Here is a 71,093-nt window from a genome sequence, read left to right on the forward strand (position 1 = left end):
TAAGCAGACAGGACAAATCTGGTGAAACTGTTGAGCTCCTGGATCAAACCTTACCTGAGCACACTTTGGACTTTGAAGTTGGCCAAAGCCCATGACTCCCCTATTTGTTTAAGCCAGGTGGAGGTGGGTTTTCTATTCATCCCAGCCAAAGAATTCCTGGCTGATAAACTGGTTTAATTCGCCACTTCATCCCTCAGTCAGAAAAGCATGTTAATACATCAAGTGAGGGAGACATTAATGAATCTATTCTCATTGAGGTTTTTAAACTGATTACTTGCAAGCTTTGGTGCCATTTTAACTATACAGAGAAGACCTCATAACTGAGCAGGACCCCCCAGCGGCTGAAAGGCATCATGGTTGAGATCGCTGGTCTCACTCTAGACCCAAAAGGTTGCTTGAGTGCCCCCACTGGGTGGAGCCCCCTAAATGAAAACCATCTGAGGTTTGTGACAGTCACACTCTGAATGCACATGAAAGTGATCATGCATGACAGATGAATAAACAAAATGTGGCACATCCCTGTAGTCCCAGGGCTACACTGGGAAGTACCAGTGTCAACTGGGGGCAGGAAAAGGAGAGAAAAGCGAGGCCAGTTTTGAGGGCGGGGGTTTCCATAGGAAAGCCAAAGCAAGGAAGAGCACTGCTCAGGTCTGGCCAGTCTGGATGATTCCAGTGGGCTCTGAGGCACCAGGGCTGTCCCCACTTGCTTGGTACCTGGCCCTGGGATGACTTAGGGCAGGGGAAGTTGTGGCTTGGTGGTTGGGTGGTATTGGCTCCAGATGGGTTGGTTTGCAGCGGAGAGGCATGCCCTTCACTATCTCTGGGAATTGGCTGGCTCTGGGAGAGGCAGCCTCTCCTTAGACACATTAAAATATATACAGGGGCGCCTGGGTGGCTCAGTCGTTAAGCGTCTGCCTTCAGCTCGGGTCATGATCCCAGGGTCCTGGGATCGAGCCCCGCATCGGGCTCCCTGCTCTGCGGGGAAGCCTGCTTCTCCCTCTCCCACTCCTCCTGCTTGTGTTCCCTCTCTCGCTGTCTCTCTCTCTGTCAAATAAATAAATAAAATCTTAAAAAAAATGAATAAATAAAAATAAAATAAAATATATACAAATAAGTATATTTACATACATAAATAAAATATACATACATAATACATACATACATACATACATACATAAAATATATACAAACAAAATATATACAAATAAAATATATAAAATAATATATAGTATATCAATACATAATATAATATATATTTATTACACATAATTGTATATAATATAATAATAAATATAGCCCCAGTATATTATATATAAATATAACTATAAAATAATATAAAATAAGTATATTTTAAATATTTATTTGAGAGCGAGAACACGGGGGAGGAGCAGAGGGAGAGGGACAAGGAGACTCCACGCTGAGTGCAGAGCCTGACGTGCAGCTCAATGCCACGACCCTGAGATCATGACTGGAGCCGAAATCAAGAGTCAGATGCCTAACCGACTGAGCCACCCAGGTGCCTGGCCACTTATATAGTTTTAAAATATCAGAGTATCATGTTACACAAAATTTAAAACACGGTTAATACAGGGGGATCTTTCCCCACCTCTTCCAGCTTCTGACAGGCCCAGGTGTTCCCGGGCTTGTGGCTGTGTCACTGAGTGTCTGCCTCCCGCTTCTCACTTTCTCCCTGGATGGCTTCATATGGTCTCCCCCTGTGGGTGTTGAATCTGAATTTCCCTCTCCCTATGAGACTCCAGTTATACTGGATTGCCCCCCCCACTTCCAACACGACCTCATCTTAACTAATTACATCCGCAACAACCCTATTCCCAAATACAGTCCCATGCTGAGATCCTGGAGGTTAGGACCTCAACACATATTTTTTTTTTTTTTTTAAGATTTTATTTATTTGCGAGAGAGAGAATGAGAGACAGAGAGCATGAGAGGGAGGAGGGTCAGAGGGAGAAGCAGACTCCCCGCTGAGCAGGGAGCCCGATGTGGGACTCGATCCCGGGACTCCAGGATCATGACCTGAGCCGAAGGCAGTCGCTTAACCAACTGAGCCACCCAGGCGCCCTTTTTTTTTTTTTTAAGTCTCAATACATATTTTTGGGGCGACACAATTCAACCCAGAGCACTAGTGATCATAATGAGTGAGAGCGAGAGGCCCATTATCTCCCACCTGAGAGACCAGTGTCTCTTCTGCCTGTTAGGAACGGAGGAACTGGACTGGTTTTTCTTTTTTTCTTTTCAATTGAGGTAAAGTGCACATAAAGATCAAAGTAACCAGCAACCCTTTAAAAGTAACAATTCAGGGCGCCTGGGTGGCTCAGATGGTTAAGCGACTGCCTTCGGCTCAGGTCATGATCCCGGGGTCCTGGGATCGAGTCCCATATCGGGCTCCCTGCTCGGCGGGGAGCCTGCTTCTCCCTCTGCCTCTGCCTCTCTCTCTCTCTCTCTCATGAATAAATAAAATCGTTAAAAAAAATAAAAGTAACAACTCAGTGGCATCTAGTACACTCAATGTTGTGTCACTATCACCACTATCTAGATCTGAGACATTTACATCACCCGAACAGTAGACCCCCTCCCCATTAAGCATTTACTACCCCCCATTCTCCACAGCCCTGCCCCCGGCAGCGACCAATCTGCTTTCTGTCTCTGGATTTACCTATTGTGGAATTTTCATATAAGTGGAATCACATGATAGCTGACTTTTTAATGTGGTTGCTGCTGAACACCTGCTTTCCTTCTGGGAGTCTCTAATTTTGGTGCATCCCGGGTTGAGGGCGTCTGTGGCACTAGCCCCCAGCACAAACTCTGGGCGATGACTGGGTCTCTGATGAATGTCCCTGGTAGAGAACATTCCACATGCGTTGTCACACCTTACTGCTGGCGGAATTGATGTGGCTTGTGTGGCTCCGTGGGGAGAGGACTCTGAAAGCTGGTGCTGGGCTCCCCTGGACTTCACCCCATACGCCTTATCCCTTTGCTGATTTTGAGCTGCGTCATTTTACTGTGATGAGTCATGGCCCCTACATGGCCCCATGTAGTGAGTATGACTATAAACCGGGTCCTCTTCCTGAATCATCAAACCGGGGATGGTCCCTAGGGACCCGCAGGCTTTACAAACACTTGTGGCATGAACACAATGTCCTTTCCACAGGACAGCGGACTTGCCAGGGTCACACTCTGAACAGGGCTTCAGAGCAGTTTCAGAAGACAAATCCCAGGTGAGCCGCGCAGACAAGAAATGCTCTGAATGTTCCAAAGGTGAGCCAGCCTTCAGCCACCATTCGAATTTCACAAGACCTCAGAACACACACAGATGGACCCCACGGGTGTGACAACTATGGGAACCCCCTGGATCAAAGCTCACCCCAGCTGACCGTGGGCCCTCCCCCCCGAGAGACAGATACTCATGCACTGATGTGGCAAGGCCCTCCCCGAGGGGAAAGCCTTTCTGACCAGCCTGGGGCAGGCACCATGGCAACAGACTCACCCTCACCCCAGCCATCCTGCCATGTTTAATCTGTCACCTCAGGCAGTGCTGTCCTGATGCAGATGTCCCATCCATGCTGTCCAATTTGGTGGCCACCAGCACGTGTGGCTCGTGAACTCCGGGAACGTGGCTCCTCAGAAGGGTTGTCCCTTGGAGGCGACCCTATGGCCTCTGTCTCGGCAGGCCCAGTGGCCCAGGACTCTGCATTTCTAACAAGCTCCCAGAAGCTGCTGAGGCTGCCAGTCCTCTGGGGCATTCGGGTGACTTGCAGGGGCCCTTCCTGCTCTCATGGTGACTAGCGCACGAGTGGGTGGGAGCTGGAAATGCCAGGCCCTTCCAGGGGGCAGGACGGCCCCAAGTAACAGAGAAACTTCCTGGGTCCCTCTCGACTTCCTGATGTCCTCGGAACATTCATGTGGAGGAAAAACTCCTTAGCCGAGCCGAGAATCCCATTCTGCCAACCATACAGACTCCCAAGTGTTTTTTTTTTTTTTTAAAGATTTTATTTATTTATTTTGAGAGAGAGAGAATGAGAGAGAGCACATGAGAGAGGGGAGGGTCAGAGGGAGAAGCAGACTCCCCGCCGAGCAGGGATCCCGATTCGGGACTCGATCCAGAGACTCCAGGATCATGACCTGAGCCAAAGGCAGTCGCTTAACCAACTGAGCCACCCAGGCGCCCCTCCCAAGTGTTTTTAATACAGTTTTAGTATCACTGAATGTCCCAGGGATCCAACTAGTGGGTAAATCAGAAGACAGTGTTCTGTTCGTCAGAATGTTTGCGATAACCTTTGCCCACTTAGTAAGGACGACGACATTCCCAATGGCTCTGCCAGGCCACCAACAGAGCAACACGGTAGCCCTGCGTCGGCTGATCTGTAATTACTGGCTCACTACCGATGCAATCACCCAGCCTGCGTGTGTTCTGTGTGCTCACTCCTGAGCTCTACGGAAATTACAGATTACAGCGATCAGTGCTTTTCCTCTTGTTTCTTCTCTGCTGTATTATAGTCCGCTATGGAATGGCACCGATTTTATTTTTATTTTTTTGAGATGAATTGTGGAGTTAGCGGATATTATTATAAATTTCATGTTGGGAAAGCAGAGGGGACATTTTTTTTTTTTAAGATTTTATTTATTTATTTGACAGAGAGAGACACAGCGGGAGAGGGAACACAGGCAGGGGGAGTGGGAGAGGGAGAAGCAGGCTCCCCGCTGAGTCAGGAGCCCGACGTGGGGCTCGATCCCAGGACCCTGGGATCACGACCTGAGCCGAAGGCAGACGCCTAACGACTGAGCCACCCAGGCGCCCCAGCAGAGGGGACATTAAAAAAAAATGTGTTGGGACGCCTGGGTGGGTAAGTTGGTTAAAAGCGTCTGCCTTCGGCTCAGGCCACGATCTCAGGGTCCTGGGATTGAGTGTAGGGCTCCCTGCTCTGCGGGAGTCTGCTTCTCCCTCTCCACCCCGCTCATGCTCTCTCTCACTATCTCTGTCTCACTCTCCCAAATAAATAAAAAAAATCTTTAAAAAATGTGTTATAAAAAGGGGGTGCAGAGTGGAGAACCATTGATTTAGGTTACAAGTTTGGGCTCAGGATTCATAGGGCAGGCTCCCCAAGCCCTGAGCCTCAGTTTCCTCATCTGTTAAAAGGCGAAAGATTTGTATGACCTGAAGAGAAACCAGAGTATTCCTCATCTGTTAAATGGGGATAGTAATGGCACTCACCTCACGAGGTTGGTGAGAAGATGAAAATACAACCTGGCAAAATGCTTATTCCCCCCAGGGCGGCCCTGCCAAGGATTCAACTCTGCCATCACCATCACCATCACTGTCATCATGTGGCCAGGATGATGATCGTCATAACCCCTTGGTGGCATCACCATTGAGAAGTCTCTTTGTGCCCTTCAGTGAGGGCTGTGTAGTGAGTGGTTCAGAGCCCAGGTTCTGGGGCCCGACGACTCAGGTTCAAAACCTTCTCTACAGGGCGCTGGGTGGCTCAGTTGGTTAAGCGACTGCCTTCAGCTCAGGTCATGATCCTGGAGTCCTGGGATCGAGTCCCACATCGGGCTCCCTGCTCAGCGGGGAGTCTGCTTCTCCCTCTGACCCTCCCCACTCTCATGCTCTCTCTTTCTCATTCTCTCTCTCAGATGGATAAATAAAAAAAAAAACAAAAAAAAAACCCTTCTCTACCGTCTACCTGAGGCATGTGTCCTCAGGCAAATCGCTGATCCTCTCTGAGACTCTCTCTCTACAGCCCACAGGATGACTCAGTCCCCGTCACGCAACCAGTGTTCCCCGAGCGCAGGCTGTATGCCACACAGCAAAGGGGAACAAAAAAACCCTCAGTATAAAAATAATGACAATGCTAAACACCCAGGCCTGACCCCTGCACTCTTGAGGACACAAAAATAAGTGTAAGTTTGTTATTCTGTTTGGGCCCCATGGCACTCACTCCTCCCAGGGTTACGTGATGCTTCTGTGACAGGCCGCTTGTGAAGAGTGTGGGGCAGGGCCTGGCCCCCAGACATGGCCCAACATGGGTCCGGCCCGCCCAGCAAGCTGGGAAGAGCTAGAGGAGCCCTGCATGTTTCTTCGAGATGCGTCCCCTGATTGTGTCAGGGAGCCCTCCTGTGGTTTTGTCAGAAGAAATCATTAATATTCTCCTGGTCCTGAGATTGGCTACACAGTGGAGACTAAAATCTGCATGTTGTGGGGAGGCTGGGTGGCTCAGTCAGTTAAGCATCTGACTCTTGATTTCAGCTTAGGTTAGGATCTCAGGGTCGTGGGATCAAGCCCTGCGTCTGGCTCCATGCTGGGCGTGGAGCCTACTTGGGATTCTCTCTCTCCCTCTTCCTCTGCCCCTCCCCCCACTCGTGCTCTCCCTCTGTAAAAAATTAAAAAAATAAAAACAAAATAAAATGTACATGTTGTGAACTCTAGGATGAAATGGACTCATTTCTGTGTCTCAGTTTTAGTTTCCTTTTCTACCTACTAGCTGTGTGACCACTGGTGAGTCGCTTGGCTCCTCTGTGCCTCAGTTTCCTCATCTGTGGAGTGGGGTGATACTACAGCCCTCCCCCATAGGGGTTGATGTGCAGTCCTTACACTTCAGTGAAGCTGGGCAATATATTCAGAAGGCACCCTGGATTTGGTCTGGACTATAAAAGTGTGAGCCAGGATGGCAGAGTTTTGTCTCAAGCAAACCCTTTTGTGTGGTCCATTTGAGGCAGGTGGTTCAAGTGGCCTTTTATTGGGACCAGCTGTCCTTCTGTGCTGTGTGCCCCACAGTGGCTGGGGCTTCTGTCTCATTCTCCACTGTGTCCCCTGTGCCCAGAACCCCAGGGCCCAACACACACTGGTCCCTGACTGCTGTGTCTCCTGTGGGCACTGGGTGTGGAATGTGCCCAGCTCACCTTGTGTGACTGGGCTGGGTGAACCCAACCTTTGAGGGCCTTTCAGGCAAGACATACCTGAGCTCTGGACATCCACAGCCCACCAAGCTGCCCCTTCCTCCACAGGGCTCCCCTTTTAGGGAAGGGTAGAGCCCTGAGCTCACAGAACTGAGGGAAGGAAAGAAGGAAGACCAGCCTGGCCTGCAGTCCCAGGAATGCTCAGTGCCAGGCCCCCTTCCTCCATAACATGCATGCTGGACTCCCTTGGGCTCCAGTGTTCTCAAGGCTGTTGGAAGCTGCCAGGCTCTGCCAGGTGCCAATGAGTGCCTGGCCACGAGCCACCTCGGGTCTGAAGGGATAGGTGTAGGAGTTTACCACAGGACTGGGAGTCAGCCAATCTGCCCTCTGCCTACTTCCTGCCTGCAGAACTTTAGGTGGGCAGCTTCACCTCTCCATGCCTCAGTTTTCTGCATCTATATAATGGATATGAAAACAATAAGATAACATGAGGATATCACCAAGCACACAATATGTCAGGTTGTAAGTCCTCCTGAAATGTGTGGTTTCCATGTAGTTTCACAACATCCCTCTAAGGTAGGGATTGCTCAGCCTGTTTTGAGACAGAAACGAGATCTCAGAGAGTTGGGGGGACTTGTCCAAGGTCTGCCAGGAAGTAGCAAACCCAGCCATGCCCAGCCTTGAAATTCCATGCTCTTCTTACCTGCTTCTTTTTTATTTTATTTTATTGTTTAGAGAGAGTGCAAGTGGCAAGGGTGGGGGAAAGGAAGAGGGAGAGAGAGAATCTCAAGCAGGTTCCATATGCAGCACTGAGCCCGATTTAGGGCTCGATCTCATGGCCCTGAGATCATGTCGAAATCAAGACTCAGACCTTCAACCGACTGAGCCACTCAGGTGCCGCTTAACTGCTTCTTTAGGGCCAGTCAAGTATATAACAAGGAAGGAATTTAAAGCCAGTGGATTTTTGACAAGGGTGCCACAATTCACTGGGAAAAGAACAATCTCTTCAACAAACAGTGCTGGGACAACTGGATAGCCATATGTAAAAGGGCCCTACCTCACACCATACACCAAAATTAACAACAAATCAAAACGATGATATATAACATTCACTGAGGACTTACCATGTGCCAGGGGCTTTCCATAAATCAAACTAGCCTCCAGAGCAGCACTATGAGACAGATACTGGTATCACTCCCACCTTATAAATGAAGAAACCTAGGGACAATGAGGTTAAGGAAACTTAACCCTGTTGCCCTGTTGGTCAGTGTGGAAGCGCTAGAGCCAGAATTTGAACCAGGATTTTGAACCTCCAGACCTGGACTCCTAACTGCTACATGAAAGGGGAAGATTCTCATCTGTCCTTTAGCAAACAGCTGGTGACCCTGGGCGGGTGCCATCACCCCTGTGAGTCTCTGTTTCCTCATATACAACACGGCAATAATAATGTTGGGACTCCACCAGGAGGTCGTGAGGGGTAAATGCTGGTGAAATGTTTAGAGCTGTGCCTGGCTCCCAGGATGCATACGTATTAGCTGTTTCGGTGTGATTAATGATTTTTAGTAATTATTAGCATTAAAACTAAGCCCCTGGTTTTTTGTGTGTTTTTTGTTTTTTGTTTTTAAGATTTTATTTATTTATTTGAGAGAGAGAGAATGAGAGAGAGCACATGAGAGAGGGGAGGGTCAGAGGGAGAAGCAGACTCCCTGCCGAGCAGGAAGCCCGATGCGGGACTCCATCCAGGGACTCCAGGATCATGACCTGAGCCGAAGGCAGTCGCTTAACCAACTGAGCCACCCAGGCGCCCCTAAGCCCCTGTTTTTCAGCACTACCCTTGGCTCATAATAAGCATTCAACCCATTTTATTATCATAAATTTTAATGATTTTGTAAGATTAGGCTTTATAAACTTGGAACCCTATTCTTAAGCTCGACCATAGAACACCACCTGGCGATTAATAAGTGACTGAAAAATGTATTACTCGTAAAACAGTAATGGTAGATTTTATTACTAAACAATTACTAATCACCTTTCTTAGAAAGTGAGTTAGAAACTGAAACTGAGCTAGTTCCACACCATTCAATTCAGCCAGTGAATTCCTAAACCAAGGGCACGAGAAGATCAGTTAACAACCGTGGTCGAAACCCCACGCTCTCTGAACCTGTTTCTCCCCTGGATTCAAGAAGGAGCCGGGGCATGAGGATTCTCGGAACAAATCAGCATGTTCTGCCCAATCGGTTTCTTTGGTCGGGGTCCCGCCTCTTTTCCCGGGCACAGCCACGCCCCCTGTGTTTACTCCAGCCAATCGTCGCGCGAGCCCCGCCCACCGCCCCCCGCCCCCGCGTGCCCAGGACCCTGCGGCCCCATTGGCAGGAGCGGGCTTCTAGCGCCTCTCCAACCCCGTAAGTGGCCTAAGCCCCCGAGACCGCTTCCAGCTGCTCTTCTGGCCAAAGAGGGGAGGATACGATGAGTGTCGTTAACTCTCGGGGCCCCGAGTACCTGGCAGTTTTGTCCTGCACCTCGGGTCGGCCTCCCACGCGGAGCTCTCTCCCCACAGGGAATCCCCACGATGGCGGCGGCGCTGCGTGCGCAGCCCCAGTGCTGTGCCTGCGTCTGCGCCTGCACCGACTCCCTGATGGACTACACTTCCCAGATCCCCGCGGGATTCGGGCTCCTCAGGGCAACCATCCTCCGTAGGTCAAGGAGGAAGGAAACTCGGAGCCTCGGGCGGTTTCGCCTGGGATACACCGATGTCAGAAGCTTCTTCTGGCTTTCGTAGGCGAGGTGGAGAAGCATCGCCAGCGTCCATCTCCAGGGCAACCGCCGGCTGGAATCGACGGGGCTGTCTCCATGGCAACTGCCTAAGCAGCCCCCCTCATTGCAGGCGCTTTTAAGTAGCAGGGATGCTCAACAAAACAGCGTGCTCTGCTCTTAAGACTTAATGGGAAACGTATGTTATAGCACAAAGAAGGGAGGAAAACTAGGTAGGGTGGGAAAGAGTTGATGTGAGGGAGGTTTCTCAGAGGAGGGGATCTTTGAATAAGGTTTTGACGGATGAATAGGAGGTCACCAGGGAGAGCAGAAACAGAGGAAAAAATACCATCTTTACTTACCTATCTGGTCAAAATTTGAAGCTGTGAAGCTGTATGACATAGTCTTAGCGAGGGTGTGGGGAAACTACCATTCTTGTACCATGCAGGTAGGGAGGGGAATGACTTCAGCCTTGAAGTCAATCAGGCAATTGAGGACTATTTTCTGAGAACCTGCTATGTTCTAGGCAGTGCTCTAGGCGCTGGGGATATCGTGGTGAAGGACACACATGGACCCGGCCTTCAGGGAGTCGGAGCAGGCAGTACATAGGAGACATATAAAGGGAAATTACGATTTGTGCTATGAATTAAACAGGCAAGGGGCTGAGACAAATGAAAGGACACCCCTGTGATCATGAAATACAAATATTTGCGAACATACATGTGCAATAAAAGCCAAATAAATCTCATGGCAGCTAGAGGTTGCCCTACCTGTAGATTTCTTTCTTTTCTTTCTTTCTTCCTTCCTTCCTTCCTTCCTTCCTTCCTTCCTTCCTTCCTTCCTTCCTTCCTTCTTCCTTTCTTTTCTTTCACAGAGAGAGACACAGCAAGAGAGGGAACACAAGCAAGGGGAGAGGGAGAAGCAGGCTTCCCGCTGAGCAGGGAGCCTGATGCGGGGCTCAATCCCAGGACCCTGGGATCATGACCTGAGCCGAAAGCAGACGCTTAACGACTGAGCCACCCAGGCGCCCTTGTAGATTTCTTTCTAGTGTTTGTGAGGATCTGAGTTGGGGTTTTCTTTAACTTGCCATTGAAGGCAGCCTGAAGTACCGGTATAAACAGGTTGAATGCCTTGCTTTTGGTCTTTTTGGCTACTTGAGTAAGTAAATCATCTCTCTTGTTTGAGCTATTTTGAGTTTTCTGTGACTTGAAACCCAAAACGTCCTTCATAATAAAGTCGTATTATTCTCCTTTGAAAAATAAGGAAACTGGATCAGACAGCAAGACAATGGCAAAGGCAAGATTCAAAATTAGCTTCTTTTAGACTAAAAAATCCAAGCATTCTACATTAGTATGTGAGTAAAAGAGTGAGGGTGAGTCTTTGAGAAGGAAGTGGATCAATTGTGCCAAGAAAGGTACAAACATGGTGGAATATATTAGAAGAAGGCATTTAAAGATGCTGCCCTGCTGGCTTTGAACATGAAGGAAGGGGCCACAAGCCAAAGAATGCAGGTGGCCTCTACAGACTGAAAATTCATACCATAAGACATTTTTAAAAATGCAGATAGAATAAAAATTTAATTGTTAAAAAGTCATAAAAGTACTAGAACACAATATAGGATAATCTTGGGTGTGAGGAAGGCCTTTCTTAGCATGATAGTAGGTCCAAGAACTACAAAAGAAAATACAGATAGATTTGAATACCTAAAAATTTAAAAATTCTATGTAGCAAAATACATCATAAACAAAATTGAAAGAGCAATAACAAACCTGGAGAAAATATTAGTGGCGTATATACCAAGGGTTACTATGTGTAATACTTGCTCCTATAAATCAATACACAAAGGCAGCCCAATTAAAATTGGACAAAATACATAAATAAGCAGTCCAAAGAAAGCAAAACCTTAACAAACACATAAAAGGTCATTAATCTCACTATTGTTAGAACATTTTTACTTATTAGATGAGAAATATTTTTAAAAATTTTTTAAAGATTTATTTATTTGAGAGAGCAGAGTGAGAGAGAACACAGAGGGAGAGGGAGCATGGAGAGAGAAGGAGAAGCAGACTCCTCGCTGAGCAAGGAGTCCAATGCAGGACTCGATCCCAGGACCCTGAGATCATGACCTGAGCTGAAGGCAGACACAACCAACTGAGCCGCCGAGGTGCCCCTAGAAATATTTTTAAAAGGCTAATACTGAGTAATTTTTGAAGGAAGTTGGGCAACAGAGAATAGGCATTCATATATACTTCCAGGAGTCATATAAATTGGTTCATCCTTTTTTGGAGGATTATTTAGCAATAAATATCAAAATTTAAACATGGACATCCTATGGTCCCACAAGTTTATTTCTAGAAATTCATCTTATGGAGATATCTTGCACAGTGTCAAATGGTAAATATCCAGTGATAGAAAAGAAAAGATAAACAATCTCAATGTCCATTAATAGGGATTGGTTAAATAAATTCAAGAAACCCTAGCATGAACTATTATGCAGTTGTTATAAATGAGGATACATATATATGTTTATATATAAACATGTTTGCATTATCATGGGAAAATATCCACATTATACCAAGTGAAAAAAGTCACTTCTAAAATCATATGTGTGGGGGCACCTGGTTGGCTGTGGGTGGAGCATGTGACTCTTGATCTCAGAGTTGTGGGTTTGAGATTACTTAAAAAAATAAACATCTTAAATCATATGTGTGCATATACCATACAAATCGTATACTGTTTTTATGTGGATATATACGTATGTGGATATATACGTGTGTGTGTATATACACACACAACCAGTTTCATAAAAACAAAAAAGGAAGTTCATATTCACAGAAAAAAGTCTAGAATCTTTGGAATGAAGATTTATAGAGAATAAATATGGTGAATTATTCACCATAAACGAGTATTTCTTCAACCACGAAAGGAGTCATATACTAAAAGAAATACCTGGGAAGACTTTAAACACGTTAATAGTTACCATGGGTGATGTTGGTGAGACACAATCCCATCCTCTGTGGCCAGATTGCCAACGGACACAGAACTTCTTGGAAGCCATTGGCCCACGTCTCTGGGATCACTGAAACATTCTTCCTTTGACCCCATGACTTCCCTGCCCAGATTTCACTTGGAAACTGGTCGGGTGCTCAGCCAAAAACTTCAGCAGAAGGGACTTTTATAAAAGTCAAGAACTGGAAACAACTAAAATGTCCAACAGGGGATTGGTGAATTCACTGGCTGAATTAACTATGGAACGCCCCCCCAAACATCTGGTTGTTAAAGATGATTTAATGACATGGATAAATCATGATATTTAACGATAGGGGCTCGTGATATAAAGTAAACTAGAAGTATGCTAAATTGCATATTCAGTATACCCCAAATTTATTTAAGCATCTATAATATTATGTATTGTTTTTAAAGTAGCAGCAGTGTATCCAAATGTTAACAGTTATCTCTGGGTGGCACTGAACTTTGGGTGAAATCTTCTGGATTTCTTGGGTCTTCTAAATTTTCTATAAGAAGCATGTATTGATTTTTATAATAATAAACATTATTTTAAGAAGGAAACATTATACCTGAAATGTGTTCAATCTCCATAGATGTTCAGAGCATAGCTTCTGAGCCTGACTACCTGGGCTTGAATCTATACTCCACGAGCTCATAGCTGTGAGACTTTGGCCACTTCATCTCCCTGTGCTTTGGTGTCCTCACCTGTAAAATGGGACAATATAGCCCTGAAGAGGTGGGACTGTTGAAAGAACGAGAATTGAGACATACCGAGGGCTTGGGACAGAACTTGGCACACAGTTAAGTTACTGAAAACACTAGTCATTTTATATGTTTGACATAGGAAAACATTATGGATGTTTACTGCTGGTAAAAATAGAGTGGAACTGTGGTCCTCATGCCCAGCTTGTCCCAGGCAGACTGGGACCAGGCCATTTGGAAAGCAATTTGACAAGATGTTCCAGTAATCAGGAAAATCATTAGAATCGTGCTCCTGCTATTTCCAACCTGGGAACATGACTTAGAGAAATAATCTCCTCAGAAGGACAGAGGAAGCAAGTATGGAAATGCTCATTCTAACATTCGTAATTGGGAAAATTGGTGAACCACCTGTGAAAATCAGGGGCTTAGAACAAAATCCACGTGGGGGAATGGATTTGTAAACTATTTTACACCCACCAGTGAAATATTATTAGCCTGGGGCGCCTGGGTGGTTCAGTTGGTTAGGCGACTGCCTTCGGCTCAGGTCATGATCCTGGAGGCCCTGGATCGAGTCCCGCATCGGGCTCCCTGCTCGGCGGGGAGTCTGCTTCTCCCTCTGACCCTCCCCCATCTCATGTGCTCTCTCTCATTCTCTCTCTCTCAAATAAATAAATAAAATCTTAAAAAAAAAAAAAGAAATATTATTAGCCTGAATAATGATGAGTATGAAGTGTATGTGATTACAAAAGACAATGCTCAGGGTATAATAGGGACAAATCAGAGAAAGCCAAAATTGTTTCTATGCTCTGATCACAGTGAAATAAAATAACATTTATTTTAAGATGATATTTGAAAGGGAATACAAAAAAATCAAAACAATAGGACTTCTGAGGGTGGCCCTATTGCTTTTGTTTTAGGCTTAAAAATATGGATATGGAAGACAGAATAAAACAAAACCAGAAAGAAATACACACAAAATGACAGGCTCTCCCTGGGCTGTGTGGTTATAGAGAATTGGTATTTTATTCCATACTTCTCGACACTTTCCAAATTATCCTTTATGATAAGTATAAGTTATTTTACTTTAAAATATTTCCTGTTATAAAAGTATGTGCATTATTTTTATAATAAAATATAAATACTATTTTTTGTTTGTTTTTTGGTTTTTGGTGGTTTTTTAGAGAGGGAGAGAGAGAGAAACAGAAGGAGAGAGAGAATCTTAAGCAGGCTCCACACTCAGCGTGGAGCCTGACTTGGGCTCAATCTCATGACCCTGAGATCAAGACCTGAGCCGAAGTCAAGAGTGAGACACTTAACGGACTGAGCCACCCAGGTGCTACCACTTCCCTTTTTTAATACTATGTTTTTATGATGAAAATATGATGAAAGAAAAACTTCCCTTTGGGCATAAATAAAAACAGAAAATGATGCTTAAGAGGGAAACTCCTTTATAAAGCGTAAATCCTGGACATGGGAAAGACACAAAAAATAGGCTTTAAAAATGGCTGTAAATAGTGGAACATACTGTGTTTAAGCCAACTGTGGATTTTGCCATGAAATTTGTAGCTTAGAGTTTTAAAGGATACTAAAATCTAGTGTTGGTGTTCAGCTACATAGACTTGTACTCTGAAGGGTTAATCTTCCCATTTTTTTTTTCCCTCGAATTTTCAAGCTCCAGTTTAATGAATGAGTGATAAATTTAAAAAGTTCACAGGGACCTTATTAAAGATAGCAGATGATGTTATGTTCCATTTACACCACCCTCTGGGGATGCCGTAAGACTGAAAAATAGGGGGGAAGCTGAGATTTTAGCAGGGGAGCTCCTAAAATGATCAGAAGCTGTCCCAGCTGGTGATAAACTGCACCAGGTCCTTGTAGGAAATAGAGAAGCAACTCTCTCAATATATAGTGTTAGGGTTCCTCTCTGGGAGGAAGTTACTGGTGCTGATGAAGGCTACACCGAACCCAGCATCAGAACTGCCCATCTGCTACCTTCTCAGGCTTTCTGGTCAGCAGGAGTTCTCTGAATATCAGCAAGCTGTGTGCTCCACGCAAAGCCTTTCTCAAAATCATCGCAGACGCAGGCGTCATGCACAGTGTGAAGTCTCTGGTGTTCAGTCAGGTGTGAACTCCAGCTGAAATCCTCCCCACATTCCTTACACACATAGCGTTTGCCGCCTGTGTGTACCTTCTGGTGTTGAATAAGGTGCGAAATCTGGGTATAGGTTTTTCCACAGTTGTTACATTTATAGGGCTTCTCTCCCGTATGGATCCTCTGATGCTGAATAAGGTGGATGCTCTGGTTGAAAGCTTTCCCGCATTCCTTGCAGGCGTAGGGTTTCTCGCCAGTGTGAATTCTTTGATGTTGGGTGAGGGAGGAGTTGTGACTGAATGTTTTCCCACACTCTTTGCACTTATAGGGTTTCTCGCCTGTGTGGATTTTCTGATGCTCGATAAGGTGGGTGCTCCGGCTGAAGGCTTTCCCACACTCACGGCACTCATAAGGTTTCTCTCCAGTGTGAATCCTCTGGTGTTGGATGAGGTGGGAAATCTGGGTATAAGCCTTCCCACAAACTTTACACTCATAGGGCTTCTCCCCGGTGTGAATCCTCTGGTGCCGGGTAAGCGAAGAGTTCTGGCTGAAGGTTTTCCCACATTCGTTACATTTGTAGGGCTTCTCACCAGTGTGAATCGTCTGGTGTTGAGTGAAGGACGAGGTGTGACTGAAAGCCTTTCCACACTCATTACATATATAGGGTTTTTCTCCCATGTGAACACTCTGGTGCCTCATAAGGTGGGAAATCTGTGTATAAGCCTTCCCACACTCGTTACACTCATAGGGCTTCTCACCAGTGTGAATTCTCTGATGCTGAGTCAGGGATGAACTGTGGCTGAAGGCTTTGCCACACTCAGAGCACTCATAGGGTTTCTCTCCAGTGTGAACTCGCTGGTGCTGGGACAGGGACGAGCTATGGCTGAAGGTTTTCCCACACTCGTTACATTTGTAGGGTTTCTCTCCGGTGTGGATTGTCTGGTGCTGAGTCAAGGAGGAAGTGTGACAGAAGGCCTTACCACACTCACCACATTTGTAGGGCTTCTCCCCCGTGTGGATTTTCTGGTGGCGGGTGAGGTGGGACACCTGTGAGTAGAACTTCCCGCACTGGTTGCATTTATAGGGTTTCTCCCCAGTATGGCACCGCTGGTGTTTAATGAGGGAGGAGCTCTGGGTGAAGGCCTTCCCACATTCCTTGCATTTGTATGGCTTCTCTCCAGTGTGGATCCTCTGATGCTCAGTAAGCGATGAGCTCTGAGTAAAGGTCTTGCCGCACTCGCTGCACATGTAGGGCTTCTCTCCCGTGTGAATGATGTGGTGCTGAATGAAATACGAGCTGTTGCTGAACGCCTTCCCGCAATCATTACACTTGTAGGGTTTCTCTCCAGTGTGAATCCTCTGGTGTAGAATATAGTCTGAATGGTAAATGAAGGCTTTCCCGCATTCTGCACAGTTAAGTGGCTTCTTTTCTACAAATGTTCTTTGGCGTTTCAGGCTCTTTCTTGGCCCGTTCCTCTTCCGAGTCCTCTCTCCCACAGGCCCTCTTTGCTTCCTGATGAAGGCGGAGGTCTGCCTGAGGCTCCGCCCATGCTCGTGACAGCCCAGGCCTCTCTCCCCACAGACAGTTTCCTTGAGAGGAGCAAACATACACCTCAAACGCCTCTCCTGCTCTCCCCGGTCCTCCAACTGACGGCTCCAGGTCCAGGATGCCGCCAGCCTGGCATCTCCAAGCACTTCCCTTAAAACTCCCTCCCTCTCTCCCACTGGGGAAGTGGCCTCTTCAGAAACCCTCTTTTTCAGAAATGACTCCCAAGGAGCTGCAGAGCTGGTGTGCAAGGCTGAAAGACATGGAAAATGCGAATATCGTCTGCGTTGGAACCAAGGAAACTGATCAAGTTGAACTGACACTGGAAAACTTTAAAAGGCAAGTTTCAAAGTGTAAGTTGCTATTTCAAAAGACAGGAGAGACTCGTGTTGTGACATGGAAGGATGGCCTCAAAATATCCGAAAAATGAAAATGTTTTTTTTACAAATGATTTGACTTATTTATTTGAGAGAGTGAGTGAGTGAGAGAGCACAAACAGGGGTTGCGGCAGAGGGAGAGGGAGAAGCAGACTCCCCCGCTGAGCAGGGAGCCCGATGCGGGGCTCGATCCCGCGACTCCAGGACCATGACCTGAGCTGAAGGCAGATGTTTAACCAACTGAGCCACCCAGGCGCCCCAAGTTGTATATGTTTATGTATATGTTAACATGTGTATGCACGTGCATAGTGGGATGGAGGGTTTTCAATTTATTATTATTTACTTTTTGTTGTGGTAAAATACATACAACTTAAAATACGACATTTAGGTCATTTTTAGGTGTGCTGTTCCATTGCATGTATATACTCATGCTGTGGTACAATCGTCACCACCATCCACCTCCAGAATGTTTTCATCTTCCCAAACTGAAACATTACCCATCAAATACTAATGCCATTTACCCCTTCCCCAGCCCCTGGCCACCACCATTCCACTTTGGCTCTATGAATTTGCCTACTCTAGGCGCCTCATGTAAGTGGAATCATACAATACTTGTCATTTTTTTTTTTAAGATTTTATTTATTTATTTATTTGAGAGAGAGAGCGAGAAACAGCATGAGAGGGGATAGGGTCAGAGGGAGAAGCAGGCTCCCCGCCGAGCAGGGAGCCCGATGTGGGACTCGATCCCAGGACTCCAGGATCATGACCTGAGCCGAAGGCGGTCGCTTAACCAACTGAGCCACCCAGGCACCCAATACTTGTCATTTTGTGTCTGGTTTACTTCACTTAGCATCATGCCCTCAAGGTTTATTCACGTTGTTATTATTTACTTTTGTAATTAAAAAAATACAGTAAAGCTTTTGGGGTAAAATGAGAAAAGTAAATTTTTTTTGAGAGATAAGCAAGATTACGGGGAGATTTCCATTTCCTGCTTTATTTTTATTTACATTTTCAAAGTTTCTGCGATGAACACATATAACTTTAATTTGATCAAAAGATATCAATAAATAGGGGTGCCTGGGTGGCTCAATTGGTTAAGCATCTGCCTTTGGCTCAGGTCATTTTCTCAGGGTCCTGGGATCGAGCCCCACAGCAGGCTCCCCGCTCAGCAGGGAGTCTGTTTGTCCCTGTCCCTTCCCCTGCTCGTTCTAGCTCTCTCTCAAATAAATAAATAAAATCTTTTTTAAAAAAAGATGTCAATAAATATTAAGTGTATGTGAGGCTTTTACCGCACAATCTTGCAATCTGGAGAAAGGGAAGTGTAGAGAAGAGATGATAAACAGGAAGCCCAGCCATGTGGAATTTGTTGAAGGGGATGGATTTTTTGATGCTAGTAGATCTGTTCACGGGACACCTAACAATTGCACATTGTTACATGCTAACCACAGTGCTAGGGCTTGCTGTCAGGGGTACTGGGGAGCCATGGGAGGGCTATGGGTACGGGAGAAGTGGGATCAGCTCCAGGTGTAGAAAGACCCCTCTTGGGCTGTGTGAGATGAATGGGAGGGCATAAGACTGGAGGCTGGGAGGTGAGGGAGGAGGCCGGGATGAGGGTCCAGCCAAGGAGCTGAGGCCGGAGCCAGGGCTGTGGTACAGAGGACAGGGGACTGGGAAAAGTTAGGGGGCAGGAGGGACAGGACTGGGGACCAATGGGCTGTGGTGAACAGGAAGGAGGGGGCAAGTCCCACCCCACAACACGGTGGGCAGTGACGGAAACAAAGATGCTTCAACCCCCCCCCCCGCTCATGGAGTTTGTGGGCCAGTGGGGGGCAGACATCTGGCCTCCTATTCCCCACCATGTTCGGTGGGGTCCCACTTCTGGGTCTTTACATAGATGATTCCCAATAAAGAAACACTAATAATCACTGTAGCCTATTCTGACCAGTGGGTTACTGTGTGCCAGGTGCTGGGCTACACTTTTAGGTGTTAATTCATTGACCTTTCCCAACCCAGGGTATTGAGCCCATTTTGCAGGTGAGGAAATCGAGGCACAGAGGGACTAAATGACCTGCCTGAAGGTCACAGAGCCAGAAGTGCTGGAGCTGGGATTTGAACCCAGCACCCACAACTATGGCGGGTGTTGGGCTGCCTCATTCTTGTCACTGATCAAAACAGACAGGATAGGAAGATGGCTCACACCTGCTGGACAACCTTACCCACCTGGACAGGTAGCTTGCCGGGCTTCCTTCTTCTCCATTCTGGGCTCCTCCCCTCGCTCCAGACGGGAGATCACATCAGGTTTACACCCAAGAGGGCCCACCCCTGGAAAAGACACAAGATTTGGCCATGGCTGCCAGTCATCGGGAGGCCTCGGGGCTGGGCCCCAGGCCCTGGGTCTGCAGGGGAGCTGCATACATTGGGTGCCTAATGATTAGAAGGTCTAATGGTCCAGGTGCCTGGGTGGCTCAGTCGGTTAAGGGTCCAACTCTGGGTTTTGGCTCAGGTCATGATCTCAGGGTCCTGGGATTGAGCCCCACATTGGGCTCCCTGTTCAATGAGGAGTCTGCTTGAGATTCTCTCTCTTTCTCTCTCTCTCTCCTTCTGCCCCTCCCCTACTCTCACTCTCTCTCTAAAATAAATCAATAGGGCGCCTGGGTGGCTCAGTTGTTAAGCATCTGCCTTCGGCTCAGGTCATGATCCCAGGGTCCTGGGATCAAGCCCCACAATTGGGCTCCCTGCTCCGCGGGAAGCCTGCTTCTCCCTCTCCCACTCCCCTTGCTTGTGTTCCTGCTCTCGCTATCTCTTTCTCTGTCAAATAAATAAATAAAATATTTAAAAAGAAATCAATAAATAAAATAAATCGATAAATAAATCTTAAAAAAAAAAAAAGCAGCAGCTCTAATGGTCCATGCGAGATTCATTTGTTGAGTGCCTACTACGTTCCAGAAAGAGCCTGAGTCCTGACATCACTGCTTACTCAGAAACAGGGGCTTTGCAGATGTAATTAGTGAAGATGAGGTCCTACAGGAGCAGGCTGGGCCCTGAGCCAAAGACCGGTGTCTTTGTTTGAAGAGGAAAGACATACAGACACAATGGAAGGGAAAGGTCATGTGAAGATGGAGGCCAAGATTGGGGTGACAGGGGTACAGGGCAAGGAATGGCAAGGGCCGCCAGGAGCCTCCGGAAGCTGCATCCAGGAAGGACTCTCAGAGGGAGCAGGGCCCCGCCCACAGCTGGATTTTACACTTCTGGCCTCTGAACTGTGAGGGAATACATTTCTGCAGGGGACAGGTGGAAGGGACCGCGTTCTTTACACCCAAGTTGCGCAGAAAAGGGGTCACACAGCAGGCTGCCGGCTCTCTTTGGAAAGATCTGCTCCCATGGCTGCCCGTGGCTGGCTGGCGTCTGGGAAGCTGGATTTCAGGAGGGTTCCCAGCACTCCCTAACCTCCAGGAGGGGCTCCCTGTGCTTAAGCTGTTGGTGCAAACAACGTGGTTTCTGCTGAACACCTGCTTTCCTTCGGGGAGTCTGGAATTTTGACACGTGCCAGGCCGAGGGCGCTGACGTGACTGGCCCCCACGAAAAACCTGGGGCACTGATGGAGACTCTAACAAGTGTCCCTAATGGACAACTTCTCACACGTGTTGTCACGTCTCGTTGCCCGTCCTGTGTGACTCCACGGGGAGGGGACTCTGGCCTGGTCTCCCCCAGATCTCGTCCCACGTGCCTCATCTCTTTGCTGACTGTGCTTGGTGTCCTTGCGCTGCAGTGAATTGGGGCGGTGAGTACAACTGCATGCTGAGGCCTGCAGGTCCTCCTTGAGCCCCCCAACCTGGGGGCTTTCCTCGGGCCCCTGACGTAGAAGTTTAGGCGGGTTTTTGGTGAGTTTGTCCAGTGAAAGTGTGTGAGTGAGCATGGCTGAGGAAGGAACCTTCAAACCACCAGAGTTCACAGAGCAAAGGCAAGACAGAAGAATCAGAAAAAGAAATTGAGGAGAGATGGAGGTGGACAGAAAGACAGACCACTGAGGAGGCTGGAGTAGGGTCAGGGGGTGAGGACAAGGCCAGATCAGGGCTGGGCTGCAGGGACAGAGGAGGGGATGGGCAGAGATTGTTGGGAGTCGGAGAGGATGTGGTGGGCTGTTGGGGAGGGGGTAGGATGGTGCTGGGGGGTGACTGGTCTGGGGACAGGGGACCCAGAGGAGGAGGGGCAGTTCAGTGTGGAGACGCTGAGCTCAGGGTGAGTGTGACAGATGTGAAGGGCCTTGAGGGGGCGCAGGAGGTGGGTGGGTGGACAATGTAGGACTAGGGAGACACATTTGGGAACAGCATTTCTGTGTCTTGGAAAGATTCTAAGATGGAGCTAGATGACTGGAGGACATCCAAGGAACACTTGGAGTCTGAGATGCTAGAACAGGCATTCCAGGGAGGAATCTGAGGTCACCACACGTAGAAAGGGAAGCAAGAAGAGAAGGTGGGGGCACAGGCTGAAGATTTTGCAGGACAGGCAGAGGACTCCGGGCCCTCGGGGACGCAGGGACTCTAGGAGAAGCAGCGGAGAGACAGAGGGACAGACAGTGGCCAGCCAGGAGGGACCGGTAAAAAGAGCAGAGAGGGTACCCCATAACCTCAGCAAATACCTACTGTTGAGCAGTGGGTGGGCACAAAGGAGATGAGGGCAGAAGGGGGGCATCACGCCTCTTCCTGGGGAGGCAGGGGGCAGGGCCTCACCCAGTGACAGAAGGTTCTGGTAGTTCTCTAGCATCACGTCCCGGTACAACTCCCTCTGGCCAGGCCCCAGCTGGCCCCACTCCTCCAGGGTGAAATCCACAGCCACATCCTTGAAGGTCACTGATTCCTGCAAGGGACAATTTTACATGGTGGAGGGGCACATCCTTCTAGAACTCTGGGGCCGGGAGAGGTCATGGGTCAACAGCCTAACCCTGCTGGTGGTTGAACCAGCTCTAACACTCTGGGCTGGAACATACTGACTCAGCAGGTTTGAGATAACTGAATAAAAATGGCCCACAGAAATGCAGAAAGTTTTGGCCAGCTCCTAGCCCACAGGCTTCTTGGCAGAAGGTAGGAGAAAGCTCCCTTTTGCGTGACTCTTTACTGCCATCTGTTGGAAAATCGTTATAATATGCCAATTATTTTAGTAAATGACCGTTTACTGCCATCTGCATGAAAACTTCCACAATATACCAGTGTATGAGGTACATGTGGAACCTGCCACTGAGGTAAAGCACTCTTGTGCAGTGCGCAACCTGCACACCTATATATGACAGCCCTAAGAAACACTTTTTTTTTTTTAAATCAAGCCACTGTGTGCAAGAGTGATAACTAAGTGGCGCTCCATCCCAGACCCGAACTGGGATCCCAATGCCCATCCCTGACTCCAAGGATAAGGCTCGGGGGTGAAGCAAAACCATCCACTGCCCACTTCTCTCGGCAACTCAAAGGCTGCTGAGAGTTAGATTGGTTTGTAGACTGGGTCATAACGTCCCAACTCAGAGCATCCTGCCCCTCCCCCTTCCCCTCCTCGCTGCACCTCCCAGCCCCAGAGCCCCTCCCACCATAGCCTCTTCCCCAAGCCTGGGAGGAGCAGAAGATCTTCAGGCCACAGGCAGAGATGAGGATGGCCCTCTGGAGTCCACAAAATCATCTTGGGGAAGGGGAAGCCCAGAATCACCTGGTCTTCAGCCATCAGGGTCCTGTGGCCACTGCGTGGTCCTGGGCATGTGCCTCCAGGAGACAGGAGCAGGCCTGAGTCCGCAGAGCTGGAGGAGGAGACTGGAACACAGAGGAGGGTCAGTTCTCGCCCAGACAGACAGACAGATGCTTCCCTGAAGATGCCTCATGACAGGGGACTCTAGTCTCCCAGGAGCTGGAGCAAAGGCTCCGGACGGGCTGTCCGAGGCCCCCATTCCACACCAACAACCGCTAGCAATCAGGAGGCTCAGCTCACTGCACCTACATAACAGCTCTGAAAGACTAGTTTAACTAGAGTTTTCTCCAGAGAAGGAAATAGAGGCACAAGAGGTCAAGGCCCTTGCTCAAGGTCACAGAGAGATCAAGTATCAGAGCGCGATTCAGGCCCAGAAGTCTGGCTGCAGAGCTAAGCCGCCTTTTTATTTTTTTAATTTTATTTATTTATTTTAAGCCGCCTTTTTAGTCTTACTTTTTTTTCTTGTGGTAAAATGCATATAACATGCAATATAACATTTTAACCACTTTAAATGATACAGTTCAGTGGCATTTAGGACGTTCACAGTGATGTGCAACCATCACCACGATCTGGCTCCAGAATGTTTTCACCATCGCCCTAAAAGGAAACCTTATACTGTTAATCAGTCACTACCAAATCGCCCTGTTCTGTCCCAGCCCTCCAATGCCAGCCTCTGATAACTACTCATCGTTTTTTCTTTTTTAAAAAGATTTGTTTATTTATTTTAAAGAGAGGGGAGGGGCAGAGGGAGAGGGAGAGAGAGTCCCAAGCTGACTCTGCACTGAGCGCAGAGCCCAACTCTGGGCTCAATCTCACGACCCTGAGATCATTCACCCGAGCCGAAACCAATCAGTCACTTAACTGACTGAGCCACCCAGGTGCCCCTCATCTTTCTGTCTTAATGGATTTGCCTATTCTGGACATTTCATATGAAGGGAATCATGTAATATGTGGCCCTTTGTGTCTGGCTTCTTTCATTTAGCATAACGTGTTCCAGATTCATCCATGTTGCACCACGTATCAAGGCTTCATTCCTTTTTATGGCTGAATAGTATTCTGTGGCATGGATCTACCCCTTTTTTGAAGAGCTCCTTCTTCTTTTTTTTTTTTAATAGGACGTGGTGCCCCATGCATGACCCTGAGATCAAGACCTGAGCTGAGATCAAGAGTTGGACACTTAACCGACTGAGCCACCCAGGCGCCCCTGCAGAGCTCCTCCTATCTGCCTTACAAATCCTGCATAAGGATCCTGATCTCCCACTTAAGATGTTTAAAGAAAGGTTCCATCTGCTAGAATAAAGTTTAGAAAAAATCCCTGCAAAAAAAAAAAAAAAAAAATCTCTGCCAAAGAAAAATCAGTGTTTGGACTATGGTCACTTCCATCCATTCATCAAATATGCTCTGAGACTCGTGAGAGTGACAGGCTCATCTGAGGGCAGAATAATGTGCGAGATGAGGCTCTGCCCTAAAGGGGCTCCCTGCCTGGTGGGGGAGACAGGCCTGGACATAGGCCAGGTGGTGGGCTGAACAATGGCCCTACTCCTGTATCTTGTGGACGAACGTGGGATGTGATTAAGTTAAGCACCTCTAGGTAGGAAGATTATCCTGGATTATCTGGGTGGGTCCTAAATGCTATAATAAGTGTCCTTAGAAGAGAGGCCGGGGGCTATTTGACCTGGAGGAGGCGGCTACGTGAGGGAAATCAAGAGAAGCAGAGTTAGGGAGAGAAGACCCTGCCTCTGGCTTTTAAGCTGGAGGAAGAGGGCTCATCTAAGGAACGCAAGCAGACTCTAGAAGCTGGAAAAAAAGGCAAGGAAATGGATTGTCCCCTAGAGCCTCAGGGGGGAGCACCGCTCTGCTGACACCTTGATTTCAGCACGGTGAAACCCACTGCAGGCTTCTGACCTCCCAAACTGTAAGAGAACACATTTGTGTTGTTTGAGCCACCAAGACTGTGGTAACTTACGGCAGGAAGGGAAACTAACACAGTCCAGAAACGAAAAGACGTGGCCTCACACGTGTTTCCAGTTACACAGGAACACAAGCAGCTGAAGGCTGAGACCAGCGGGTGAAATTCTGATGAGGAAATGAGAAGCAGAGTCTTACAGACTCTCCCCTATCTCCTCGCCAGTCACTTAATCATTACAAAAAGAAGGTCACTTTAGCGCGGAGACGCCTGGCGGACACCACTGCAACCAAGTGATCAAGACTGACATGACCTGTGATGGGCAAATGGGCATCACGGGCTTCTGATCTGATGAGGACACAGCATCATGCCCAAGGTACTCCCACCAAACCTAAATCTCATCATGAGGAAACACTGATCAAATCCAGACCAAGGGACATTCTGGAAGTGCCTGGTCTGTAATCTTCAGAATTGCCAAGACCATCAAGATCAAAGAAAGACTGAAGAACTGCGTCAGGTTCACGGAGACTAAAGAGACCTAACTTTAGTTAGGGATTTTCTTTTGCCATTAAGTACATTATTGGGACAATTAGCAAAATTTGAGGGTCTGCAGATTAGCTAATAGTCTGTATCGATGTTACTGTCCTGATATGATCATGGTGCTGTGGTCTTGAAAGATAATGGCCCTGTTTTTAGAAACACACAGACTCGTGGGTAAGGGGGGCGCGCAGACACACAGAGGGGGACTGAACGGGGGTTGGGATGGTGGCGGGGGGGGAGAGATCAGAGAGAGATTAGAGACCCAGAGAAAGGGTAGCATGCTCAGGATAAGGACAGAGACAGAGGGTGTGATTGTGCAGAGTACGCGGGGGCTTTCGGGTCAGACACCCCGGATTGTGATCCCAGGCCGACCACCGTGACCTGCGAGAAGCCGCGGAGTCTGTTTCTTCACCTGCGAAGTGAGGAAACGCATCGTCTTCCTCCTGGGAGATCGCAGCAGTTCCGCGCACGCCTGACTCCTGGCAAACAGCAGGCGCCCAATTCCTGCGCGCTGAGATCGTCCGGAGCCGCGCGGGTGGCAGAGGCGCTCTGGGGATACCTCGCGAGTGATAGGAGGGGGCGGGACACCGCCCACAGCGCCCACCCAGGCGCGACTCGGGCCCGCCTCCCTGAGCGCTCGCGGGCCTGCCCCGCTCGGCCAGCACCCACACGCTCCGGCTCCCGGCCGCCAGGTAGGGACTCACCTGTGCGCCCCCGCGGGTTGCGCAGGGCGGCCAGGCCTTCCCTCCCTCTGGCGGGCCGCGGAATGCGCCTGCGCGGTCGCTGTCTCGGAACTATTAAGCCCTGGTTCTTTAAACGCGGTTTCGCAGCTGGACTACATTTCCCAGAAACCATTACGGGCTCACGCTCCTCCCGAGCTAAGGTCTCTAAAGGCGGGGGGAATGCTGGGAAATGGAGTCTGCGAGTACGACGTGGGGCCGAAGGGAACATGGTATTGAGAAATTTTGGCTGTACTGACCCGGCGAATATACCCGTTATAGCCAGTCTTTTTGTTGCCCTTCACAGGAGGGGACGTCATAGTCCATTTAACCCATCTAACGAAGTTTCCCCTTTAGCTGAAGTCCACAGGACACGTAGAAGTTGGCCCCATCTAAATTGATGGTGAACAAATTGAGCCTCTGTCACTAATTACTCACTACCTCTGGGCATCCGCTTCCTGTTTGCCTCAGTTTCATCTATCACCTCTTAAAGGGTGGTGTGATAAAGGAAACAGCTCCCTAAAGTGGGAGCTGGAAGATGTATATCCAGGAATGCAAGGATGGTTTGATATTGGGCTATCATATAATTTGCTAATTGATATATCAAAGTAATACCATCACATCCATGGATATGAAAAGGGTTTTGAAAACCTTCAGTAATAAGCCATTTCTGCATAAAGTTAATATATTTAAGAATAGGTCCATCTTGAATAGTAATGACAACAATCTTTTTTTAAAAAAAAGATTTTATTTATTTGAGAGAGAGAGAATAGGTGTCAGAGAGAGAGGGAGAATCAGACCCCCCACTGAGCAGGAAGCCCAACCCAGGCCCCATCCCAGGACCCTGAGATCATGACCTGAGCTGAAGGCAGACGCTTAACTGACTGCGCCACCCACACACCCAGTAATGACAACAATCTTAAGGAGTTCCTTGGTTCTCCCTTGTTTTTAATTACATACATATCATCAAAACCCCGTCTCAGGCTTAATGCTAAAAACCAAAACATCCCCATTAAAGTCAGAACAAACTGTCCAGCATGACCACTTTTGGAAGAACTATCAATGCAGTTAGACAAGAGAAAGAAAAGGTATCATTGGAACAGAGAAGTCTGGGTTGTCATTCTTCTTTAAATATGATATGATTGCTATCTTGGAAATCAGAGAATCAAATGAAACACTAAGATAAGCCATGGATAATTATGTAAAATTACTGGGTACAAGGTTAATAAAATCCCATAGGTTTTCTCTTTTCAACAAAGAATGATGATAAATCTAATGAAAAAAGGGGTTATTTGGATTTTAGTGCCATATTTGCCTGATAGATTGTAATCTCTTTGTGATCTGGAGCAGTTGTCTTCCACTCTGTACCTAGGTTTTCCTCTCTGTAATCCCTCATTGGGATAATGTGTGGCAAATAGCTCTTCTTCAAAGCCTTTCCCCTGCTTTCTGTGCACACAGCTAGACCACATTTCCCAGCCTCCCTTGCAATCCAGGGTGACCATATGACTAAGTTCTGGCCAATAAAGTGAGAGAAGTGAACATGCACGCCAAGCCCAGACCTGGCCCATTGAAACCTCTCACTTGTCACCTTCCACAGTCTTTTCCTTTCTGTGGATGTAGATGGAGACTATGACCCTGGAAGTCCTATGTTGAAAATGGAAGGAGCCTAGGGGCGCCTAGGTGGCTCATTGTTAAGCATCTGCCTTCGGCTCAGGTCATGATCCCGGGGTCCTGGGATTGAGCCCCGCATTGGGCTCCCTGCTCGGCGGGAAGCCTGCTTCTCCCTCTCCCACTCCCCCTGCTTGTGCTCTCTCTCTCTCTCTCTGTGTCAAATAAATAAATAAAATCTTAAAAAAAAGAAAAAAGAAAATGGAAGGAGCCTAGATCCCTGAATTGTCCCTTGGAGGGGGCCATCTCCAATCAGAAACCAAATAATAAAAAGTTAGTTTCAGTTATATGGACTCAGGGGATTGATTAGATAAATGATGGTATATCCGGCCTATGAAACGTTATCGAGCCTGAAATAATTATGATCAGGACACAATAACATGGCGAAAGACTTGTGAATGAAAGTTAAAAGAAGAAAAATTACAAAGTTATGTATCTTTCATGTTTATAAAGATGTAAAATATATGTATACACATGAGTAAAAGGCTAGATAAACCATTATCAAAATGAAATAAGATCAGCTGTCACTTAGTGACAACATGTAGTGGGCTTTATTAATTTATTTAACTCATACAACCACCCTGGGAAGATGTGTCCAACAGCCCCAGGGAGACCTTTGCACCCCCAAGGCTCAAAGATCCAACCAGCGACAGTGGGTCCAGGGAAACCTCTCTTCTCATCGCCAGGCTCCCCGGCTCTGCTGCCTCTCCATGCCCATGAACTTGGCCCTGGCTCAAGCCTTGTTCTTACCCTAGAGCTTCACTGTAATCTCATCTCAAACCTCCTGGCCCCCAGTGTCTCCCCTCCAGTATGTCCTCCACACACATCCCAGAAGAGTCCTTCTTTCTTTCCTTCCTTCCTTCCTTCCTTTCTTCTTTTTCTCTTTCTTTCTCTTTTCTTTCTCTTCTTTCTTTCTTTCTTTCTTTCTTTCTTTCTTTCTTTCTTTCTTTCTATAAAGATTTATTTATTTATTTTAGCTGGGGAGCATGCATGAGCATGGGGGAGGGGGAAAGAGAGAAGGAGAGAAGTGGACTCTGTGCTGAGCACAAAGCCTGACACAGGGCTCGATTTCATGACCCATGAGGTCATGACCTGAGCCAAAATCAAGAGTCAGATGCTTAACCGACTGCACCTCCCAGGTGCACCCCCCTCCCCCCCAGAATGGTCTTTCTGCACGAGAGCAGATCCAGTCCTTCCTCTGGCTGGCACTGCCCTCAGCAAAGTGTCCAGGCCTTAGCCTGGTACCTGAAGCCCTGTGAGCCTGGAGCCTGCCTTGCTTCACTTCATGACACTCTCTCTTAATCAACGCAGGTGGCCATAATAAAATACCATAGACTGAATGACTTAAACAACAGAAACTTATTTCTCACAGTTCTGGAGCCTGGAAGTCCTAGATCCCGGAGCCAGCATGGTTGATTTCTGGTGAGACCTCTCTTCCTTGCTTGCAGATGGCCACCTTCTCGATATATCCTCACATGGTTTTTCCTTGGTACAGGAGCCTATGGAGAGAGAGCTCTGGTGTCTCTTCCTCTTTTTATAAGGACATTAGTCCTGCTACTATGAGTCTTGTCCTACATTAGTCCTACTAGCTATGGGTCTTGTATGGGTTACTTAAATCCTCCTTCTAGGTGTCCTTGTCTCTAAAATGCGGGAGCAATGCCTTCTTCATTGGGTAGTCATGCAAGTTAAATGAGCTCACTGACATATGAATCTCATTGCCTGAAGCAAGTAGCATGGTCGCAACTGAATTCATATAGCAATCCCAGGGAAGGGTCCTGATTGGTCCTTCTTGGGTCTTAGGCCCACCCCTTGGACCAATCACTATTGCTAGGATTGGGGTACATGATAAAGACATGGTTACAGGCAGTTAGGCCCTAGTGTGATATGTGTGCTTGATGAGGATAGCCCAGGGCATGGTATGAGCACAGATGAGGGCCTCCAACCCACTCTGGGCAATTAGGGAGGACTTTCGGAGGAGGTCTCATCTTGGCTGTAGCTTGAAAGATAAGAACCAATGGACTAAGAGGCATAAACGTGACCAGTGAAGGCAGAGAATGAGGTGGGCTGTTCCAGGCAGAGGGAACAGAGAGTACAGAAGCCTAGAGGAGAGAAAGAGATATAAGGAGCTCTTTGTGGCTGGCATGCAAGTGTGGGATGTGGAAGAGTGCTATGGATTGAATGTTTGTTTCCCCCAAAATTCGTATGTTGAAGCCCTAACTCCCAATGTGACTTTATTTGGATATAGGGCATTTGGGGAAGTAATTAAGCTTAAATGAGGTCAAAAGGGTAGGGCCCTGCTCCAATAGGATTTGATGTTCTATAGAAGACAATTGGCACAGTGCTTTACAGGTAGGATCCTGTAGCAAGGGCCACAGAGCATAATGGTTAATCCCACTTATTCACTGAAAGTCATTAACCTCTCTGTACCTCGGTTTCCTCATTGTATATAAGGAGATAATAAATACCCAAATAAATGACATTTGAATAGGTTGCTATAACTAAAGCTATTACAACAGAATGTTACAGAAAACACCACCTTCTGTTCGCTATCAATATTATTGACATCAAATATTATTTTTATTTTATTTTATTTTTTTAAAGATTTCATTTACTTACTCGACAGAGAGCGAGCGAGCGAGAGCAGGAACACAAGCAGGGGGAGTGGGAGAGGCAGAAGCAGGCTTCCCGCCGAGCAGGGAGCCCGATGTGGGGCTTGATCCCAGGACCCTGGGATGATGACATGAGCCAAAGGCAGACGCTTAACGACTGAGCCACTCAGGCGCCCCTCAAATATTATTTTTAAAAATTATTAATACGGGGCGCCTGGGTGGCTCAGTCGGTTAAGCGCCTGCCTTCGGCTCAGGTCATGATCCTGGAGTCCCGGGATCGAGTCCCGCATCGGGCTCCCTGCTCGGCAGGGAGTCTGCTTCTCCCTCTGACCCTCCTCCCTCTCGTGCTCTCTGGCTCTCATTCTCTCAAATAAATAAATAAAATCTTAAAAAAAAAAGTTATTAATACTTCCCACCTCTTGACCTTCGTATGTGCTGTTCCCTCTGTCCGGAACGTTCTTTTTCTCTATTGCTCTTGGAAAACTGCATTTCTTGCTACCAGCTCTTACAGCCATTCCTATGGGAAAGTTTCCCCTATACCCATCCAGCCCAGCTGGAGCTGGTAAGTCAGCTCCCTCCCGGGGTTCCACCCGAACCTAGCGCTGATATTATAGTAACTGTATTGTAATTACTGTAACTGTCTCTCCTGCCCCAGATTGCGCTCTCCGAGAGCATTCATCACACTATAATTTCTGCACAATTTAATTATCCTTTTATTGTGCACTGCTCCCAGGAAATTCACAGAAAGTTAAGGGCGTAGCTGGACTTGCAGCGTGAAGAAATGTAAGAAACCAAAACAACACTGCTACCTAAGCAAAAAGCATTTTAGGGCCACCAACTTACGACCCCCAGGCCTCACCGGAGTGGGCTTGGGGCAGGACACCAGCTTAAGAAGTGAACGTGAAGTCCGGCATCTTTGACTTGTCTGCAGAAGCCTCGCCTGCCAGCTAGCATGCTCGGTGGGGGTGACGTCATGCGCGCCAGGAGTGACGTCACCGAGGCGACAGCATCCGTTGCCTTCACTGGAGGGCGCCTGCGTGGTAGTGGGGGTGGGGGAGCCTGGAAACTACCATTTCCAGACTGCTCTGGGTTGGAGCCTCTGCTCTTCCAAACCGCCCTGATCCAAGGGCTCCTTACTGCGCATGTGCCAAAACCGGTATCTTGGCAACGGAGGACTGGAGTCGGGCTCTTCGAGGGCATACCCCACCCCACCTTTAACTAGAGTGGCTCGGTAGTATCTATGGCAACGGGGGAGTTGCAGGGGGAGAGGATTCTGGGAAATGTAGTTAATTAGAGAATCTAGCGAGCTCTAGCTACACTTAACATTTCATTTGCCAATAATCTCTAGCATAAAAAATATAAGCAACACTCAGCCCCAGATGTTTCTCTGTCACTTCACAATGATAGCAAAACATGTCTTGGGTTGGTCCTCAGTATTCGAAAAAATTAGTTGCCTGCACTACTTATGGAGAGATTTCACATTTAAAAAAATCTGAATTTCTGGAGATCTGAAAACACTGGGCTGTTATTTCACCGCGACCGCAATAGAATGGAGCTGAGTACTTTCTATCCTCCGTGGATGCGACCTGCATTTCACTTTATCTTCCTGGACCCATCAATATTTGGGGTTTCCATCCCAGACCCTGGAAAAACCACCAAGCTCCTTTCCCTGGCATTTAAAGGCCCTCAGTATATGGATCAGTATCATCTTTGCAGGCTTCCTCCCCTTTCCGCCAACACTACCGTCCTCATTTATTCCACAAATATTTACTGAGATCCTGCTCTGGGCCAAGCCTTGTGCTGGGCACCGAATCTTCAGCTAAATTTGGTTTTTCTTATCAACGCCCATCCCTTCCACTGATGAGGTTTTGGAATATAGGCGAGGTTCAGTGCGGTGGAGTCCGGAGCTGACGACCAAGAAAGAATTCTTGAGACATCTTTGGTGCAAAATGGTGGTTCATTAAAGCCCGGGGACAGGACCCGTGGGCAGAAAGAGCTGCTGCCCTGGGGTTGTGAGGGGTGGCTGATTATATACTATAGGGTTGGGGGAGGTAAGGAAAAAGGGAGATTTCTGAAATAACTTTCATATGCTAAAGAAGATTCACAGGATACCAGAGGCCTTGCCATTGTCAAATTAAGGTTGTTTACCCCTCTAGTAAGGCATTAATAGTTGGGAACTTCCTGGAGGAACATTACACTGCCCACTTCAAGTGTCTGACTGTGGGCTGCAGGTTGTAAAGACATTTAATTGTATTTACATTCCCTTCTGGAAGCAATTGCTAAGGTTTTTTTTTTTTTTTTTTAAGATTTTATTTTTTTTATTTTTTATTTTTTATTTTTTTTAAGATTTTATTTATTTGAGAGAGAGTATGAGAGGAGAGAGAGAGCACATGAGAGGGGGGAGGGTCAGAGGGAGAAGCGGACTCCCCGCTGAGCAGGGAGCCCGATGTGGGACTCGATCCCGGGACTCCAGGATCATGACCTGAGCCAAAGGCAGTCGCTTAACCAACTGAGCCACCCAGGCGCCCTAAAGATTTTATTTATTTGACAGAGAGAGCACAAGCAGGGGAGCGGCAGGCAGAGGGAGAGGGAGAAGCAGGCTCCCCGCTAAGCAGGGATCCCGATGTGGGACTCGATCCCAAGACCCTGGGATCAAGATCTGAGCCGAAGGCAGACGCTTAACGACTGAGCCGCCCAGGCGTCCCTTGCTAAGGCTTTTAAGCCCTTCCCAATGGAAAGGCTTTTGTAAGTAACCTGAGGGAGACTCATATCTTGTCCTCGGATTGTGATCTCTGTAAGTTAACTATTTGTTTTTCCTTTAGGGCAGCCAGGAGTGCCTGAGGAATGTCACATATACCCCATGGTGGGGGGGGGGGTTGTGGGGTGTCAGCTTCTGCTTTGTCCTCAGCTTGCCCTCTGTTCCCTCATCACACCAAACATCTTCATTATCCAGATCCTGAATGAGATAGCAATAGTTTTGCTAGCAAGTTCAGAAACAGACGGATACTATGTTATCCAAATTTATTTGCTTTCTTACTTGGGGTTAGCAGGTAGCAAGAGTTCAGATAGCAAAAGATTTACATGAAAATGTATCTGAATCTATTCAGGAACACAGAGGGTGAAAATTTAGTTCAGAGAGGGAGGGGAACGTGTATTCTCTGCGTTGACTACTGCTGTCCCTCTTCCAGACCATCCTTGAGGGACCCACTATGGTGTTATCTCCTTTAGGATGCATTCCTCCTTTCAAGCTCTCATTGTAGGTTGTCTATTACTCTTGACGGCTCAAATCACTTCTACTTTGATGTAGGGTAACTGGTACCTACAGATGAGTGAGACCTTGTCCCAACCCTTGAGGAGCACCCAGTTGGGTATCCAGAGCTAGACACCAACTGGGAGGAGGGTCCTCCAGAAACTGACAGAGACATTGAGGAATTTGTCATGGACTTTATTAAACTTCTTTTCCTTTCCCCTTACAGACCCCCATACCACCGCCCTACTGCAGCAGGAGTTTTCGGTTTTGCCTGTACATAATAGCCCTGGTCAGAGAGAAAAAACCTGGAGGTTACAAAGAGAACTTCAGGTCCCTCCAGGTCAACCATCCCCCCCCCCCCTTCAAAACCACTTCTCTCCAATCATCAGCCTTATTTGGTTCAGCCTGTGACATCACGGGTATCTGGGCAGATTTCCAGGGTTCTCAGCCAATCAGTGTTGGTACATGAATGAGGAGGAGAGAAAATTTGGGACTGGGAGTGAGGGTAAAATGTGAAAACAGAAAGAGTGGGAAAGACTGGAGGAGACTCTGAAAGACACAGATATAGGGCGAGAGACTCATGGAGAAGGGAAAGACAGAAGGAGAAGGAAATGAGGAAAAGAGAGAAGCAGGTGTGCTGAATTGAACTGTGTCCCCCCGCCCCGCCCGCTCCCCCCAGATATATCCAAGTCCTAATCCCCAGGACCTGTGAATGTGACCTTGTTTGGAAATAGGGTCTTTGCGGATGTAATTAAGTTAAGGTAAGATGAGATCATTCGGGATTTAGGATGGACCCTACATTCAAAGACTGGTGTCCTCATAGGAGAAGAAGAGGGTGATCAGAGACATAGATGTGGAGGAAAAAGCCATCTGAAGAGGGGAGATGGGTGGGCAGAGATCGGAGGGAAGCCATGAGCCAAGGAATACCAAGGATGCCATAGAGACAGAGGGGCAAGACAGACCTTGAGCAAGAGGCTTAGGGAGAGAGAAACAAGATTCGAGAGAGAAATAAAGACCTAGCGAAGAAAGGGGGGGAGAGGTTCGAACATGGGGGAGGGGGAGAGAGCAGTGGGGAAGGTACTGGAGAAAGAGAGGCGAGGTGGGAGGGATTCAACCTGGGAGGCAGGGTAGGGGGGGACAGCAGGATTGAGACTGGGACAGGGGAGGGGAGGAGAAAGCCCAGTGGGAGAGGCAGAGAGAGGGAGAGAGAAGAGGACACAGACCGAACAAGCTCACAGTGGGAGCAGACATTCATTGTGCTGAGTGCTGATTTAACTCACCACCAGGCGCTGGGAAAGGAGGGTGAGGGGCAGGTGGAGAAGGCAGAGACCTACAGAAAAGGGGCCTGAGGGAAGAGGAGAGGGGCTGGAGGGGGCAACAGGTTGGCAGAGAGGAGGGTGAGGTCCACTTCTCCCCTCGGCACCATGGGCTCAGTGCTTGGGGCCCAATGGAAATGTTTTCATTTTAACCACTTTGAAAAGCAGAACAGAATAAATTAATATAACGACAATGGTGAAGAAGAATATATAATAATGAATTCAGCTCGGATGACATGTCTTCATCCAGCACATGCAGGAAATACAATTTTTAATGTATTTTTCTTTATGGAGGAAGAGACCCAGAGAGGCAAAAGTGCTGAGGACCCAGGAAAGACATAAGGTGGTCCAGGGGTGAGAGGAAGAGGAGGTGAGAGAGAAAGAGAGATGGACAGACAGACAGAGATGGGGGCTGGGAAAAGAAATGGAGAGAAGGAAGGAGAGGCAGAGACAAAGTGAGTGAGGAGGAGATTCCCAAATGACACCGTGGCTGATACAGGGCAGGGACATTTTTGTGGGGCCCAGTGGGGCATTTGGGAGCCTCAGGAGAGGGCAGGGATGACTCACGAAGCCACGATGACCCCGAAGGCAAGAATAGCCAGAAAAACAGCAATGACAGCACCACCATTCTGCAGGTTCTCCCCCACCTTCTGGTACTTCAGGGCCACGCGGGGCTGCCCGTCAACTGGTGGGGTGGGGGAGACAACCCTGACTTCCAAGTCACCACCCTTCCTTGGCCCGGCACCCACACCCACCTGCTCACCCAGCAACCTCAGCCTCTCACTCCCTCCTCCCTACCTGTCCCCCCTGCCCTCTCCTGGGGTCTGACTGCATTCATCCATTCCTCAAATTCTGTGTCCCAGGCACTGTTTTAGATGCTCTGGATACCTCCGTGAACCCCACTGGCAAACATCTCTGCCCTCGCAGCACCGACACGCTACCCAGCACACCCCAGTGACAGCGAAGAGCCCAGTGCTAAACACGACTCGTTGGCTAGGTGGTGGGAGGACGACGTGGGTCGTTCGACTGCCCATGAACATGAAATGCAAAATTCTGACAATCTCAAGACAAGACGAAAGTCAACCTGCATCTTAGCTGGGGACCCTGAAGATCCTTGGGAGTCCCATTTGGCATCTTCCAATCGTCCCCTCCCCCCGACTCTTTCATTCTGTCAGCAGAGCCTCTTGGCTCCACCTTCAGCATGTATCCAGCGTCTGATCCACCTCCTGGGCTATCGACCTGGTCCAGGCTCCTATCAAAGCTCCTCCCCCCGGGGTTCTCCGTTTGTCCTGGCCCTACAGTTCCCCACATGGCCGCCAGAGGGCGCTTGTCAAACACCTACGCCCTCTCCAGTGCCTCTTCCCGCAGAGCCTTCCCTAAATTCGCCTCTCATTCAGATTAAAAGCCTAAATCCTCACCACGGCCCCCCAGGCCCTGCACAATCTGGTCACCATGTGACTAGCTAGCTACTATACCCTTCTTCATTCATTTGGCTCTGGCCACAGTAGCCTCCCTCTCCTTGCTCAACCATGTTGTCCTTGCGCTTGCTGTTCCCTCTGTCATTCACACTGTTCCTTACTCCCTCACTTCCTCTAGATCTCAAACACCACTTCTTTAAAGAGGTCCTGCAATCTGCACTCTCTAAACTAGCACCGCCCCTCCCTTTCCCCCAGGCACTTTCTTTCAAACTCTTCTGTTTTGTTTTCATTAGGGCACACTTGCAATCTGGAATCAATCCATTTATTCGTTCCTGTAATTGTCTAACAGTGGTTCTCAGCTGGGGACAATTTTGTCCCCCAGGGGTCATTTGGAAAGGTCTGGAGACTAGAAATGATTGTCATGACTTTGGCTAGGGGAATATTACCGGCATTTAGTGGGGTAGAGGCTAGGGGTGCTGCTGAACCATCCTACAATACGCAGGACAGCCCTTATAACAAAGACTATCCAGCCCCAACTGTCAGTATTGCCAAGGTTGAGAAACCCTAGTTAACCCTTCACCCCACTAAAATGTGGGCAGTATGAGCCATCTGTCTTCCATTCTGCTGATCCTCAGTTTGGGGGCATAATGGGGTACTCGAAATACCTGGTAGTTTAACCACCATCCTAAAGGAGAAAATGGACAAATCCTCTTTGCAACTAGTCATTGTCTTGGGGGGGGAGGGGGGAGGTGATAAGAGAATCTCTTCTAGATTAAAAAAAAAAGTGGAAAAAAACCCTACAGTTCAATTATATGAGAAATCCTTTCATTGGGTCCTGGTTTGTACAAATCAGCTGCGAAAGCTATTTTGGGGACAATTAAGGACGTTGCAAAAAGACTTAGAATTACTTGATATTGAAGACTTGTTGCTAGGTTTTTTGGGTGTGAGAATGGCATTATGGTTACGTAGGAAATGTCCTTATTTTTAGAGGCACACACTATTTATGGGTGAAATCTCACAATGCTTGATTTCTTTTAAAATACCATGGCAATGGGGCGCCTGCCTGGCTGGCTCAGTTGGCAGAGAATGTGACTCTTGATCTTGCAGTTGTCAGTTTGGGTATAGAGAGATTATTAAAAAAAAAAAAAATACCATGGCAATAAATAAGTAAAGCACATGTAGAGGAATGTCCATTGTCAACATAATTTGATAAAAAGTGCTGTTTTAGAGAGTGTGATCAGGGAGTCATCTTTGAGGAAGTGAACTTGAAGACTTTACTGAAATAAAGGAGTGAGAGGAACAGTGTGAGAGAAGGAACAGCATGATTTTCAATCTTGATGGATATATGGGGGTTCACTGTACTATTCTCACTGATATAAGGATATACACTTTAAAAATCTCTGGGGGCGCCTGGCTGGCTTGGTCAGTGATGCGTGCAACTCTTGATCTTGGGTTGTAGGTTTGAGCCCCACATTGTACAGATTATTTAAAATTTTAAAAATATTTTTTAAAAATCTCTGAATGAATGAATGACTGAGTGAATGAATTCAGCAGATCCTTCTGGACTCCCCGGGTATGACACTGGTGAAAAAGAAAAATGTTTTTCTAGCACCTGCCATTCTGGTATTAGAGACATTTTAAAGTTACAGAGGAGTTTTCGCATTTAACAGTAGAGGGGAAGCAAATTTCAGAATGTGGAGCAACATCTGGGCCACACTGTAAGCAAGTGGTAAGTGCAGGATTCAAGGTTATATGTGGGAGATCTCAAAACCCCTATCTGCTGGGTCATGGCTGTCTTCATCTCTCATGCATCTCTGTCTTCCCCTGACCCCCAGGAGCTTACCAAAACAGTACTTTTTTTTGATACACCTGGGACTGATCTTCTGGCAATGTAAACAGTCTAAGACTTCTTCTTTTAGCAAGCCTGGAAAGGAGGGGAGGGAGAAGTACGATGAGGGCAGATATCAGAGGTCTGGCAAGGGGCAGGAAGCAGAGGGGAAAGAGAAGGGAGAGTTCCTTGGCCCTCCCGAATTTGGAGGTCCCATGTGCAGCAGAGGAAGCTGAGCAAAATGCACTGATTCACATTAAAAATAATTTTTAGGGGTGCCTGGCTGGCTCAGTCGATGGAGGGTGTGACTCTTGATCTCGGGGTTGTAAGTTTGAGCCCCACATTGGGTGTAGAGATTACTTAAAAATAAAATCTTAAAAATAAAATAAAAATTTTGAGGGCGCCTGGGTGGCTCAGTCGGTTGAGTGTCTGCCTTCAGCTCAGGTCATGACCCCTGCCTCTCCCTTGGCCTGTTGCTCTCCCTGCTTGTGCTCTCCCTCTCTCTGGCAAATAAATAAAATCTTTTAAAAAAGAAAAGTTCAACTCTCAAAGGAATTTGGGTAAGAGAGAAATAAATCTTTTGTTAAACCACTGAGACGTGGGGTTTATTGGTTACTGTGACCCGCTTATCCCATCCTAACATCCCCCCAAAATACTTTTTTGCAGGTTGCAACCACTTCCATAAGCCCTCAAAAATCAGATATCCCTAGATACTATAGCTTTGGGGAGGGGGAACCACCAGATAGAGTAGGTGATAGCGGGGCTTGATTTGGGGGAGATAGGGTGAAGAGGTGCAGAGGGGTAGAGAAGGGAGGGACAGAAAATAAATCCAGGACTCACGGCAAATTTTGCGATGGCAGGCTGCAAGAGAAAAGAGCTGAAGTGAGTTAAGTCGGGACAGCAATTTGAGAATTTAATGGGAAGGAACCAGGGGAGGGAGAAGTGAATCTGGAAACGAGAGCAGGGAATATTGGGGAGAGGCAGAGAAGGCTGAGTCACAGGGGAGGTGAGCAAGGAGTCTGGGAGAGAAAGTGGGAGAAGGGGATGAAGTGATAATGGGGGAGAGGGGAAGGGGCTTGATGGAGAGAGATGCTGCACCTTTCAGTTCATACGATTTTAAAACTTTCTTGAGTTCCTTGATCACTCTCTCCCTGACAGCCACCAGCTCCTCCAGCAGAGGCTCATCTGAGGAGAGAAAGAGAGAGAGAGAGAGAGAGAGATCCTTGTGGGGAGGGAGGCACCCAGCAAGCCCACCCCATCTGCAGCTTCAAAGAGATGAGGAAACCCCTTTTCATTCACCAGGAGTAACCAAGACTGGGTATTACTCAGGTCCACTGGGCAAATAATGTGGCCTGGGAGGTCTTGCATCTACCTTCTGATCCACTGTGGGGCCCTAGGACAAACTACCTTCCACTGGCCTCAGTTTTCTGATCTGGTAAGTAGTAGAATGGACTTGGTCACCTCTCTTTTCCTTTCCTCTGAGCTGCTCTCCTCTCCACTCTGTCTACACTCACTCCTTCATCCAGCTGATTTCATCCAGCTTCATGGCTTTGTATATTACCTAGACCTGCACTGTCCAATATGGCAGCCACCAGCCCGCATGGCTGCTGAGTACTCGAAATGGGCTAGTCTGAATCGAGGTTTGCCGTTAGTATAAAATGTATGCTGGAGTTTGAAGACATGGTATGAATAAAATAACTGTAAAAAACCTCAATAATTTTTATGCTGCTTGCATGTCAAAATGGTCATTTAGGTATTGGGCTAAATAAAATATATGAAAATTAATTTCACCTGCTTCTGTGTATCTTTTTATTTTTATTTATTTTACTAAAAAAGATTTTACTTATTTATTTGACAGACACAGCGCGAGAGAGGGAACACAAGCAGGGGGAATGGGAGAGGGAGAAGCAGGCTTCCCATGGAGCAGGGAGCCAGACGCGGGGCTCGATCCCAGGACCCTGGGATCATGACTTGAGCCGAAGGCGACGCTTAACGACTGAGCCACCCAGGCGCCCCTTCTGTGTATCTTTTTAAACACCTGGCTACTAGACAGTATAAAATTACATGTGACTCCTGCTTATGCTTCACATGATATTTCCATGGACAGTGTTTTTCTCTGTATACCAGTTCCCCCCACACTGATCTCCCTAGCCTAGATTGCTCACTGAAGTCCAGATGCATATAGCCAAATACCCCACTTAGGAATTCCACTTGGATGTCTGATGGGCACCTTATACTCAGTAAGTCCAAAACTGAACCCTGATAGACTCCTCCAAGCCTACTCCCAACCCCCGAGTCTTCTACACCTTAGGAGATGGGAGGTGCCTGATTCTAACTGTTCAGCGCAGTCCTTGGTGCTTTGACTCCTTTTTCTCACATCCTGCATGCAGTCTGTCAACATGCATGTTATATGAACAAAACCTGTCTGTTCAATATCCAAGATAGGGCACCTGGGTGGCTCAGTCGGGTCAGTGTCTGCCTTCGGCTCAGGTCATGGTCTCAGGGTCCTGGGATCGAGCCCCACATTGGGCTCCCTGCTCAGCGGGGGTTCTGTTTCTCCTTCTTCCTCTGCTCCTCTTGTGCTCTCTCTCAAATATATAAATAAAACCTTTACAAAAATATATCCAAGTTAGACAGGAATACTATCTCCCTCTCACCCCATCCCCTGCTACCACCCTGGTTCCAGCCATGATCATCTCTTGCCTGGGCCACTGTGGCAGCTTCTTGCTGGTCTGCCAGGCTCCCCCATGTCCTGCCCAAATCTCTTCTCCACAACCAGAGGGATGCTCTTAGAACCACAGTAAGCTCATCCATCTCCCCCTTCTGCTCAGAGCCCTCCCATGTGACCCAGAATAGAAGCCAAAAGTCCTCACCATGGCCTGGAAGGCTCTACCGCATCTACCCATCCCCGCCCCCTTACCTCTAGGACCTCATCTTCCACATCTCTCCCTCTCTCCACTCCAGCCTCCCTGGCTTCCTTGAAGTTCTGTGAATATGCCAAACATAGGCCCATCTCAGGATTTGCACTACCTGTTCTTCCTGCTTGCAGCCTTCTACCTCCTGGGGCTTCCCCCCCCATCCTTCAGGTCTGCTCACATGCTGACTTGTCAGTGACATCCCTCTTGGCTGCCTGACTTTATACTGCAGCCCCCACCCTACTCCTAGCACCTCCTATCCCCTGGCCCCTGCGTTATTTTCTCCATAGTATTTGTTCTCATTTATATTGTGCAGTAAAGGGTTAACTCAGCAGGTCTGGCTTGTCCAAACCCTGCATATTCCGAAAAAAAGGTTTGGTTCCTCTAAGTCCTTGGAATATCCTGCCTGTGAAGAGTATGTTTCTGGGGGCGCCTGGCTGGCTTGGTTGGTAGAGCATGTGACTCAATCTCGGGGTCGTGAGTTCGAGCCCCACGTTGGGCATGGAGCCTACCAAAAAAAAAAAAAGTATCTTTCTTTATTGGGGGCTTGGGCCATGTGGTAGCGGTTTGACCTCCGGAGGGGCTGGAGACCAAGCAGCTAAGTCAGCCACTTGGGTTCTCGGCACCAACATGACCGACCCCTAAATGATATAATAATAGTCAGTAAAATGATTGGCCAGAGCTCTTCAAAAATGTCAGTGTCATAAAAGACAAACGAATGCATGATCCCAGAGCAGATCAAAGATTGGAAGAAAAGTAGTGGTGGAAGTCATGACTGTGACCATTGGAGAAATTCGAGGACTGGATATTGGATAGTATGGAGTTTGCATTAAACTTCCTAGTTCCACTCATTGTGCAAGAAAATACCCTTCGTTGCTCTTGGGAGATCCCCCATTGAAGAAATTAGGGTTGAAGTGTCACTAACTCTTAAAGGGTACAAACACACACACACACAGAACAAACAAGGCATGTGTTAACATGTGAACAAATGGTGTATAGAGATTCACTGTACTATTCCTGCAACTTTTATAACCATTTGAATTTTTCTCAAAATACAAAAATCACCTTTCTGAAAGGTGAGAGCTTTAATTACTGCTTCCCACTAGAGCTTTAAAATTCCTGATGTTCAGGCCCAACGCCTGATATTCTGATTAACTTGGCTGCTGCCTGGGCTTCTGGAATGTTTGAGAAGTTCTCCAGGGGATTCGAGCGTGCAGCCTGAGTTGAGACCTGCTGCTCTAAACCTTGTCTGTTAAGGTTCAGATGGTAAATAGTTTCAGCTTTGAGGGCTAGATGGTCATTGTCACAACTATTCAGTTCTGCCTTGGGGAGCAAAAGCGACTGTAGACAATATGTAAATTATTATTGTTCTAATAAAACTTTATTTACAAAAACAGGGGGCTGGCAAAAGGATTTGGCCCCCAGCTGTATTTTGCCAACCTCTGCTCTAGGCACAGAGGCCAGATCAGCATCATAATCAGGTAGCATCATAATCTTAATAGCTAACATTTATTGAGCACTTACTGTTTGCCTGGCTTTGTTCTAAATGCACATGCACAAACTCATTTACACTTCTCAGTGCCCATGAGGTGAGTGCTATTATTCCCGTTTTACAGATTAGGAAACTGAGGCACAAAGAAGTTAAACATCCACAGAGCCCTCTACTGCCCTCTGCTGGGGAACGTCATAAGGCCCTCAAATGACTAACCTCCCTGGGGCCACCCAGGGGCGGTGGTTAGGAATATAATGTCTGAGCTGTGTACTTGGGACAAGTCACCTAACTCTGCTGAGCCTCAGTCATCCGCCCTGTAAAGGGCAGATCACAGTAGTACCCACAGTGATGAACTGTCCCTCGACTTTTTTGAGTAAAACACTTAGAACCCTGCCAGACACACACTAAAGGCTATATGCATGTGTTTTGTTTTGTCTTTAATATCAAGGGGTGGCGAGGTGGACTCATGGAAAGGGAGGACCGAGAAGGGGGCTGGGAAAAGGCTTTCCCTCTTAGCTCCTACCTCTTAGAGAATTAACCATTAAGTGGCTTGTTTGGTTCTTGATAAAGGACACCACATGTTCCAGGTGATCTATCCCTGGGGGCAAGAGGGAAGGAAATTCCAGTGGGTCCCTCAGAGAGCCAGGGAACACCCCCATCTTCTTCCAGGAATGGTCCCACCTTCCCCTCTTGGGAACGCAGTCCCCAAAGCGTCTGTCTCCCACCCAGCCTCGGGCAACCCCACGGGTCCCTCCCCCTCCCCCCTCCCCCCCGCAGTGCCAGGAACCCTCCCCTCTCCAGCACGCACCCACTTTCCCCACAAACGCGTTCAGAGCGTAGTCCCGGAAGAAAGGCCCCTCCATGCCCAGCAGCACGGCCTGGGCACGCGCCTGCAGCTGCTCCGGATGGAAGCGCTTGGGTATGAGGGCGAAGCGCAGCTGCCTCAGGGTCTCCTGCACCGAGTGGTCACACTGCAGGCAGCCCCAGCCTCCGTGGGCGCTCAGGCCCAACAGCAGCAAGAGGGCTGAGGCCAGAGGCATGGTAGGGCCTTTGTGACGTCACAGAGGGACGCTGGCCAGCCCCACCCCCCAGCTAAGGGCGTGGTCAGAGAGGCAGTGGGGGAGGGAGGAACACTGTGCAAAGGCACATGTTTGCTGAGCACCTACTATGTGCCAGGCAGGGTTCTCGAAGCTAGGGAGAGTCTAGAAAAACAGAGGTCTCTGCCTTGTCCCCCTGGGTCTTACATTCATTCAGTCAATGCATATTTATTGGGCACCTACTATGTGCCGGGTGCTGTTCTGGGAGCTAGGGCTAGAGTGGAGAGAAACAGGCGGTCCCTGTCCTTTCGGGACTTACCTTCATGAATTGAACAAATAATTTCTGGGCACCTACTATGTGCCAGGCTCTGTTCTAAGCACCCCCAAACATTCATTTGTTCAACAAATAGCAGTGGGGTACGCACTGAATAAGATGGCCGCAGTCTCTGCTCATGGGGTTCCGTCTAGCGGGGGTGGAAGGAGGTGTGTGGGGGAAGAAATGTAAAACCAGTAAACAGATTAGTAAATAAGAATGACAACCTACAGGGGCGCCTGGGTGGCTCAGTCGTTAGGCATCTGCCTTCGGCTCAGGTCATGATCCCGGGGTCCTGGGATCGAGCCCCACATCGGGCTCCCTGTTCCGCGGGAAGGCTGCCTCTCCCTCTCCCATTCCTCCTGCTTGTATTCCCTCTCTCGCTGTGTCTCTCTCTGTCAAATAAATAAATAAAAATCTAAAAAAAAAAAAAAAAAAGAATGACAACCTACAGTAAGGCCTGGGGAGCAAATAAGCAATTTGAGATGCTAGAGTTTCTTGGGGTGCTGGTGCCCCAAGAGGGGCGGTTTGTCTGTTGGGTTCCCTGCTCTGGTTCAGTGCCTGGCACCTACCAGGTGCTCCATAGATACTTATGGAATTCCATGAATCCACAGGGGATTTGTGTTTTCATAGGTTACTTGTATCATGAAAATCTCCAAAGCTAGAGAAAAGTTGTGGGAATGGTAAACACTTGAAGGTGCCATGATGACACTCTTCATTCATTGGATTTTCCTCTCCATATGTGTAAGATATTATATAGAGATTAATTATATTTTAATTTCTAGGGGCACCTGGGTGGTTTAGTTGGTCAGGCATCTGACTCTTGATCTCAGCTCAGGTCTTGATCTCAGGGTCATGGGTTCAAGCCCTGCATTGGGCTCCGCGCTGAGCGTGGAGCCTGCTTTAAAAAAAAAAAGAAAAAAGCTAATTTCTATTAAAAATGGGCAAAGGGCTTGAACAGACATTTCTCCAAAGAAGATATAAGAATGGCCAATAAGTGCATGAAAAGATGCATAACGTCACTGAGCAACAGGGAAATGCAAATCAAAACCACAACGAGATACCACCTCACACTCATTAGGATGGCTACTTATCAGAAAAACAGAAAAGAACAAGTGTTGGCGAGGATGTGGAGAAATTGGAACCCTTGTGCACTGTTGGTGGGGCTGTAGACGGGGATAGCTGCTATGGAAAACAGGATGGAGGTTCCTCAAAAAATTAAAAAAAAAAAAAAAGAATCACCACATGATCTAGAAACCCCGCTTCTGGGTATATACCCAAAAGAACTGAAAGCAGAACTCAGAGATATTTGTACACACATATTCACAGCAGCATTATTAGCAAAAGCCATACTGTGGAAGCCACCCAAGTGTCCTTCGACTAATGAATGGTTAAACAAAATGTGGGATATACCCACAATGGTATACTATTCAGTCTCAAAAAAGAAGGAAATTCTGACATGTACTACAACATGGATGAACCTTGAGGTCATTATGCTCAGTGGAATAAGCCAGTCACAGAAAGACACATACTGTGTGATTCCACTTATCGGGGGCATCTAGAGTATCTATAGTGAAACTCACACTGAGGACATTCAACGTTGGTTTGATTGGCTCAACCTACTCAGACTTTCCTAAATGCCCCCTAAGTCCTCCACTTCAATATCACCTCCTTCAAGAAGTCCTCCCAGATTACCCCCCTATAAAGCATGTCTTCCTCTGTTATTCTCTACTTTAGGGATCAGCACACTTTCTGTAAAAGACAGGTTGCAAGTATTTTAGGCTTTGTTGGCCACTGTTCTCTTGCTAATGCAACAGGAAAGCAGCAATAAGCTTTATGGAAACCAGTAGTTGTGGCTGTGTTCCAATAAAACTTTATTTATGGACACTGAAATGTAAATTTCATATAATTTTCATGTGACAAAAATATTCTTCTTTTGACTTTTTTTCAATCATTTATAAATGTAAAAACAATAATTAGCTTGGGGGCCATGATTTGCCACTAACTCATCCTCCTGTTGGTTTCTGTCATACCACCGATTACAACTGATGATATTTTTAAAAAGATTTTATTTATTTATTTGAGAGAGAGAGCCTGAGTGGAGAGAGGGGCAGAGGGAGAGAGAAGCAGACTCCACGATGAGCAGGGAGCCCAACGCAGGGCTCCATCCCAGGACCCTTGGATCATGACCTGAGCTGAAGGCAGATGCTTAACCAACTGAGCCACCCAGGCACCCCACAACTGTTAATAATTTTTTTTTGTCTCTCTCCCGTATCATCCAATAAACCCCTTGAGGCCAAGAATTATGTGTATTTTGTTCACCACTATGTCCCTAACCCCTTGGAAGGAATGGTATTTGATAGAGTTTTAATAAATATTTGTTGAGTGAAAGAAAAATGAAAAAAGTCAGCTTCCCTTCTGAGCCTCAATTTTCTCCTCTGTAAAATGGGACTAATACTATACCTGCCTTATGCCAAGGGTGAAAGGATGTAAACCAATGTTTGTGCTGTCCAGTATGTAAGCCACTGGTCACATGCAGCTGTTGAGCCCTTGAAATGTGGTGTGACTGAGAAACTGAACTTTTAATTTTACTTAATTGTAATTAATTTAAGCTAAGATTTGAAAAATGGATCCTTGGGGCTCCTGGGTGGCTCAGTCGTTAAGCGGATGCCTTCAGCTCAGGTCATGATCCCAGGGTCCTGGGATCGAGCCCCGCATCAGGCTCCCTGCTCTGTGGGAGGCCTGCTTCTCCCTCTCCCACTCCCCCTGCTTGTGTTCCCTCTCTCTCTGTCAAATAAATAAATAAAATCTTTAAAAATAAAAAAATAAAAAATGGATCCTCGATTCAGTTATTGGGAACCCTTTAATTATGCTTGGAACAGCTTGAGTCTGAATCTGCTTCTTCAACTGCCAATGTTACAAAATTTGAATAGAGATCAAGCATTTTTAATGAAAATTTAGTGTCGGAATTCACATGTGCTGTCCTGAGAACGTTTCAAGTCTTAGTACAGAAAAAAGTAAAATGTTTCAGTAATTTTTATATTGTTTGCATGTTGAAATGATAACATTTCATATATGAGTTAAATAAAATAGTATAATTAATGTCACCTACTTCTTTTTACTTCCTTAACATGGCTAGCAGAAATTTTGAAATTACATGTGGGGCTCACATGATATTTCAATTGGACATCGCTGGTCTAGCACATAGATGGTGCCCAATACATACCATTTGATTAGATGTGATTAAATTAGCTGGGGGTTGATGCGGGGAATCACATAAGGTGTAATGGGTAATTGGACCACGAGGGGGCGCTCACACCCGGATGAAATTCTCCCCTCACTCCCACCTGAGTCCCACCCGTGAATTCCTGTGGCCCTCGCCTACCCAGAATTAGCCACTTACAATCCTCGCTCATGCCATGGAGCCATTTGAGATAAGAACTGAGATAGGAACTTGCTGGCCTTCCCTCGTTCCCATTACTATGCCCCATGCAGGCAACGAGTCAAGGGACTATTTGCCCTAAGAAGTTGTCAGAAGGGGGTGGAAAACAAAGGTAGGAAAACAAAGGCTGTAAATCCCCCAGCTGCTAAGCACAAAAGCGTCAGGTCCAGGTGCGAGGCAGGAAGAATCAGGAAGCAGAACCGGTTTTGTTTCTCTGCTTATGCAGCCACGTTCAAGTGCAATTTGGTAAAACTTAGTTAAATCAGGGGCGCCTGGGTGGCTCAGTCGTTAAGCGTCTGCCTTCAGCTTGGGTCGTGATCCCAGAGTCCTGGGATCGAGCCCCGCATCGAGCCCCGCATCGAGCCCCGCATCGAGCCCCGCATCGAGCCCCGCATCGAGCCCCGCATCGAGCCCCGCATCGGGCTCCCTGCTCTGCGGGAAGCCTTCTTCTCCCTCTCCCACTCCCCCTGCTTGTGTTCCCTCTCTCGCTGTCTCACTCTCTGTCAAATAAATAAAAATCTTTAAAAAAAAAAAACTTAGTTAAATCAAACATCTGCAGATTTCACTGCCTGGCGAGTTCACTCTTTTTGGTGAAGAGGCTGAAGAAGTCCCCACAACTCGCCCACTAGGGGGCAAAGTGTTCAGCACAGTGTTGTTTATGGCGGGAGGGGGGGGCGGGGGGGTGTCAAAGGCAACGCGGTGTCCCTCACTGGGGAGGAGGAGGTGCCCCTGAGTGTCCAGGGCGGACGATTCTGCAGCCACCGGAAGTAACGGACGAGGCTGTACCCCTAGAAACTGGGGTGGATCAGAGTGGCAAGACTAGGAAACAGAGCTAGACCTTCCACCCAATGCTGTTGCTGTAGATTTGAGTTCCATCCATCCCAAACAAAAATACACAATGGGTAAGAACACCTACGAACAAAAGGATACAATGAACATGGCAGTGGCAACTCTAGCAGGGAAGGAACAGAGGGGTGGGTGGTGAGAGCAACGTGGAGTAACTAAGTAGGAAATAAATCAAACTGACACCAGCTTTGTGTGAACCAGGTGATTAAGCCTACTGCTGGGGTCAGACTGCCTGCGTTGGAATTAATTAATAATTAAGCTCTTTCACTTAATCAGTGGGTGGCCTCAGGCAAATTAGGTAACCTCTCAGTGCCACATCTGCCTCATCCATAAAATGAAGTGACAAGAGTCCCTACTTACAGGGTTGTTCCAAGGATTCAATAAGAACGTATAGAGTTTAGAACAGTACATAGCAAGCACTGTCTAAGTGCTGGCTATTTTTATAAGCTTTATGAAATGAAGATTATGATTTACTTAATCTTTTGTACCTGAGGTTATTAAAAATGGAAGGAAGGGGTGCCTGGGTGGCGCAGTTGGTTAAGCCTCTGATTCTTGGTTTCAGCTCAGCTCGTGATCTCAGGGTTGTGAGATTGAGCCCCGTGTCAGGCTCCACACTCTGTGTGGAGTCGGCTTAAGACTGTCTCTCCCTCTGTCCCTACCCGCCTCTAAAATAAGCAAATAAATAAATACATACAAAAAAATTGAAAAAATAAAAAAAAGGAAGGGAAAGGGGGGCCCCTGGAGCTGGGGAGGGGAACGAGATTCGAGAACGAGAGGAAACAATAGATTTGGAGGTGAACATGGGGACTTCTGAGTGTGGCAGGGGTGGGAGGACATGAAAGATGCCTGTATTAGTCAGGGTGGGCCAGATTATGCTGCTATGACAGGCAGTCCCAATATCTCAATGGCTTAAGAAAACAACTTATTTTTCACTAATGTCATTATGGCTGGCTGGTTGAGACTCTGGCAGAGGGAAAAGAAGAAGAAAACCCACATTCACTCTTAAAAGTTTCCATCCAAATTGAGTCACATGGCCATACCACACTTCATGAAAGTGAGGAAGAACGATCCTTCATGCACCCAGAAGGACTGAGAGTTGGAATATTTGTGAGCAGCTTGAATGACTGGCTCAAAGCCCTGTTTAAGCTTAGGGATCTGAGAGCTGAGACAACTTGTCCCTCAAGTCTGGGGCTGGTTCAGAGAAGTTACATCATGCCATCATGGTGGGCAGTGTAACAGACCCCTGTCGCTGTGTAACAAAAAAAATCCAAAACACAGTGCCTAAAAATAACAATAAACATTTGTTATCTCATAGTTTCTGTGGGTCAGGAATTAGAAAGTGGCTGAGCTACATACACAGGGCTGGCTCAGAGTCCCATGATGTCAGCCTGCGCTGTAATCATCCGAAGGCAAGACTGGGGCTGGAGAATCTGCCTCCACGGTGGCTCGCTCGCAAGCTGGTACTGGCCCTTGGCAGAAAGCCTCAAATCCCTGCTCTTACAGGCTTCTCAAAGGCCCACAAGGTATACCAGCTGGCTTCTTCCAGGGTGAACATTCCAAGAGAAAGCCAGATGAAGGAGCCATGTCTTTTGTGACCCAGACTCTGAAGTCACACACCATTACTTCTACCATGTTTTATTGATTAGAAGCAAGCTATGGAGTCTGGCTCACATTGGAGGGAAGGGGATTAGTCTCCACCCTTTGAAGGAAGGAGGATCAAAGAATTTGCGGATGTATTCTAAAACTCCCCCAGGCAGCCAGGCGGAATGGGGGGAGGTATGTGTTTGGCCATGGGAAGGCTCCGCACATGTTGGATAGGCTCAGCGGCATTATGGGAAATGCGGTGGAAATTGCTAGTTGACACCAAAATCTGGTCCCCCTTGAGCATGTACAAGTGCCACACACCACTCTAGTTACTCTTGTTTTTTTTTTTTTTTAAGATTTTATTTATTTATTTGAGAGAGAGAGAATGAGAGATAGAGAGCACGAGAGGGAAGAGGGTCAGAGGGAGAAGCAGACTCCCCGCCAAGCAGGGAGCCCGATGCGGGACTCGATCCCGGGACTCCAGGATCATGACCTGAGCCGAAGGCAGTCGCTTAACCAACTGAGCCACCCAGGTGCCCCTCTAGTTACTCTTGTTTAATCCAAGTAATTCTCACGACAACCCCACGAGGTAATAAAACACCTAACATTTATGGAGCACTTAGTACATGCCAAGCATTGTCCTAACTATGCTTTACACACGCCAACTCATTTAGTTTCACAACAATTCAAGGAGACAGGTACAGTTTTGACCCCCATTGATAAATGGGAAAACCGAGGACCAGAGAGTTTAAGTAACGATTCTTTTTTTTTTCTTTTTTTTTTAAAGATTTTATTTATTTATTTGAGAGAGAGAGAGAGAGAGAGCATGGGGGGGGAGGGTCAGAGGGAGAAGCAGACTCCTCGCTGAGCAAGGAGCCCGATGCGGGACTCGATCCCAGGACTCCAGGATCATGACCTGAGCCGAAGGCAGTCGCTTAACCAACTGAGCCACCCAGGCGCCCCATCTTTCTTTTTTTTTTTTTAATAAAGATTTTATTTATTTGAGAGAGAATGAGATAGAGAGAGAGCATGAGAGGGTGGAGGGTCAGAGGGAGAAGCAGACTCCCTGCCGAGCAGGGAGCCCGATGCGGGACTCGATCCCAGGACTCCAGGATCATGACCTGAGCCCAAGGCAGTCGCTTAACCAACTGAGCCACCCAGGCGCCCCATCTTTCTTTTTTTTTTTTTAATAAAGATTTTATTTATTTGAGAGAGAATGAGATAGAGAGCATGAGAGGGGGGAGGGTCAGAGGGAGAAGCAGACTCCCCGCCGAGCAGGGAGCCAGATGCGGGACTCGATCCCAGGACTCCAGGATCATGACCTGAGCCGAAGGCAGTCGCTTAACCAACTGAGCCACCCAGACGCCCTAAGTAACGATTCTAAGGGGGCACAGCTGGTGAGTTGCGAGAGCTGGGATTTGAACCCGGGCAGTCCAAATCCCGGGTGCATGCTCTTGACCACTGCACTATGTTATAAAGAAAACAGGGTATGCTTCATGCACCCGTTGCCCCTGGAGAAAGTTGTACTGCCACTTCAAAATTTTCGGAGGGTTCAATGCGCTCCATGACCCTCGTGGAGTAATTGACATAATATAGTGTATTGTCTAAATGAAGGGGATCTTGAGCACATTTAATCAGCACACAGCTTTAAAAAAAAGTCCTTATTTGACAGATGTGGAAATTGAGGCTTAGCAGGGTCAAGCCACTCCCGCTGGGCTGTGTAGGGAGGGACAGGAGCGGGAGTGGGGCCAGGCAGCCAGGATGAGGTCACTGGAGCCCTGCTGGGCCACGCTAATGGCCTGGTTTGGCGTTGGTGGGAGGCTGAAAGAATACCAGGGAAACGGTTGGAGGGATTTGGCATTGAGCCCAGAAGAGGTGGCAGATTAGAGGAGGCAGGTCCAAGGTGGGGTGGGGGTGGGGTGGGGGTGCGGTGAGTGGGTTGGGGAGCAGGGCTGGTATGGTGGGGAGGGGCGGGGAGAGTGGTGGGGGTGTGGGGGAGATGTGGGGTGCGTGGGGGAGGGATGCGGTCCCACAGTCCACCGCCCGGACCCAGCCCCCTCTCGCGTCCACACCGCCTGGTTGCAGAAGCAGCAGCTTGTCCTCATGTGCTGGTGTGGGAAGATGAATTGGGACAATTACTTTGGAAACGGTCTGGTGGGACCCAGGAGGTCTTGTGCATACGCGTCCGCGTACCGGGCGCCCACAGCCGCGCTCTTTGTAATGCTCCCAAGCCAGAAACAACCCAGATGTCCATCACCAGGAGACTGACTGCATAAACGCACGGTGCTTTTGTAGATCAGTAAAAGGGCATCGCCGTCCTTCAGTTTTCTAGTGACTGGTTGCAAAAATCACATGTTGCAGCTCTGTGGTTCTTAAAATATTTCAGATATTCTTGAACTATGAACCATCTTAACCTCACTGTCTTGCCAGATCGCCAACGCTGTACCTTCACTGCTAATGACCGTCCTCTTCACACGGGGACACGAACTTCCTGTCTGCTCTGCCTAACAATGTTCATTTGGGTCTGTGATGTTCTGTAAACACTGCCTTCCTCCCAGGGGGCCCCTGTAGCGCTAACCCATGGGTGAAAATACAAGGTTGGACCTTTCAACCACCAGAACAAAATTGTTTTAATTGACAGTTGCAGAAATGTGGAGTGGTTTTCCGCTGATGATCTTTTGCTAATGCAGTCGGCCGTATGTTTTGCGTGTGTGACAATACATCCTTGGATCATAAGAACAGAACACGATCCACACTGTGGCACGTTCATCTCATTCATTCATTCCGCACAGAGCTGGGACAAATGGTCGCCAGACGCACACCATGTTGGATGCATTTCTTACACATGACTTCAAGCCAAAGAAGTCACACAAAGGAGATGTGATCTGAGATTCCTTTGACGGAAAGCTCAGCACAGGCCAAAACAAACAACAGGATCAAGCAAACGGACCAGGAAATCCGGGAGGGGGGGGCAGGATGATGGAGAAGTGAGGGGGGAGGAGGGGGGCATCAGGAGGGGGCACAGGGTTCTGTTTTGTGACTTGCTGGTGACTACAAGGGTTTCATTTTATAGCCATCAGCTACGCTGCAAGTTGTGACTTCTAAAATCAATTAATATTTTATTCTTAGAGGAAGGATAATTGACTGACATGATCTGATCTACATTTTACAAAATTGTGGTAAAACACACACAACATAGGGCGCCTGGGTGGCTCAGTTGGTTAGGCGACTGCCTTCGGCTCAGGTCATGATCCCAGGGTCCTGGGATCGAGCCCTGCATCCGGCTCCCTGCTCGGCGGGGAGCCTGCTTCTCCCTCTGACCCTCCCCCGTCTCATGTACTCTCTCTCATTCTCACTCTCTCAAATAAATAAATAAATCTTTAAAAAAAAACCACACACACACAACATAGAATTTACCATTGGAACCATTTTATTTATTTATTTTTTGTTTGTTTATTTATTTATAAAAAGATTCCATTTATTTATTTTGAGAGAGAGAGAGCACACAAGAGAGGGGAGAGGGGCAGAGGGAGAGCGAGAAAGAGAGTCTCCAGCAGGCTCCACACCCAGTGTGGAGCCCAACGCAGGGCTCGATCTCACGACCCTGAGATCATGACCTGAGCTGAAATCAAGAGTCAGCCGCTTAACTGACTGAGCAACCTAGGTGTCCCTATTTTTTTTTTAAGTTTTATTTATTTAAGTAATCTCTACACCCCCACATGGGGCTCGAACCCACGACCTTGAGATCACGAGTCACATGCTCTTTCCACTGAGCCAGCCAGACCCCCCCCACAGTGCTGTGGCATTAAGTATATTGAGTACATCACCACCATCTGTCTCCAGACCCATGAGGACCTGACTCTCCATTCCCGTTCCCCTCAACCCCTGGCATCCAACATTTTATTTTCTGACTCTCTGAATTTAACTGCTCTAAGTACCTCGTATGAGTGGAATCGGGCAGTGTTTGTGTTTCTGTGACTGGCATATTTCACTCAGCATAATGTCCTCAAGGTTCATCCGTGTTGTAGCAGGTAGAGAGAATGTCCTTCCTTTTTAAGGCGGATTAATATTCCCCTGGTTGGAAGGACCACATTTTGTTTATCCGTTCATCCCTCGACAGATACTTGGGTTGCTTGCTTGCACATTATGGGTTATATAGCTTTCTGGTTGCGTGTAATATTTGGCAGTAAAAAAGCTTTAAAAATAACATGCAGGGCTATTTGCTGGGTAAATAGCACACATGCACACTTGAGCATTTGCACATGTGCGTGAGCGCACTCACGCACACACACACACACACCGTGGCCTGGGCCTGGGTGTCACCGTGAGACAGAGGTGGGGCCCATGACCTGTCTCCTGGGGCATTTCTCACACCCACGGGGTGGGGCGAGGTCACACCTACCCACCAGCTTCTCTCTACTTCAGTCACCTGCCCTGAGGGAGCTACACCATCTCTTCAGTTCCAGGTGGCCTCTGGGGCCAGGACACCTCTGCACACTCAGTGCCCTCCCCAGCCCCGGAGCTTCCCTGCAAACAGCTGCCCCCACTGCCACTTCCTTTCCTAGCACAGCTGGGCTAGTGAGGTGACCCCAGGCTGTCTGCCCTCCTGCAGTCCCCGCTGTCCTCCCCATTCCTCCAACTCTGTCCCTCACTGTTTTGCTCTTTTTGTCTCTCCCTCTTTTTGGGTCTCTGTCCCTGATCTCTGGATCTCAATCCTTCTGTGCCTTTTTTCTTGGCTTGCTTTTCCTTTTCCTTTTTCTGCCTTCCTGCCTTTCTTCGACCTGTGTTCAAGGAGCCACCTACTCTCTGTGGGACCTTGGGCAAGAACCTTCGCCTCTCTGTGCCCTCCCAACTGAGACACTACTGACATTTGGGGAGAGATGAGTCTTCTTGAGGGGGGGCATCCTATGCACTGTCATCCCTTGACCTTCACCCACCAGATGCAAATAGCACTCCACCCCAGTTGTGACAACCATAGCTGTCTGTAGGTATTGCCAAGGTCCCCCATTTAAGAACCAGTGAATAAACATTAGTCAAGAGAGTGAAGTGATCAAGAGAATGGGTGAGTGAAGACCTAATCACAGTGTAAAACTGTGGGGTTTCAGAAGACACCATCAAGAAAGTGAAAGGATGGGGTCACCTGCCTGGCTCAGTTGGTAGAGCATGCAATGCCTGATCTCAGGGTCATGAGTTTGATCCCCACGTTGGGCATAGAGCTTACTTAAAATTATATTGCATTACGTTAAAAAAAAAAAAAAGAAAGTGAAAAGATGACCCACAGGATGGAAGAACGTACTTGCAAATCACAGTTATGGTAAGTGACTTGACTTATATCCAGTATATATAAAGGACTCTAACAATTCAACAATTGAAAAAATAAATAACCAAATTAAGAAATGGGCAAAGAACTTGAATAGACATTTCTCCAGAGAAGATGTAGAAATGGCCAAGAAGCCCATGGAAAGATGCTTAATGCCATTAGTCGTCAGGGAAACACAAACCACAGTGATTGACCATCTCACACCACTGGGATGGCTATAATCAAAGAGTCAGATGTTATTAAGTGTTGGCCAGAATGTGCAGAGACTGGAACCCTCATGCATTGCTGGGGTGGGGGGCGGTAAAATAGTGCAGCTACTCTATAAAAACAGTCTGGATCTTCCTCAAAAACTAAACACAGAATTACCGTATGACCCAGCAATTCCACTCCTTGGTAAATATCCAAAAGAATTGAAAGCCTATGTCCACGAGAGAAAGAGTGTACATGCATGTTCAGAGCAGTGCTATTCACGATCATTGGGAGGTGAAAATGGCCCAAATGCCCATCAGCTGATGAATGGATAAACGAAATGTGGCCCATTCATGCAGTGGAATATTATTCAGCCACAAAAAGGAATGAAGCCCTGACACACGCTACAACATGAATGAATCTTGAAAACATTATGCTAAGTGAAAGAAGCCAGACACAGAAGACTAAGTATCGTAGGATGCCATTCATATGAAATGTCCAGAATAGGTGAATCCATAGAGACAGAAACCAGAGTAGTGGTGGCCAGGGCCTGGGGGCTGGGTGGACTGGGGAGTAATTGCTAATGGGTGTGGGTTTCTTTTGGGGGTGATAGTTCCTTCCCTGAACCTCAGTGTTCCCATCTGTAAAATGAGGATGTATTAATAGCTCTACAATATTTTTGTTGTGAGGGGCAAATGGGATGATGCATTTAAAGTCCTTATCCCATAAATGTGAGCTGGAAGCAGCAGGAGATGTATCCCATCGGATCCCCTCAGAAATTCTGATTGGTGGGGCGCCTAGGGTGGTTCAGTTGGTTAAGCATCTGCCTTTGGCTCAGGTCACGATCTAGGAGTCCTGAAATCGAGCCCCGCATCAGGCTCCCTGCTCAGTGTGGAGTCTGCTTCTCCCTCTCCCTCTGCCCTTCCCCCCCGCTCGTGCTCTCTCTCTCTCAAATAAATAAATAAATAAATAAATAAAATCTTAAAAAAAAAAATTCTGATTGGTGAAGACCCAGCCCCCTCCTTTCTCTCTCCCCCTGGCCCTAACCTCCTCTCTGGCCTCCCTGTCCTCAGTCTCCCCACTCCAGTCCATTCCCTCCGGGGCCCCAGAGCTGACCCTGCCCCTCCTTTGCGCATAGCCCTCCCATGGCTCCCTCCCCTCCCCAGGACAAACCTGGCCTGGCAATGGAGACACCCGGCCATACTCTCCCTTGTATCACCTTCACTGTAGACTCAAGCATTCGGGGATGGCCTGACTCACAACCCCATACCCTTGTCCATGCCAGTTTCCTCTGCCTCCAGTGCCCTCCGCATTCACTCCTTCCCCACCTGCCCAGTGAACTCAGTTCCATGCTGAAGTCAAAGCCTGCCGTATGCCCTTTGACCTAGCAACTCCAGTTCTAGGAATCTAGCCTTCAGATAACACCCAGACATGAGCTCAGAGAACTAGGCACAAGGACGTTTGTTCACTGCGGCACTGCTAATCATGGCAGAGGAGGGAATAACCTAAACATTCATCAGGAGGGGACTGCAGGATAAATCCCAGGAGGAGGCTGTGAAATAGGAGAATGGGATAGATGAGCATGAGTACAGGCAGATGCCTCTTCAAGATGCATTACTAAGTGAAAAATGCAAGGCACAAAACCCCATGTATTCTGTGCTCTGCACCTTCCCAGCTCACTGAGTGACCTTGGGAAAATTACTTTGCCTCTCTGAACCTCCATTTCCTTGTCTATAAAGTGGGATGTTCATAATCTCAGAGGTCACAGTAAAGATTAAGTAACGAAACATGCTGGAAAACATACAAATAGTTAGCATTCAGAAATAGAGCAAATAGTAAGCATTCAGAAAATGTTAGCTTTTTTCCCTTTTATTTTTTTTTGAGGGGGGGAGGGGCAGGGGGAGAGAGAGAGAAGCTTAAGCAGGCTCCATGTCCAGTGTGGAGCCTGACGCGGGGCTTGATCCCACGACCCTGAGATCCTGACCCAAGCCAAAATCAAGAGTTGGACGCTTAACCACCCAAGCGCCCCCAGAAAACGTTAGCTTTTAATATTAGGGCAGAGGTTGGAAACTTTTTCTGGGAAGGGCCAGATAGTCAATATCTTTGCCTTTGTAGACCATATGGTCCCTGTTGGAACCACTCAGCTCTGTTATTGTAGCCCACAGACGGTCGCAGATGGTGCATCAGCAAATGGATGCAGCTGTGTTCCAAAGTGTTTAATGGAACAGACAGCCGGCCCCTAGGCCATCATTTGCCAACCCCTGTATTAGAACTGAAAAAGAGGGGCGCCTGGGTGGCGCAGTTGGTTGAGTGTCTGACTCTTGGTTTCGGCTCAGGTCATGGTCTCAGCATTGTGGAATCGAGCCCCATGTCAGGCTCCAGGCTCAGTGAGGAGTCTGAGGATTCTCTCTTCCTTTACCCCTCCTCCCATTGTGCTCCCTCTCTCTCTCTCAAATAAATAAATAAATCTTAAAGAAAAAAAAAGAATTGAAAAAGAGACAATTATTTATTTTTATAGGCTTTGTATGCCTCTCTAACCTCTGAACTCTTGTCTCTCACAGTCCTTATCAGACTGCACTGGGGTAGTTTCTCTTTCCCTATGGGGCTCCAGCCCTCCCCACCAGCAGACATTGAACACTCCCAGGGCAGGAGCCTTATCTGAGCTACATGGGTCTCTAGAACCCAGCCTCCATCCCTGTTCTAGGAACACAGCAGAAACATTTATTGCATTCATTCATGGAGGCATCACACACCCCAACTACATGCCAGGTGCTGTTCTAGACCCTGAGACTATAACACAGACACAAACTCCTGGAGCTTATGTTGTAAAGGGGGAGACAGTCCATCAGTCAAATAGACACCCGAAATATATAAGTTATTAGATGGTCCCATGCACCCAAGGGAAGTAAATAAAGCAGGAAGAGAGGATGAGAGGTGAGGGAAGTGTTGCTAATTTCTATGGTTCAGCCAGTGGAGGCCTCACTGTGATGGTGGAGGTCAGGAAGGAGATGAGCGAGTGAGTCATGGGGATTTCTCAGAGACGAAACTTTGGGTGGATGGGACAGCAAGTGCAAAGATCCTGAGGTGGGAACAAGCCTGGAATTTTCAAGGAACGGCAAAGAAATCAGTGTGACAGCAACTGAGTGCGTTGGGGAAAGAGTTGAAGATCCGAGGCAGGGTCACAGGCTGGATGGGGGGGCACTAGAGGGACAGTAATCCCAATCATGAAGTCTCCAACCTCATGACCTAATCACCCCCCTCCCAAATTCTCACCTTCTTTTTTTTTTTTTTTTTTTAAGATTTTATTTATTTAGGGGCGCCTGGGTGGCTCAGTCGTTAAGCGTCTGTCTTTGGCTCAGGTCATGATCCCAGGGTCCTGGGATCGAGCCACACATCGGGCTCCCTGCTCAGCTAGAGGCCTGCTTCTCCCTCTCCCACTCCCCCTGCTTGTGTTCCTTTTCTGGCTGTGTCTCTCTGTCAAATAAATAAATGAAATCTTTAAAAAAAGAAACAAGTATTCCTGCCATCATTTCATCGGCCCAAGCAAGTCATAATGATAGGAAGTGCAAACTTACCAGGTCCTCCGAAGGAGAGAAAAAACTAAATATCTGTGAACACCCTACTACACCGCTTCAACATTTGCAGGTCGGAATTCATATTATTTTACTATATGTTATTTTCACTGTATTTCTCCTTTCTTTATTTTTTAAGCAGGCTCCACGCCCAATGTGGGGCTTGAACTCACGACCCTGAGATCAAGGGTCCCATGCTCTACCGACTGAGCCAGCCAGGTGCTCCTCCTTTATTTTTTAATTGATATTTAAAAATTGATTGATTATGTGTTAATTGATTTTTTAAAATTACCTCTACAGATACGTAATTGATTTTTTTTAGGTTATATTATCTGTGAATTTATTTCAGCAGAGTAAAAGGGTATGAGAAACATTTTTGTTGTTGTTGTTGTTTAAGGATTTATTTATTTTGGGGGGGTAAGGGCAGAGGGCAAGAGAGAGAGAATCTCAAGCAGACTCCACGCCAAGCACGCAGCCCAATGTGAGGCTTGATCCGATGACCCTGAGATCATGACCTGAGCTGAAATCAAGAGTCGGATACTTAACTGACTAAGCCACCCAGGCGCCCCAAGAAATGTTTGTTGTAAAAAGAGGACATGGCACACCCAGCAACAGGATGTACGTATGTTCACCCAAATCTGCATACAGAGGTAGGGATTGGCGGACTACAGCCTGGGGGCCAAAAACGGTCTGTGGCCTGACTTTGGGTGGCCCAGAGCTAAGAATGGTTTTATATTTTTGGAGTTGTAAAAAAGAAAAAAAAAAAAAGAATTAGAAGAATATGTGATAAAGGTCATATGTGGCCCATAAAACCTAAAATATTGGGGCGCCTGGGTGGCTCAGTTGGTTAAGCGACTGCCTTCGGCTCAGGTCATGATCCTGGAGTCCCGGGGATCGAGTCCCGCATCGGGCTCCCTGCTCGGCAGGGAGTCTGCTTCTCCCTCTGACCCTCCTCCCTCTCGTGCTCTCTGTCTCTCATTCTCTCTCTCTCAAATAAATAAATAAAATCTTTAAAAAAAAATATTAAAAAAAAAAACCCTAAAATATTTACTACCCAGCCCTTTACAGAAAATGTTTAACAACCTCTGTACTAGAATGTTCTTAGCAATCCTATTGTAATAAACTGAAACTGGAAGCCACACAAACACCCATTCACAGTTGGATGAATAAATACATAGTGTTATATTTGTACGGTGGAATGCCATCCAGCAGGGGTTGACAAACTTTTTCTGTTAAGGGCCAGATAGTAAATATTTTCGGCTTTCTGGGCCATATGGTCTCTACCACAGCCATTGTAGCAAACAGCTATAGACAACAGTGAATGAAGGGATGTGGCCGTGTTCCAATAAAACTTTATTTATAAAACGGGCAACAGGCCGGTTCTGGCCCCCAGGCTGTAGTTTGCCAACCCCCGCCACACAGAAATGAGAATAAACAACCTACAACATAAGCCCACGTGGATATGTCATGTTAAGTGAAAGGAAAGCCGGCTGCACAGTTCCCTTTACATGAAATTCGAGACCAGGAACGTTCTCCTCTATGGTGTTTGAAGTGAGGATGGGGCTGGAGTGTTCTGCTTTTGAATCTGGCTTTGCTGGCGTGCTCACTTTGTGGTACTTCCTTGAGCTGCGCACTTAGGACGGGAGAGCCTCTTTTGTGTGCGTGTTATTCCAAATAAAGGCTGGCATGGTCTGAGATCACGCACAGCAGCTGGCGCACGGCCGAGGCCCCCAGCCTCTCTCTGGAAGCAGGATCCGACCGGCTTCTCAGCCCCACAGCTGTTGGGGCTTCTCAGAGCGGCTGATGGAGTGAATTCGACGCGGTGGAAAAATTCTCAGATTCTTACCAGAACCATGCCTCCCTGACTACTCTCTGCCAGTTTCAGACCAGGAAATGAGCAAAAGAAAAAAAAACAAAACAAAACAACAAGTTAAAATACCTTCGAGATGCCAAGGGAAATGTCAAAAATGCCAGGTGATGAAATTCACGTTCATCATTCATAACAGAGAGGTGTCGACTCCTCTCCTTCAGGCTGTGACTCAAGTGTCCCCTACAGAGAGAGACCTTCCCAGGCCATCTGATGGTGCGACCATCAGAAGCTAGGAAGAAGCAAGGAAGAATTCTCTCCTCTGGATTTCAAAGGGAGCATGGCCCTGCCAACACCTTGATCTCTTCTGTCCTTCCACAACTGTAGGACAACACATCTCTGTTGTTCCAAGCCACCCGATCTCATGGCACTTCTGCATGGCAGCCCTAGGGAAAGGATCAAGTGCGTGTCATCATCTGACTTATTATTTATCTTGTTTATTCTCCCCCCACTGGGATGTGAAATCCGCAAGGGCCAGGATTTGTGTCCGTCTTGTCCACTGCCACATCCCCAGGGACTAGCCCAGAGCTTGTCATCATAGGTGATCAGTAAGTGTTTGTTGAATTAATTCATTTAGGCGTTCTGAAAACACAGAGCGAGCATTTTCTTTGTATCGATGCACTGTGGGGATGGAGGGAGCGTCTAGGCGTCGTTGATAATGCCCTCAGCAAGCTCACATGCTGAGAGGACAGTCATAAAACACAGACGAAAGTAACCAGACAGTCTGCAGGAAATGAGTGTGGAGGAGGAGCTCGGTAGGTCAGCAGACAGATCAGTGAGGGCTGGGCAGTGAGGAAACATTTTCAGGAGGAATCGGGATTTGAGGTGAGGACTGACAGGTTGAATTATGTCTCCCTAAAAAGATATTGAAGTCTTGACCCCCAGGACCTGTGAATGAGACTGTATTTGGAAATAAGGTCTTGGCAGACGATCAAGTTAAGGTGACATATTAGGGTGGGCCCTAATCCAATAGGACTGATGCCTCATAAAAAAGGGGAAGGTTGTGGGGCGCCTGGCTGGCTCTATTGGTGGAGCCTGTGACTCTTGATCTCGGGGTTGTAAGTTCGAGCCCCATGTTGGGGGTAGAGATAGCTAAAAGGGCGGGGGCAGGAACTTGGGCACGGACACACACATACAGAGGGAAGACCACGTGAAGGCAGAGAAAACATCACGTACAAGTCAGGAAGGCCTGAAGCTGAAGCTGCCAGAAGCTGGGGGAAACGCCTGGTACAGATTCTCCTTCAGAGCCTCACAAAGAACCCACCCGGCTGACATCTTGGTTTTCAGCTTCTAGATTCCAGAACCATGGACAAAACACATCTGTTGTCTAAGCCACCCAGTTTGTGGAGCTGGTTACGGTGACTCTAGTGAGCAATTCCAGATGGGTAAAATCCAGATATGTGGGGAAGAGCAGGGAACCAACGCTCAGAGGTTGAAAATGTCTGCCTCTGCTGTACTTCCATTTCCTGTTCTCAGAGTTCATCTCCTGACTGTGTTCTCTCTACCCCCTTGCTCAGCGTTTTAAAAAAACTATCACCGGGCGCCTGGGTGGCTCAGTTGGTTAAGCGACTGCCTTTGGCTCAGGTCATGATCCTGGAGTCCCGGGATTGAGTCCCGCATCGGGCTCCCTGCTCGGCAGGAAGTCTGCTTCTCCCTCTGACCTTCCTCCCTCTCATGCTCTCTGTCTCTCATTCCCTCTCTCTAATAAATAAATAAAATCTTTAAAAAAAAAAACTATCACCACCTGATATCATATCATATATCATATATTTTATTGCTTACTTGTTCATTGTCCATCTCCCCCACCCCCAGAAGGTGAGATCCAGAAGAAAGAGACTCTCTGTGTTGCTCGTGGTGGTATTCCCTGCCCTGAGTAGGTGCTCAAAAATTCGTGTTGGATTTTTAAGAATGCAGGCACTGGAACACGACGTTGTGGGTTCAAGCCCCAGTTCTGCCCCTCACTTGTTTCTCTCTGACCCTGTTCCTACATTGGCAAAACTGAGACAATGGTATCGAGAGGGCTAGACCAAGATGGTGTGTGTCAAGTTCTTGCCACATGTGGCTCATTTTCTTTTAATTTATCATTTTTTTAAAGATTCTATTTATTTATTTGACAGAAAGAGAGAGAAAGCACAAGCAGGGAGAGTGGCAGAGGGAGAGGTAGAGGCAGGCCTCCCGCTGAGCAGGGAGCCCAATGTGGGACTCGATCCCAGGACCCTGGGATCACGACCCGAGCTGAAGGCAGACACCCAACTGGCTGAGCCACACAGGCGCCATAATTTATCATTTTGAGATCATTTCAGATATCACCAAAAAAGTTGCAAAAATAATGTGAAGAATTCCCATAATTTCTCACCCAAGTTTCTCCAGTGTTAATGCCTTACATAACCACAGTAAATGATTAAAACCATGATATTAACCTTGTAAATTGCCTATGAACCAACCTACAGACCTTATTCAGATTTCACCAATATCCCAGTCCTGTTCTTTTTCTGATCCAGGATCTCACATCACAATTAGTTGTCATGTCTCCTTAGTCTCCATCACAATCTGTGATGCTTCTGTCTTTTGTTGTCTTTCATGACCTTGACCCTTTTGAGAAGTGCTAGCCATTTATTTTATAGAATGGCCCTCAGTTTGGATTTGTTTGATGTTTTCCTTATGATTAGATTCAGGTTATGCGCTTTGGGCAGGAACACCGTGGAAGTGATGCTATGTCCTTCTTGATGCATGACATCAGGAGGTCCACGATGTTGGGAGGTCCCATGACCGATCATATTAGTTTTGATCACTTGCCTAAGGCACAGTCTTTCTAGTGTCTCCTCTGTAAACTTCCTATTTTTTATACAGGGTTCATCTGATGCTAACTATTATTTATTATTTTTTCCAACACACATTTACTGAGCACCCACTAAATGCCCAGGTCCTTCCCAAGATGTTGTGGTGACCAAGATGAGTAAGACTTTTCCCTGCTGGAACATCATACTCTCATGAGGAAGATTGAAAGGTGGCCAGGAACTCACAAGAGAGAGAGACCAGCGGGTGACTAAGGTCTTGAAGGGTATTGCAGAGGTGCAGGGGGTGTGTACTGGTTTGTCTGAGGAAGTCAGAGAAGGCTTCCTGGAAGAAGGGATATTTGAGTTGGGTGTTGAAGGATGAATAGGAGTTCACCCAGGAAGAGGAAGAGAATTCTGGGTAATGGGAGCAGTGTTTGTGCAAAGATGAAAGAGACCACTTCCAGTGCCAAGATGAAGGTCTGGGTTATTGTTCTAGAAACACTGGGAAGCCATGAGAGGACTGTGAGCAGGGGATGATCAGGATCAGCTCTGGGTATAGAAAGACTTTCTGGGGCCCTATGAGGGACAGTCCAAAGGGGAGAGAGCCTGCAGGCCTGGGAGGAGAATAGGGTAAGGGTTCAAGATGGAGAGGAGGAGGCCTGAACTGAGGCTGTGACCAAGGGAATGGTGAGAAGGGCAGGGGGTGCACTGCTGGGAGGGTTGAGCAAGGAGGAGAGAGGCAGTGCCCCTGTTAACTAAACTAGATACATGGATATACAGACAGGCCATTTACTAAGAGGGAGAGTACAGGTATTATAGCAGGTTTGGCAGGAAAGATAATGACCCCATTTTAGTGTAAGTCGATGGCACATTTTTTTTTTTTTTTGGTAAACTCTATACCCAACATGGGGCTTGAACACACAACCCCAAGATCAAGAGTCGCATGCTTTTCCAACTGAGCCAGCTGGGATCCCCAATGTGCATGGAACATTTAAGAAAGATTTCCCTAAAAAAAAAAAGAAAAAAGAAAAAGAAAGAAAGAGAGGAAGGAAGGAAGGAAGGAAAGAAGGAAGGAAGGAAAGGAAGGAAGGGAGGGAGGGAGGGAGGGAGAAAGAAAGACTTCCCGGATGGCTGGCCCCAAGAGGTGTGTGGAACTGAAGAGTTAATCCCTTTGCTATTTGGAAAAGAAAGGGCTTGGCTGGAATGTCTTTCTCTCTTGCGCCTCTTATTTCCCTGGGAATAAACATAAGTCAGATAACATGGTCAAGAAAGTACCTGGCACTCAGTAAATACTCATTAGCTGGCAGTTCTGTGTGTATTTTTTTTAACGTAATGAGTACCTACCAAGTGCCAGACAATTATTATTATGGTTGGATGTTTTTTCCCTCATTCTTGCCTCTTCTTTATTTCTTCCTTTCCTCACCCCCAGTGGTAAGGCAGTTGTCTGGCACAATAATACATCCGTGTAATCTTAGGAAATATAGTTACTTCTGCAAGAGACGGGTTGGTTTCCCTGTAGATACTTCTAGAACTTTCCGTGATGGAAATGTTGCCTATCTGTGCCTTGGAAATGGTAGCTACCAGCCTCATGCAGCTACTGAGCCCTTGAAATATGGCTAGCAAGACTGAGGAATTGAATTTTTTTTAAAGGGTACTGCCAAATCCAACGTGGGGTTCAAACTCATGACTCAGATCCAGAGTTGCTCGCTCCACCAACTGAGCCAGCCAGGAGCTCCAGGAATGAATTTTCAATCTTATTTAATTATAATTCATTTAAACTTAAACAGACTCATATGACTGGTGGCTACCACGTCTGTTGGACAGTGTGATCCTAAAACTAAACCTACCCGCCCCCCCAGGAAGTGTAAAAATTTGCCTTGTTTTCCCCAAAGGCACAAAGCCTTAAGGATTGCTGAGGTGGCAGGGGAGGGGGAGGTGAAGGAGAGAAGAATAAAAAAGAGGGGTAAATTGGGAACTTCCTGTGTGAGTGTCAGGAGTATAAAGTGGATGAGTCAAGTAAAAAAAAAGGCACGCATCCCTCCTGGAACTCAGTGACAAAAAGACAAACAACCTGGTTCAGATATGGGCCAAAGATCTGAATAGACACTTCACTAAGGAGAAAATACAAGTGGCCAATAAGCACATGAAGAAAATGCTCAACATCATTAGTCATCAAGGAAGTGCAAATTGAAAACCACAATGAGACACAACAAAGCCACCACGATGGTGAATATTAGACAGTGTTAAATGTCCCAAGGGTGGGGAGAAGCCGGAACTCTCAAACACAGTTGGTGGGAATATAAAGACAAGCCTCTCCTCTCCTCTCCTCTCCTCTCCTCTCCTCTCCTCACAATGATATCTAATCATATAATAATATCTAGTAATAATAATAATAATCTAATAAGAAAGATGTCCACATCCTAATCTCCAGAAACTGTGAATATCTCCTTACGTGGCAAAAAGGACTTTGTGGATGAGATTCGATAAGGGTCGTGAGTTGGGGCAATTATCCTGGATATCATCCTGGATATTATCTTGGGTATCATCGCAAGGGTCCTTATAAGAGGGAGGCTGGAAGGTCAGAGTCAGAAGAAGGCAATGTGCCAGCCGAAGCAGAGGTTGGAGCAGTCAGGCCATGGAATAAAAGCATCCTTGAGAAACTGCAAAGGGCTGGAAACAAATTCTCCCTTAGAACCTCCTGAAAGGGGCACAGGTCTGATGGCACCTTGATTTTAGCCCTGGAAGACCCACCTTGGACATCTGACCTCTAGATCTAGACGGTAGTACATTTGTGCTGTTTAAAGCCATTGAGTTTGTGGGAATTTGTCACAGAAGCAATGACAAGCTAATACAGCCACCTTGGGAAAAGGTCTGGCATTTTCTTCTAAATTAAACCCACACCAAGTCCATGACTCAGAAGTTCCACTCTTAGGTTTTTCCTCAAGAGAAATAAAAACATACGTCTGCAAAAAGGCTGGCATAAGAATACTGATAGCAACTTTCTTCACAATAGTCCCAAGCTGCAAATAGTCCCAAGCTGCTTGTGTCCACAAGCAGAAAAATGGATAAACCCATGGGTACATCCATACAGAGGAGTAGTACACAGACCAAACTACTGACTCATACAATAACATGGATGAGTATCAAAAGCATCTCGCGGGGGGCGCCTGGGTGGCTCAGTCAGTTAAGTGTCTGCCTCTGGCTCAGATCATGATCCTGGGGTCCTAGGATTGAGCCCCGCATCGGGCTCCCTGCTCAGCGGGGAGCCTGCTTCTCTGTCTCTCTCTACCCCTCCCCCTGCTTGTGCTCTCTCTCTCTCAAATAAATAAATAAAATCTTTAAAAAAAAAAAAGCATCTTGTGGAGTAAAGGAAACCAGACACAAAAGATCACCTACACTAGAATTCCATTTATAAAAAGATCTAGAACAAACAGAACTCATCTATGGTGATAAAAATCAGAATAGTAGTTGCCTGGGGTGGGGTTGTGGGCATGAAGGTGGAGATTGACAGGGAAGGAGCAAAGGTAACTTCTTGGGCTGTGGAGATGTTCTGTATTTTCTTCTTTTTTTTTTAAATTTTATTTTGTTATGCTATGTTAATCACCATACATTACATCATTAGTTTTTGATGTAGTGTTCCATGATTCATTGTTTGCGTATAACACCCAGTGCTCCATTCAGTACGTGCCCTCTTTAATACCCATCACCAGGCTAACCCATCCCCCGGCTAACCCATCCCCCCACCCCCTTCTTTTTTTTTAAACGATTTTATTTTTAAGTCATCTCTACACCCAACATGGGGCTCGAACTCACAACCCTGAGATCAAGCGTCACACCATCTACCGGCTGAGCTAGCCAGGCAGGCACTCCAGCTATGTATTTTCTTATAGTTGTATATATATTTGTCCAAATTCATGGAATGGTATATTTAGGAGCTTTGTATTTTACTGTTTGTAAATTCTACCTCAAAAGGGAACCATAAACAGAGAATGAACTCTAGCTAATAAAGTGTGTGATGAAGTGTTTAGAATTGAAGTGTCTAAAGTCTGCAAAGTATTCTAATGAGTGGATAGGCAGCGGGGTTTCCCAGCTTGGGCACTATTGATATTTGGGGCCAGGTCATTCTTTGTTGTGGGGGTCGTCCCAGGCACTGTAGAATGTGGACCAGCACCTCTCCCACACACACAGGTCGTCACGATAAAAGAGTCTGTTTCCAGACATTGCAAAATGTCCCCCAAGGGGGGCAAATTTGTCCCTGGATCAGAACAGCTGAGATAGAGGGAGGGATACATGGATATATTTGTAATAAAATAAATATAGCAAATACCAATTGTAGAATGTAGCCAGGGGCTACTCATGTATCCACCAGGCACTCCCCCACCAACATTTCCATATGCTTGAGATGTTTCATAATAAAATATTAGGGAATAATGCACATGCCCTAAGAGCCATCAGTCTTTTTAGCGTCTACCCTAGCGAAAGACAGTTGGTCTGCATTCACAAGGATTCAACTGAAACATTCATCTTTCCTCTCATTTCCTTGTTTGTAATAGGAAAACACTGGAAACAACCTAAATGTTCACCAACCCCCTCAACCATTGATTGGTTGAAATAAATTCTGATACATCCACATTGTGGAGTTCTGTGCACTCCTTTTCGTTTTTGTTTTTAAAGAGAAAGACACGAATGTGCTGACATATTAAGTGCCTCGCTGCCCTCGGACCTCAGCAACCAGACAAATGTCGCGGGAGAATTTCAGGGCTGATGGATCCGTCCTGTATCTCGACTGTCTGTTTGCATTTGTCAGAACCCGCAGAACCGTGTGCTAAAGGGCAAATTTCACCTCGTATAGAAAAATGGTGTAGGTGTCTGTGATATAATTATACATTTGCATATGGATTATACCTCAAAGTGCCTGACTTTAAAAAAAAACAACAACAGGGACGCCTGGGTGGCTCAGTCGGTTAGGCGTCTGCCTTCGGCTCAGGTCATGATCCCGGGGTCCTGGGATCGAGTCCTGCATCGGGCTCCCTGCTCAGCGAGGAATCTGCTTCTCCCTCTGCCTGCCACTCCTGCTGCTTGTGCTTTCTCTCTCTCTCTCTCTCTGATAAATAAAATTAAAAAAACAAAACAAAACAAAAACCCAGAAAAACCCAACAACAACGATTCTGTGGAAAAAGCTTGTGGGTTTTATTCGATGGCAGAGGGAAGAACGGGAAGGTGCAGAGGGCAGGTAGGGAAGACAGGCTCCCAAGGCTTAGGCGTGAGCACGGTGTGTGCAAATCTCATCACCTAACACAGTGTGCATGGAAGAAGGGGCAGGAAGGACATCCCAAGGTGAGGGCGCTGCATGGCTCAGGCTGAGGCTCAGAGTGCGTCCTGGGGCAGGTGTGTCAACCAGGAGGCAGGAGTGCAGGGAACATGGAGGGGAGCAGTAGGGGAGGAGGCAGGAGGTAAGTTGAAACCAGACTGGGACTCTCAGCATTTATGGTTTCTATCCTCTCACCAGGCTGTTAACATATACACCCTGCCATATATTCGTTAATTATACACCTGCCTTATCTGTTCTCCCAGGCTCGTTCCATTCAGGTGGGCAGATGATTCCGGAGGCCTGAGAGACACTGGCAGCTATGCTGGGCTCTGAGGAAGGCAAGGTGAACCGATTCAGGTCTGTGCCCTTGAGGACCTCCCAGCCCAGCGGGAGAGACCAGCAGGTGAGCAGGCAATGCCCACGCCCGGGGAGGAGGCTACACGTGAGGGGCCACAGGCATGGGCAGGGCCCCTTGTGAGAAATCACGGAAGGCTTCCTGGAAAAGGAGGAATTGGGGGGAGACCTTTCCCAATGTCGGGAAGCCAATCTCAAAAATAACGATGGTATTAATAATGATAATAATAGCTGGCAACATTTATCGAGTATTTGCAATGTGCTAAAATCACCGCGCTAAGCACAGGGCAGGAATCCATTTAATCCTCCAGCAAAATATGGTGGATACTCTTAGCATTATCATGATCCCCCTTCTCATGGATTAGGAAAATTGAGGAATGGACTTGGTTTCCTGCCCTCAAACTGCCCGTGCTGTGGTTGGGGAGACAGTCACAGAGTCTCAGTCCAGGGAAACATGTGCTTTACTTGTGGCCGTCGAGGGCACTGGTGGGAATCCCAAGAGTGGGAGTGACTGCTTCTGGCTGGGGAAGGCTGGGGGGCTTCCAAGAAGAGACGACCCCCTGAGATGGATCCTCTGCGGGGGGTGGTAGAGCTGGGCACATAGAGTTTCGTCATATTTCAGTTCTTGTCTCGCTGTCCTTTGTCCATATCCCTGTTCTGCTTTCTTTTTTCTTTCTCCCGGCCCCACTCCTGGACGAACCTAGCATGTTGCGTTCATGCCTCCTTGGGTACGTGTAAACACTTGCAAACCAGACAATCTGCTCTGTGTAACTATATCTTCTACATCGATACGAAAGATGCATTTTATCTTTTCAATTGTGCCGTAGGATCCAGTTCTGTCTCTTACTTTTTCCACTCACCATTATGTTCTTAGCATCTTCCCCATTTCCATATGTAACTCTGATTTACTGCTTCTAGAACACCCGGGGGAATCCACTCCCTTTTATTTACTCACTCCCCAAGTGACAGGGCCCGTGACCACCTCTAGGTTCTCAGTCCCACCCGCAAGGAAGCCTTGGGCAGCTTTGGGCACATCCTCGCATGTCACCTGTGTATGCCTTCCTGTGGGTACTCGGAAATTCAACCACTGGGTTATGGTATAATTGCATAGTTAATGTCACAAAGTTCCGTCTGATCATCTAGGGTGGATCTTGAGGCCCTCACAGCATTTCTGCAGGCAGACAAGGGTGGAGAAGGACAAGCCAGCTCAAAGAGCTGAGCAAAAACTCAGCGTGTTCAGGGGTCAGGAAATTACAGGAGAACCTCCCCAAGGGGTGGGACCGGTCGCAGAATAGCCGTGTAATAAATACCTGACTGGATTGGTTTCTTTTTCCATTTCTTTCCTAAAAAGGAAACTAGGATTGTTGTGGGTGGCAGTTTGGTAACATGTATTAAAATCTTAGCTGCTTTATCCTCTGACTCAGCAATATCTGTGCGTGTGCATGAGGAAGTAGGAAGAAGGGTGTTCACTGGATTGTCATTTGTAAAAGTGAACGATGGAAAGCCACTGAAAGCCCTGAAAGATGGGAACCACTGGGGGGCTCTGAGAAGAGAAGGGACATGAGCTGATTTGGGGAATAGCCTGAGGGAGGCAAGTTGCTGAAGCAGAGAGACCAGAGAGGAAGTGACTACAGTGGTCCAGGCAGGAGATGATAGTGCGTTGGTTAAACCAGAGTGATGGCGGCAAGGGGTCAGATTCTG

The 71,093-nt window shown here is 47.4% G+C and overlaps 2 protein-coding genes across 3 annotated transcripts; both read right to left on the reverse strand.

Moving 5' to 3' along the window:
- Nucleotides 1-14,667: 14,667 nt before the first annotated feature.
- LOC117998271 (zinc finger protein 260-like) lies at nt 14,668-31,514 on the reverse strand. Of its 2 annotated transcripts, XM_034986988.1 has the most exons (6): nt 31,421-31,514; nt 29,323-29,451; nt 23,084-23,184; nt 22,123-22,249; nt 19,613-19,714; nt 14,668-17,268 (listed from the first exon to the last, which is right to left on the reverse strand). In XM_034986988.1, exons 2-6 carry the CDS (start codon nt 29,360-29,362, stop codon nt 15,374-15,376), a joined length of 2,265 nt encoding a protein of 754 aa, XP_034842879.1. In that variant the 5' UTR covers nt 29,363-29,451; nt 31,421-31,514; the 3' UTR covers nt 14,668-15,373. The 2 variants fall into 2 exon arrangements, with proteins under 2 accessions (XP_034842879.1, XP_034842880.1); XM_034986989.1 differs by lacking the exons at nt 29,323-29,451; nt 31,421-31,514 and adding an exon at nt 25,978-26,315.
- Nucleotides 31,515-35,539: 4,025 nt separating this feature from the next.
- IZUMO2 (IZUMO family member 2) lies at nt 35,540-43,820 on the reverse strand. The gene is made up of 6 exons (XM_034987136.1): nt 43,589-43,820; nt 43,304-43,378; nt 39,472-39,558; nt 39,214-39,234; nt 38,389-38,469; nt 35,540-35,812 (listed from the first exon to the last, which is right to left on the reverse strand). Exons 1-6 carry the CDS (start codon nt 43,818-43,820, stop codon nt 35,691-35,693), a joined length of 618 nt encoding a protein of 205 aa, XP_034843027.1. The 3' UTR covers nt 35,540-35,690.
- Between the last annotated feature and the right edge of the window lie 27,273 nt (nt 43,821-71,093).

The sequence above is a fragment of the Mirounga leonina genome, unplaced genomic scaffold, assembly GCF_011800145.1.
Source record: "Mirounga leonina isolate KUSES-001 unplaced genomic scaffold, KU_Mleo_1.0 Mir_376, whole genome shotgun sequence".
Classification (NCBI taxonomy): domain Eukaryota; kingdom Metazoa; phylum Chordata; class Mammalia; order Carnivora; family Phocidae; genus Mirounga; species Mirounga leonina.

Bases quoted from the DNA above. Each gene is read 5' to 3' on its own strand.
- LOC117998271 (XM_034986988.1), bottom strand. From the start codon at position 29,362: ATGCTGGCTCCGGGATCTAGGACTTCCAGGCTCCAGAACT. The intron at 22,250-23,083 runs GTGATTCTGGGC...TGTCCCTTGCAG, and splicing joins CCCTGATGGCTGAAGACCAG to GAATCAGTGACCTTCAAGGA. The intron at 19,715-22,122 runs GTGAGGCCCTGC...TGTCTTTTCCAG, and splicing joins CCAGAACCTTCTGTCACTGG to GGGTGGGCCCTCTTGGGTGT.
- IZUMO2 (XM_034987136.1), bottom strand. From the start codon at position 43,820: ATGCCTCTGGCCTCAGCCCTCTTGCTGCTGTTGGGCCTGAGCGCCCAC. The intron at 43,379-43,588 runs GTGCGTGCTGGA...TCTTGCCCCCAG, and splicing joins CGCGTTTGTGGGGAAAGTGG to GGATAGATCACCTGGAACAT. The intron at 39,559-43,303 runs GTAGGAGCTAAG...TTCTCTCCTCAG, and splicing joins AATGGTTAATTCTCTAAGAG to ATGAGCCTCTGCTGGAGGAG.